This window comes from Podarcis pityusensis (genome assembly GCF_964106645.2).
Source record: "Podarcis pityusensis genome assembly, chromosome: 2".
Classification (NCBI taxonomy): domain Eukaryota; kingdom Metazoa; phylum Chordata; class Lepidosauria; order Squamata; family Lacertidae; genus Podarcis; species Podarcis pityusensis.
Genome location: NC_138029.1, coordinates 109547812 through 109607640, shown reverse-complemented (window position 1 = coordinate 109607640; position 59829 = coordinate 109547812). Strand labels below are relative to the sequence as shown.

Genomic DNA, 59829 nt, shown 5'->3' with positions numbered 1-59829 from the left:
GCCCCTTGGTTGATCTAACCCCCCCCCCCCCGCCATCAGTTCCTAACAATAAAGTCTCCCAGGACCCAGCTGAGAAGTCCAGCTCGTAGCAGATATATAATATAGAATATATATCCTAAAGGAGTGTCTTTCTCCATAACCAGTTCATTCCAAAATCAGGTCTTTTCTTGGCCCAACATTCAGAGGATGGGGTTTGAGCAAATGCTTAAAAGAGTCTAGTCTTTTAGGGAAGAGGCCATTTCCTCTCTCCCACCTTGTATATTCTCCCACCTTGGGCACTTCATTATATCCTAGCTAATCACAGGATTGCCCCCGACCTGCAAAAGGCTGGCCAGCTCCTGTGCCTTTAATAACAGCCTGAGAGGAAGGAATTAGCAGGTGTTGCAAATTTTCACAGCGTGGCCATAAACACCAGACATTGGTCTGCTGCTTAAAGGGGCAGCTATAGAGCTTGTTTGGAAAGATGGGACTCCCCTATGGGGTAAGAGACAGGCCTGAAATATGTGATTGTGATAAAGGCAGGCCCTGACTATGTGCAAAAAGCTAGGACTTTTTAATAGAGCTAAATAGAAAAGGTAAAGGACCCCTGAAGGGTTGAGTCCAGTGAAAGGCAACTATGGGATTGAGGTGCTCATCTCGCTTTCAGGCCCAGGGAGCCGGCATTTGTCCGCAGACGGCTTTCCGGGCCATGTGGCCAGCAGGACTAAACCACCTCTGGCGCAACGGGACACCATGACAGAAGCCAGAGTGCATGGAAATGTCATTTACCTTCCCGCCGCAGCGGTACCTATTTATCTACTTGCACTCGTGTGCTCTCGAATTCTAGGTTGGCAGGAGCTGGGACCGAGCAACGGAAGCTCACCCTGTAACGGGGATTCGAACTGCTGATAGCTAAATAAAGAGATGCTCAGAGCCATGAATTGGATTGCAATTGCATTGCAAGGAGTTGGGTTACATGATCCTCAGGGCGCCTTCCAACTCTACAATTCTATGATTTTCAACCAGAGGCCATCGGGATGGGGAATGGCAGCTGTAGAGGACTTAAGCACCATAGGCACACACCTGAATATGTCGTTTCAAACACATAACCATGAGCACTAGAATCTCTTTGAAAGTAAATAACCCAGGACCCAAGAGGTTTGGGCTTAAATCTCAGCTTCGTTACAGACTCACTGGATAGCCTTGGGCCAGTTACAATCTTTTAGACTCAGTTCCCCATCTGTAAAATGGAAATCAGGGCGACTTACCTCACAGAGTTAAGAAGAAGAAGAAATTTCCTGGGCAGGACTATCCTCCCTGCCTTTCATCCACTTCTTCCAGTTTTCCCCCTTCTGTCCAATTTAGGAAATGATGCTGAAGCAATCAGGGGGAGACTCTAAACCTGCTGCTAAGACCTACTATGCCTCAATAATGTCAGCAAAGAAATCTTATGGCAATGGTGGTTGTTTTTTGGGTTGGTGGAAGGGGTAATGAAACCCCCAACATTCAGACCAGATCTTTTGCTTTCTCAGTTGTGCTTCCTTTGCTCTGTACCACCCTTACTTCTTCTTATTTTCTATTTTTAAATTATTGTGGGGAAATCTCAATGTAACAGTTGTCTGAAATGAACTCGCTTTATTTGGAATTCAGCACTACAGAAGTTTTTTTAAAATCACTATTACAATTATACTATATGCTATTATTATTATTATTATAATTATTATTATTCTATTATGATATATAGGTGAACCTCAATAAAGGAAGAAAACATCCTTGAAACTGTGAAAACCCTCCTGCTTTTGTTTGGTTTTGCTTGGCCAGGCTTTTAACAGCTTGGTAACAGGTGGAAATAAGGAAGAAGGAAGGTTTCTCTGCCACTGCTTCCCCATACCAGGGGAAACTTCCCCTGTTGAACTTCTGTTGGTTAACTCTTAAAGGCACAAAGACCTCCCAGATGGCAAAATAGCCTGGTTTTCCTTTGTGAGGGGAGGAGTGCCTATAGTTGGGGGCGCGAGAGATCTAGAAAGGAAAACATTGTGAAAGGGAGTTCCCCCGCCCAGTGGTCCTGATCCACCCCTGCCACTGCTTTTAAAATAAATTAACAGGGCCACCCCACTATGCATGTGCAATCTTATCTCTCAGGTGAGAGAATCTGAGGTGGCTCAATGGAAGAGGGACATGAGACCGTTAGTTCTTCAGGTATTAAGACTGTATCTTATTGCTTTAAGCTTGGCAGTGACCCTGTGTACTTGGGTTGTAATATTGCAGAGTGTGAGTGGTTTATGTACGAGTAGCTGGCAGATAAAATGCTTGAGGCAGTGGGTGCTTCTAGTGGTTGTGTGAAACAGATGACAAAATTGCATGTACGCTGTGTTGATTGAAATTTTGAATTCGACCACCTAGTAGTCGTGCTCTCTGAATTTATTTTATGTTATGGCTATGGGTGTGGAGTTTCCTCCTCCCCCCCCCCCCAATGTATTTTGTAACTAGAGTCATTTGATACGGGTTTATTGTACTTAGTGTGGCGCAGTGATTAGAGTGCTGGAATAGGTTCCTGAAGAGTAGAGTTCAAATCCCCACTTGGCCATGAACCTCACTTGGTGACCTTGAGCCAGTCACTCTACTCTCAGCCTAGCCCTACCTCACAGGGTGGTTGTGAGCATAAAACGTTGCTGGGGGTGATGTCCCATAGGGCCACACCCTGAGTTCCCTGGAGGGAAAACGGGATATAAAATGTAAGAGAGAGAGAGAGAGAGAGCATATAAATTGCTTTGAGAACTTTTGAGTAGTAAAACGGTCGACAAAATGGAAATAAGAAACAAGTAAGAAAGCCTAAATGCCCGGGGGCGGGGTCATTTCCTACAGATAACTTGGCCTGTGTAAATAGGATAGAGAAATTATCTACGACAGCGGTTCTCAAAGGGTGTGGCAGAAAGATTCAAGGACAAAGAGACATTTAAACATTTTAGTGTTGCGTGGTATCAGAATAATTTATTTGCAGAATATGAATAGATACCCTTTTCAAAACGACAGCCATAGCATCAAGCGATAATCTTACAAATCACAAGCGATGTTTCTCTCTCTCCCCCCCCCCATGAATTTCTATCAATAATAATAAATAAATAAAAATCGGCGCGGCGCAGAGGAAAAAAAGTTTGAGAACCACTCTGCTCTAAAAAGCACAATAGCAGCGGCGGCAGCAAATAAAGGATAGCTGAAGAGCCCGACTGAAAACGAGGAAGAAAGCGTTCAGACGAAGAACAGGATGAAAAGAGAGCAAAAGCGGACGCCGCCCACGCCATTTTCCTGCTTTGATTTCCCCCCCCCCCCCCCGGCAATCGAACGAAGCCGGAGGAAAGAATGCGGGAGCCTGATTGGCCTCGGCTCGAGGCGGACCTGAAGGGAAACCGCAGGGGGTAGCCGGGAAGCGGCGCTCGGCGTCCGGCGTCCGGCTGCAACTCTGCACCTATATAATCATTGGGGGGGGGGCGGTCAGTTGGGGCGTGAAGCGAGGTTGCCGGCATGGCAGGGCGAGTGGGGAGGCTGGAGGAGATGGGGGCGAGGATCTTGGCCCTGGTGGAGAGCGCCGTCGCCCTGAAAGAAGACTTGAAAGCCGAACTGGGTGAGCAGCAGCGCCTGATTTTCCAGGGCTCAGTTACTGGGAAGAACTTTTTAATCCTTTTCCACAGCGGCATTGCTCCAGTGAGGGGGTTTCAGGATCGACTTCTTATTTTTAATTTTTTTTTTTTTAAGGAGGTGGATTGCTTCACCTTCCTCTATCGGAGTTAGGAGATCCGTTTTCTCTTCAGTTGACTGTGCCTCAATCACAGATATGTAAAGGCGTAGTTGGCTAGTGAGGCAAATGCACTCTGCACATGGGCAGATGAGCTGTTGGACATTATGATTAAATGAAAACGGGGTTGGGGCTGAGCCCCTTTTTGGCAATGTACCTACATTTTTACTGTTGCAGTTGTCATTAAAAACTATTTAAAATGCAACGCTAAACACTTACCATTCCCAAAAAAACCTCGGGTGCGAAAGGCCAGGGTAGGAGGGGGCATGTCTTGGCTATGGTTCCTGCCGCTAAAGTGATGGGATCTTTTAAAGATTATGAGTTAAATATTAGAGTTTGGTGCATGGGTGTGTTGTTTTGTTAGTCTGTTTGGTTCTGAACATTTGTTCTCGGGCTCTGAAATCCTCCTTTTAAATCTCGCCACCAAAAAGAGAGAAAGCCAGCAGAGTAGCTGTCTCCAACTTTTCATTGGGGTGTGTCCAGTCTGCTAAGGACTTGGAGCTCACCTTGATGGATGCTCTTCCTAGCCCAGGAGGATAGGCCCAGTGGAAGCCCCAGTTCTTCAAACTCACTCCGGAAAGGCCAGTTGCCTTAGTTTCCTATTCTGTGACTTACCCATCAGGATTTCCAGTTAAGGGAGGAAGTGGAGAAAGGCCCATTTAATAAAAAAAGAAAGCTTGCTAAGAGGAGACTGTTACCTCGAGTAGACCAATGCCTTTAAGGTCAGCAAAGCAGGAACTGGGACAGGTGTGAGCCATTGAGCTGAAATCCACTAGGACAGAGGTTTTTAACCTTGAGCCCATGGCTCTCTTGACCAACTACATTCTTTCTGTGGCACCCCTGTGGGGCTCTGAAGTCCAGTTATGTCACCCCTTTCCTGTAGAGCTGGCAGCCTCTCACCATTTTTCAGACACCCTCCTTTGTGGAGGGTTCCCTCAGCCTCCTCTCCCCTCTCCTTGGTAGTCTTCTGGGCTGCCACCCCTGGTCTCTGAGCTGCCCCCGTGCCCCAAACAGAGGTGCCGCCTCACACTGCCCCAGAGGGGCCTGAGAAGCACCAGGGGCACCATTCACCTGGGTAACTTGTAGCCAGGGCTACTGCAACAAACAGCTGTGCAAGCTTTTAGGAGGCAGGGACGCAAGAAGGCATGGGGGGAGGGAGGGAAGGAAAGAGGGACAGAGGCCAGTGTTGCCTGTGGCATCCCTATCAGTCATGGCACTCCAGGGTGCCACGTTGAAAACCATGGCACTAGGATGTTCTCCTCCACAAGCTCCTTTGTCATGAATAGGAAGTGGTCAAAAGTACTGCTGTTTACACAGTTGGATTTTGGTAGGCCTTGAGCAGGAGAACTTAATTGTGGTGAATTGTTATATGCTGATATGTGGGATGGAGTCACTCTTGTACTCCGAACTTTGAGGAGCAAAATCTCACAGGAGGAACCCTTCAAATCAGTGATTTGACTGAGTCCTAACAACAAATAATCTGGGACGGAAAATATGGAAAGGCAGGGATTTAGAGGAGAACATCATGTGGACAAGAGAGAATTAACAGTGGTTTGTAAAGCTTACTCTCCACATTAAACGACAGTAGGGATAAGCACCGAATCAAATGTGTAGTAGCCATGGTCAGCCCTACTATTAGGCAAAGGGGGGCAGTAACCACAGAGGGGGTGCTGGTAATGGTAATCTCTCCAGCTGTTGCTCCTGAGCTCCCCCAGTCATTCTCATCTGCCAGGAGGACAAAAGGTGTGTATTAATATGCCCCAAGGCCAGCCTGAAAGGTGCTGTCCAAACACTAATGTTGAAATGAGAATCATCTGTAGGGGACGCATAAAGTATTGGGCTGGGCCCACGCATGCCATGACTGCTTTCTCTCTCTCCCCAAAATAGGGCATGTGTTTGCGTACCAAGAACATCAAGACAGCTCTCAAGAAGTCCCTGATGAAGGAGTACAGCAAAGTCAGCTACAACCGGTGCTGTCACCACTGTCACCGTCAATTTCACCACTGCCACCGCCGCTGTCACCGCTGTCACCACAGCAGCCACTGCAGGCAGCTTCTCCTTCAAAGGCAGCCTCTGGGATGCATCTGGGCAGCGGCAGGGAGCTCGGTAAGAATTCTCTGCTGGCAAATGTGGATTTGGCTGACCTAGAAGCCAAATAGCTTGACGGGTTCTGTGCTTTTCTCCACTGGTAGCCAAGGGTGCAGACACGCTACAGATCTAAAGCACATCCTGCCCACCAGCCCAAGAATCCTGGGAACTGTAGTTTACCCCTCACAGGGCAACAGTTCCCAGCACTCTTAACAAATGACAGCTCCCAGTAGCCTTAGGTAAAGGTAAAGGGACCCCTGACCATTAGGTCCAGTCATGACCGACTCTGGGGTTGCCACGCTCATCTCGCTTTACTGGCCGAGGGAGCCGGCATACAGCTTCCAGGTCATGTAGCCAGCATGACTAAGCCGCTTCTGGCAAACCAGAGCAGCGCACGGAAACGCCGTTTACCTTCCCGCTGGAGTGGTACCTATTTATCTACTTGCACTTTGACATGCTTTCGAATTGCTAGGTTGGCAGGAGCAGGGACCGAGCAACGGGAGTTCACCCCGTCGCGGGGATTCGAACCGCCGACCTTCTGATCGGCAAGTCCTAGGCTCTGTGGTTTAACCCACAGCACCACCCGTGTCCCATTCAACCTAATAGGGTAGGATAAAATGGGGTTGGGTGGAGAATCATGCCAGTGCTCAAGGCAGCTTTGGAGGAATAGTGGCATATAAATGAGTTGTTTCTTTTGCACAGATGCCATCCTGAAGAACCAAGAAGCTCTCTGCAAGGTCTTGATGAACCAGGATGCACTGAGAAATCTTATGGACAGGCTCCAGAAGACCTTGTCCACCGTAGAAGAGAGGCTCCAAGCCATTGAGCAAGAGATGAGCATCATTTCTCAGTTCACCCAAGAACTCAACCAAGTGGGGAATGAAGCTAACTGGACCTGAACGGTCTCATCCATGTAGCCCAATGACTAACCTGGTTGCCATCCAAAGCACCTGACTTGCACCTAACTCTCCTATTTTGAAGTTTCAGCTCTACCACAATTCTTCCAGCACATACAGAGAGAATTTGTTGTACGATACAAAAGCAAAAGATTCTCAGTACTCAGGATCTGATCTTTACAGACAAAAAAACAACCACACTGCTGCAGTTAGAAATGATTTCAATCTTGCTTGTGTGTATCTCTCTTCCCTAGGATGAAGATGTGATTTATCTTAAAACATGATCTGCCTCGTTCTAGCCTTATTAAAAACCCCAGCTTGATCAAAGAGCCTCATGGTTCTCTGAAGAAGCCTCTTGATGCCGCGTCATCAAGCCTGGAATGTGCCCAACGGATAAAACTCAAGCCTTCCACCAGAAATAGAAATGTAAACAGCTTCCTTTTCTCGAGGTGCCTGCTTCTCTGCTTTTGCCCATCTTCATCCTAAATGCCACATGGAAAACCTCTTGGTGAGGGTGTGCTCGCCTTCAAAGCTCAAGGGCCAAGTAAGAAATGTGAGCCAAATGTGAGATTTGTAGCTATTAGATATAAGCAAGGAAGCCAATGTTTTTGGACATGTTTTTGAGCATTGCAGCACATTGAACTCTTGTGTGCATCAAATCCCACTAGGGGGTTTTAATGTCATAATAATCTGAGTGGGTTTTTAATTCACAATACTCCCGATGGTTAGCTCACAGATTTTGGGGTAGCACTGTTGCACTTTCCGTAAGCTTACAGTATGAGATAGCAAATGTGCTCTCATGCAAGGGGCGATTCCCCCCCCCCCCCATTTTACTAAAACTATTGTTCGAGTGCTTTGGAATAATCAATGCAATACAGAGACCTATCACTGTGTCCGATGCCAGCCTGCTGATAATAGTGGCCATATCCCCGGTCATTTACACTGCAAGTGCCGATTGGACAAACCCTTGTTTAGAAAGCTTCATGTTGAGTATGGTTCTTTGAGTGGCCTAAATAGTGCTGTTAAGCTGGGCCACAAATCAGAAAAGTAAATTTGGCTTGCAAGAAAGAGGGGGTGCTCCTCCCCAGGTCTTTCCTGCCTGTCCCCTCCTGGAATGAATGGGAGGCTGATTACAGATCCCTCCTTGCACTAATCAAATTAGCTTCAGTTGATCTTGCAGAGGAACTATTTGTTGTCATTGTTCCTAGGGGTTTATTAAGCATAGTTAAACTTCATAGTGTGTGATTGGTACTATAGCCAAGCCCTCCCTCTCCTATGCCAGCCTGAATATTTTTGGAGCACCCACCTGTGTGGAAAAGGATCAACAGATTTGTCTATACTGATCTTGAATGTATTCATTTGCTCTCAAGCCCCCTCCAGCTCTTCTTCATCTTCTGTGGTGATGGTTTGTACTTGTATACCTTTGTGCAATACTTGGCGAAATATGTCAAACAAATAAAACTTTCTTGCATACAAAATGTCTGCTTTGGTCTTCGTAGGGCATGCGGCGATGAGTGAGACCTACAACAAAATGTTGCAGTGTGGGGTGCTCCCGCCCAAGGTCCCAGCCCCATGCCCTTTCCCAGTAGTCTGCATTCCACTCGCCAGCAGCAGCTTTAGTCCATGCAAAATTGCAGTCAAACATAGCTATGCATAAGTGCTCGTTAGTGCATGAAGGGGTTAAGACCACCGAGTTCTGTTCCTAGACTTAGCTAGGTCAACCCCACCTCTCGTTTAGGAGGAGGTGAGTTGTTTCTCTTCTTCCATCTCTTTCAGCCATGTAACAGACCAGGATGGACATGTCTGCCCTTGATCCAAGTTCAGACTGCATGTTCGAAACTGCATTGTATATTTTGCACCCAAGAGCAATCTACCTGCGTTCTCTTTGCTGTTGCATGGAACAATGCATGAACCAGACCTTTGGATGCAATAAGTAAAACTTTAAAAGTAGCCTGCTAGCATGTGAGGCTAAGCTGCAATGTGCCTGCCAATTCCTATGACACCTTCCCCTACCACAGACTATATCTCTGCTTTCTTCTGTGTGGGTGGAAGAAGTAGACTAGAAACTTTGGCAGAGCTCTGTCCCTGGGCCAGGGCGGCTGGAACTCCCAAAGTAGTATCCTGATATCTGCATGAGAGAATGTGCATAAATGCAGCCCTCACGCCAAGAGAGATTCGTAACCCCTACCTGTAGACCACGTGTCCGAAATAGTACAGGAGAGCAATCCAGAAGCCATTTTGACTCTCCTAAATTGACCTCAAATATTTCTCTGCAAGGAGGAAGGAAATGGAAAAGCCTCCCCATTGTCTTTTGCTTACAGATCCTGTCTTAAGGGCATATTTGTGTATGAATAGGGTGAGCCTGTGACCTGGATTCAGGAACTGAAGTATTAACCATCACCAAAGAATGGCTGGACTGCCCAGGTAATGCAATCAGTGACCATTATCAGGTATCCTGGCAGACAGGATTTCTGCTGTAGATGGCCGCCTCCTGTGATATATGTATGATGTTTCAGGGGGTGGTGGTCTTGGGTTACAGGGTGGGCAATTTCAAGAGTCTATATAAGGGCTTGAGCACCATCATTCAGGGTTCTCTCCTCCTGCCTGTGGGGAGTAAGGACCCTGTTGCAACAGTTTAATAAAGATCAGGCTTACTAGCTGCTTTGCTTCTGTTAACGGAAAAATCCGAGGGCTCCCTTGGACAAAAACAAAGACACCAACCAGGATAAGTTGGAGCAAAACAGCAGCCTGTAGCCTTGGCCTTTATTGATCTGTTGCAACAGGGTGCTCCCCTCACCCGCAGGAGAGAGGAGGGACCCAGAAAAATGGCATGCAAGGCCTTATAAAGACTTTTGAAATTCCCATCCTGTAGATCAAGACCACCCCCAGAAACGTCATACATACATCACAGAAGGGGTGTAACCTAAGACCACCCCTCAGATACATCACACCTACATAAACAGAAATTTGAATATTGTTTTTCTCCTGTTGTTGTTTATCTCCTGTCTGGCAGGTTACTTGATTGGATTGCCTGGGGAGCCTGGCCAGTCTTTTGTAGTGATAAATACTTAGTTCCTGAGCCGTGTCACAGGCTCACACCCTATTCATATCTTAAATTCCTCACAGGATTTGTGAGGAAAGAGACAATGGGGAGGTTTCCCACTTTGACCTTGCAGAGAAAACATTTGGTCAGTTTAGGAATCAAAATGGTTCCAGGTTGGTCTTCCTGTGCTGATCTATGTACGTGTGGTTATGAACATTACCATATATCTAAGACCTCAAAATTCCTATCACACTTCTCAATATACCATACTCTGGTTGGCCTCTGTTGCTACGGATAGGGAACCCACTTAAGGACTCTTTACCGACTCTTGGATACCCCATATGGAAAAAGGAAAAGTTTTTCTTATAACATACCCCTGCTTTAAACCAACCACCTCCAATCCAGTGTCCTCCAGAAATTTTGGACCTCAGATTCCATGAGCCCATGTGGCCAATGTTGAGGAATGATGGGAGCTGTGGTTCTGCATTGTCTGGAGGGCTGCAGGTTAACCTCCCACAGCCTGTGGGGCACCTGGGCAACTTTGCTCTCTTCCACAAGAAAGGTAATGGTAAAGGGGCCCCTGACCATTAGGTCCAGTCGTGACCGACTCTGGGATTGCGGTGCTCATCTCGCTTTACTGGCCAAGGGAGCCGGCGTACAGCTTCCGGGTCATGTGGCCAGCATGACTAAGCCGCTTCTGGCGAACCAGAGCAGCGCACGGAAATGCCGTTTACCTTCCTGCTGGAGCGGTATCTATTTATCTACTTGCACTTTGACGTGCTTTCAAACTGCTAGGTTGGCAGGAGCAGGGACCGAGCAACGGGAGCTCACCCTGTCGCAGGGATTCAAACCGCCGACCTTCTGATCCGCAAGTCTTAGGCTCTGTGGTTTAACCCACAGCGCCACCCGCGTCCCTTGTGGGGCACCTGTGCACCTGTGGGGCACCTGGGCAACTTTGCTCTCTTCCACAAGCCAAGATACAGGCAAATGGGAGTGAGTTGAGTGGCTGAGAATATGCCTAAATAAGGATGGTCCTTTCCAACTGTAGGATTCTACGAGCGCGCTCGGCACAGCAACCTTTTGCTACGGGTCCTGCCTCGTAAGACTGATTTCCCCCATCAGAGACTTTAAATGCCTACGCTCGACACGGTTAGCGAGCGAGTTTAGATCCCGGACCACGTGGACCCGCCCCTGACGTCCCCGCCCCCACCCCCGTGCGCGCTGAACTTCTTTCCTCCACCCTTGCGCATGCACACGAAAGCGCATACTAATAACAAACTTAGTTGGTCTCTAAGGTGCTACCGGATGGAATTTTTAAATTTTGTTTTCCTTTAAGACCGGATTAACGATGCAATTCTGGGACCGCCTCCCATTGGCTGGAGCGAGCGAGGAGTGATCGCCTGCGGCTGTAAAGCGGATGGATCAGCTGGGCGGATCGAGAATTGGACGGTGAAGGGCACTGCGAGAGAACAAGGGGTTTACGCAGCTCAGCCGACTCCCGTAGTGGTGGTGCAGAGGTAAATAGCATATTTCTGGGGTGCGTGTCTTTTGCGTGTTTAGGGTGCAGTCCTGCGCGTCTCCTGTTTTTTTTTCTCCTCCCCCTCCAACTGCGCTGCTTTTCTGATGATAACAATTGCGTTCTAGATCTCAGTTCCACGACACTTTCCCCATCTTCCCTCCTTTGCAGCCCCGGTATTTGGGATCTGCGCGCGCCCTTCGGTTGCTTTTTGCGCGCAACGCAGGCGGCTGTGGAGCAGTTGCTGCAAATGGTTTCAGCAGGTCGGAAAGGGGGCGGGGTGGGTTGGATCCCGACTGGAGCCGCTCTGATTCCAGTCTGCAAATATCTTGGAAGCGGAGCTTGCCGTTTGGGGTGGGTGGGGCTGATAGTAAGAGCAATTTCCAGGGCGGAAATCCTGTTGAAGTTATAATGCTTCTAATTTGCAAGAAAGAGTTTCTCCCAGGGCTCCTTCAGGCAACCTGCGCGTTAAATAGCCATCCTGATTGGATGGCTAGACAACGCCTGCTCATATTACTGAGCATTGATGTTGATTTACCGGTACAGAGGCGATGCTGTATCCGCTCTTTATTAAGCGCTAATTCCATGTTGTATTATCCTGCACTTTAGTGCATTTCCCTGTTACTTTGCCGACCCCAGAAAGTCTGTTTTGAAAAACAGCAACAACACGGATTGTTGCACAAGAGCACTTCGTTCTGCTTTAATGATTGCACAAACCTGATTTTCCAGTATGCGATTGAATCCCTCCTGCAAAATACAGAGTCTGCAGTTGACCCTTGTGAAAAGGGAGAGGGATAATCCTGCAAACCTAGATAATCTTGCAAATAGCCTAGATCCAGTGTCAGCAGGGTTGCCACCTTGCTTCAGGCAGGGCTTTACCTACAGTTGCTTAAAGGTAAAGTCCCCTGACCATTAGGTCCAGTCGTGACTGACTCTGGGGTTGCGGCCCTCCTCTCGCTTTACTGGCCGAGGGAGCCGGCGTACAGCTTCCGGGTCATGTGGCCAGCATGACTAAGCCGCTTCTGACGAACCAGAGCAGCGCACGGAAACGCCATTTACCTTCCCGCCCAAGCGGTACCTATTCATCTACTTGCACTTTGACGTGCTTTTGAACTGCTAGGTTGGCAGGATCAGGGACCAAGCGACGGGAGCTCACCCTGTCGTGGGGATTTGAACCGCCAACCTTCTGATCACGAAGTCCTAGGCTCTGTGGCTTAACCCACACACAGTTGCTTAGCAGGTAGAAAATAAAGTTTTCCTCTTGCAATGTATTAGTATGCTCCAGTTGATCCTGCCCCCTATCAGGGACAGCCCCCTATTTTCACATCCCTGCCCTTTGTGAATCACTATTGCCCTATTTTTTTGCCTTTCTGTGGATGCCTTGTTAAAAATATATATTTTAGTGCCAGTGGTTATGGTAGCTATTCTCTGGTGTTCAACCTCTAGTCTCCCCATCTCCTAGTTAATCCAGTCTAGGAGTGGGGTGCATTTGTGTGTGTTTATGGGTGAACAATAGGGTACCACGCAGTGTCCAGATTGGTAAATTCACACACTGATTGCTTGGCTTAGTAAATTTATTTCCATGCTGCCTTTCCACAATGCAGATTGTAGTTGCCATCCAAGGAGCATCAGTTCCTTGACTTAGATGCAGTTCAGAGAGGGAGAGGTCTTCTCCTGAGGCTAATGATTTACACCTTATCTCCTTTATAGCTACCGTAATTGTTTAAACTGTTGATAACAGTAGCACAATGGATGGGGGGAGCTCTAGCTTGCCTTTTAGCCTTTTTCTCAATTTTTATCCCTGTAGCCCATGGGTAGGCAAACTAAGGCCTGGGGGCCGGATCCGGCCAAATTGCCTTCTCAATCTGGCCCACGGACGGTCCGGGAATCAGTGTGTTTTTACATGAGTAGAATGTGTGCTTTTATTTAAAATGCATCTCTGGGTCATTTGTGGGGCATAGGAATTTGTTCATAATTTCCCCCCCCCCTTCAAAATACAGTCTGGCCCCCCACAAGGTCTGAGGGACAGTGGACTGGCCCCCTGCTGAAAAAGTTTGCTGACCACAATATCCTGGTGCAGATGGGGCTCATCAACCTGGGAAGGCAGCCCATCTAAGAGAGGGGAAACTCTGACCCTAAACCTCCGCTGCCTTGCGGGATATATTTGGGAGAAGACTCAGGAGTAAACCCTACACACAAATCAAGAGAGTAGTCACTAAGGCAAGGCCTTGTATGCCTCCTTTCGGCAACTCCTGCAGCCAAGCTGGTGCTAAATGTATTGCTCTGCTTTCCTTTGGACCACATCAGCAGGGCTGAGGGGGTGGGTGGTCTTGTCATCTGGGCAGGCCAGGACCTCCATACACACCACCCAGGCTTGCACCCCAGGGAGGTCACCCAAGGAAGTAGACTTTTTCAGTTAAGGGAGGCTGCCCCACTGAAGCCAACTAGACTGGCATGTGAAACTGACTTCAACACTTAGGATAGGGTGGTGAGGGAAGAAGGTTAGCTTAGGGGGTGCAGTGCAGGCTGCTTGCTCTACCCCGCCAAGCACATCCTGGGCCTACTGCTGACTCGAGGCCCTCAGCCCTGGATGGGAGGTTTACAACACCCTCCTCTTCCTGTTGCTGCTGCCAGACACTCCCAGACTTGAGAGCAAGCTCAGCTTCCTTTGTCCAGCCTTTCATGCCTTCTAGATCAGGGGTCAGCAAACTTTTTCAGCAGGGGGCCGGTCCACTGTCCCTCAGACCTTGTGTGGGGCTGGACTGTGTTTTTTTTTTGGGGGGGGAGAACAAATTCCTATGCCCCACAAATAACCCAGAGATGCATTTTAAATAAAAGGACACATTCTACTAATGTAAAAACACGCAGATTCCCAGACTGTCTGTAGGCCGGATTTAGAAGGTGATTGGGCCGGATCCGGCCCCCAGGCCTTAGTTTGCCTACCCATGTTCTAGAAGGACCAGCAGGAAGTCCTCCAGGTGTTGTACATCAGGGAGATGTGTTTCCATCACCGTGGCAACAGCACCATGCCAGCCCTCCATTTTCCTTTGCTTCCTAGCTAGTCCCAACCCTTCGTTGCCCCAGCAACAGCTGATGCTGCTCTGGTTGTGAGCTGTATCCCTTTCATTTCCACTGTGCACCCCATCTATGTGGCTTGAGTCCCTGCTTCTGGTCGTGTCTTCCGTTCCTCTACTGTCGCCGGTAAGGAGAACAACAGAAAATCCAGAAAACAGTCACATCCATACATTTAAAACAAGTCTTACTACGCCACTCCCCCTTTCACAAAGAATCCTGGGAAATGTAGTTTGTTAAGGGTCTCCTCACAACTCGGCACGCCTAAAAACTACAGTTCCCAAGATTTGTTGAGAGAAGCTGTGTGTTTTAAGGTGACGTAATGAAGTTTTAAATGTACGGTGTGGATGTGACCGATAGCCCCAAACAACAGTATCCTCAGAACCCAAACCCACATGTAAGACATAATAGAAAATGAACCTAAACCACCCTCTGTCCACGCTAAAAATTTCCAGCGTTAGGTCCAGGCAGGTCTCCCAAGGAGGGCCTTCCGTAGGATTGGCCCCACAACAGAAAAGACCCTGCTGTTTCACTTTGTAATTTTGCTGGAAGCTGCCCAGAGTAGCTGGGGCAACCCAATCAGGTGGGTGGGGTATAATAAATAAATTGTTATTATTAGAGATACACAGTGGTACCTTGGGATGCGAATAGGATCCGTTCTGGAGCCCCGTTCGCATCCTGAATAGAACGTAAGACGCGTCTGCGCGGGCCGCGTTTTGCCGCTTCCGCGCATGCACGTGATGTCATTTTGAGCGTCTGCGCATGCGTGAGCGTCAAAACCCAGAAGTAACGCGCTCCGTTACTTCCGGGTTGCCGCAGAGCGTAACTTGAAAACGCTCAACCTGAAGCACATTCAACCCGAGGTATGACTGTACTCACCACCCTTCAGCTGGTGAAGGAATCCGAAGCAGAGCCCTGATGTGGATTGAAACAGTTGAGAAGGCACAGGCAGAGGAACACTGTCCTTCAGATAACCAGATGGTTTTGGACCTTAAAGGCACGAATTCACAACTTAAATCGGGCCTGGGAACAGACAGATAACTTGTGCAGTTCAGATGGCAGGAGTGGGGTATGTCCAAGCCACGACATCCCATAGGATGTACCAATAATCAATGAAGCCAAAGGGAGGTTAAAACATAGATTTTTTCCCTCATACCGTTTTTATTATTGATGTATAAAATTTGTGTTCTGCTTTTTACCTTCAAGGACCCAGTGTAGTGTAGTGGTTAGAGTGTCAGACTAGGACCTGGGAGACCATGAAGCCCATTGGGTGACCTTGGGGCTGGTCACATGACTCCCTGCCTAATCTGCCTCATTGGGGTTGTTGTGACAATGAAGACAGAGGAGAGAACCCAAGTATGGAGGAAAGAGTGGGGTAGAAACGAAAACTATAAATTTATTATAATAATTGATTATTGGCTAATAAATCCGTTAGCCGTTCTGTGCAAAATATAAAGGCCTCAGGGTAGAATACTGCTGACAAACCTGAACATTTAAAACCAGAAACCGTTGTTCAATTGCATGCTGCTTGGAGAACTGCTAACATGAGCAGAAGGGTTGCGTTCAGGTGTACATGCCCAGAAGTCACTCATTTTTAAGCTGTTTTTCATTGCCAGATTTCGCCAGCATGAGGGATGACAGCAACCTGTTTGAGCCGCTTCTGGACGATGGGGACGACAGCAAGCTCATACCTGTGCAGAGATTCTCGTACAGAGAGAAACTCTGGGGAATCCTGCCCCGAAGCTCTGCGCCATCGTGGCTCTACGGCATAGAATGTGGCGTGCCCAGTTTCTCTGACAAGTCCACTATGACTCAGACGACCAGGCCTCTGGGCAAACGAAAAACCTGGACTTTTATTCTGGTTCTCCTTGCCCTTCTCACCCTCCTCGCCCTGGCTTTTATCGGGGCTCTGTTCTGGGCCCCGTGGAGACAGCAGTCTCCCGTTGAAGCCAACAAGGCAAAAGCTGGGGAGAACGCAACAGCGGCCATCTTGGTTGGGCAGAAAAACCTCAGTCTTGCGGCTCTACTGGAAGCCGAGATGCAGGAGCCGCAAGAGGGAGCCATGCGTAAGTGCTTGGAGGAAGCTGTTCACAAGTTTTCTGAGGAACCAGCCATGGTGCGGAAGAACTCCAGGATGATCCTTCAGTGTAACGGAACAAAGCAGGAGTTCGTTTCCGGAAAAGGGGAAATCCACATCGAAGTGGTCTGGATCAACGGCACGGCGTCATACATCCTCGATGAGTCCAGCCCAGAAGTCCATGTGGCAAGGCTTGGGCGCCACCCGATGCCACTCAGTCTTGCCAGAATCAGTGGTGTCCTCCAAGACCTGCCATCCAACATCTCCGAGACTCAGGGAGATTTGAAGGAGCTGTATAGCTGCCTCGACAAGGCCTTGCAAGAATTTCCACGGGAACCAGTGGTGCTGCAGGACGATGCCAAACTGATGGTGACATGTGGAGGAGTAAATCTGACCTTCATCTCCGGTGAGGGGCAGAGCGATATCAACGTGTACAGAGAAGACGGGGAAGTTCAGTATCAGGTGAAGCCTACCTGGTCGGCTTGGTGGGCCAGGCTTTTCAAAGGAAGGCTCGGTTGAGTGACAGGTTGGAGGAGCCAGCGCAGGAGGTACCTTTGTGGCGCTGCTGGGGAGTCAAAAGGACTGACTATAAGGCATCTCGCTGCTGCGGTTTCAAATATGCACCACCCTCAAGATCCCATTATTCCAATGTTCTCTGCAGTTCCTGTCAATCGCATATCTGGCAATGAATGATTATTCACTAGTGATGTATAAAACAATCAAAATCTTTGGTCCAGGATATGATTTCAGGGCGGGCAGGGCATTTCTTTTTTTCCTAGGTCAACAACTATGCCTTAATCACAGATTTAAAATTTTATGCATGCATCCGTCCTACTGCCAAGTTTGTAAAGGTTTTTAATGATTAGGATCATGTGTGACAATCTTTTCCCCCAACCCAGAAAGTTCAAGGGCTGCGCCTTATGCGTCTTGTTCTTCTGTGTTCTGTTTACTGATTTATGAAATAAATTTTTTGTTCTTTTTGTTTTGTGTGGGGGGCAAATTTGGTCCAGCAAATCTTTTTGCTGGGGGAAAAAGTTCCTCTGATTTTGTCTCCTTTCTGCAACAATTCATCTGGGGTTTTCCTTCTGCTGTAGAAATGTGCCCTGCCCCTTCCGCTTGGGTCTTGGTGAGTAGGACTGTGGAGGACACCTTTGTCCTTCTGGATGCCCAACACTGTCCCCAATCATGTGGGTTGGATGATGGGAAATGGGAGTCAACAGTGGTTAGCGTGGCACAAATGGCGCCACCCCCAGCCCTGGTGCCGTAGTGCAGGGCCCTGTGACACTGCGTGTTTATTATGAACACTGGTAGGTAGGAGGCAAGTTCTGGTTAGGAACAGCTAGGGCCATGCCCAGCATTAGTAGAGCATGGACATTAAAGGACACAGCAGACTTGGGGACAACTACTCCCGTTGTCTTGGCCTTGCAGACCTTTTCATGAAAGACGTCCTGGAGGAAAGCAGATTGCCCAGGAATTGTTGCTGCAGAAAATGTGGTTAGCTGTGAGAAGATGGGGCAAGGATGGGGATGGGGGACATAAACAGGCAGCCATCCAACCTCTGCTTATAAACCTCCAAGGAAAGGAGAGTCTATATCGCTTTCCAAGGGAGTCCATCTAACAGCTCTCGCTGTTAGAAAGCTCTTCCTGGTGTTTAGTTTGGAATCTTCCTTATTGTAACTTGGATCCATTGATTCAAGTCCTGGCCTCCAGAGCAGAAGCCCTTTAGTCCTGAATGTGTATAATAATAATAATAATAATAATAATAATAATTAATAATTTATTTATTTATACCCCGCCCTCCCCGGCCAGAGCCGGGCACAGGGCAGCTAACACCAATAAAATTACAATAAAACATAATGGGGGGGGGAGACAAACAAACAAAACCAGTTTATTAAAATATGGGTTAAAATACAATTTGAAACGCAGTCTCATTTTAATAGTAGTCCATAAATCAAAACCATAAGGGGAGGGAAACATAAGGGTCAGACTGAGTCCAAACCAAAGGCCAGGCGGAACAGCTCTGTCTTGCAGGCCCTGCAGAAAGATGTCAAGTCCCGCAGGGCCCTAGTCTCTTGTGACAGAGCGTTCCACCAAGTCGGGGCCAGTACGGAAAAGGCCCTGGCCCTAGCTGAGACCAATCTAATCACCTTGTGGCTTGGGACCTCCAAAGTGTTGTATTTGTGGACCTTGCGGGTCAGAAACTTCTCCCGCCCTTCCCCTGCTGAGCAGGGAGAGGAGTTCAAGAATTGCTGTCTTGTGAATTAGCGAAGAATTACAGCTATGGGCACAATCCTGCCGGCTGCAGGATTTGGTGGAAGCCCTGCTATGCTGGCCGGACCCCCTTTCCCCCCTCCCTCTCTGTACAGGGATGTGTACCTCAATTCATACGCTTTTGCCATATTATCGAATGCCAAGGTTTGCATAGCTGAAAAGGCGCATGATAGCAAAAGATTTCATCACACTAGAACCCAACTAATGACTCAGCAAAAATGAGCTGTCATAGACACAGGCTCTTTTCGGAGATGGAGCTTCCAGTTAATGTTGGGTCACGGTCATCATCGGGCAAACATTTCAGATAATCACGAATAGCGCGCACACCTTGGCAATCTTTGCAGCAACCCTTTGCAGCCAATCATAAGTAGGAGGGCGGTTGGGGTGGTGTTGGCTAGGCAAATCCTTCCACCAGGTGCTCTTTCAGGGAAAATGCATGGTAAATTGGTGCACGCAGTCAGCCATGTGGCCCCATCATTGAAAGAGTTTGGAGGTTGCAATATAGAGTGGAGAAGCACTCTCTGGTCTCTGTTAGGGGACCTGAGGGCCACTGGGGAAGATGTGCTTCCTGCCTCCCAGGCAGTGCTTCATTTATGTACAGTGGTACCTCGGGTTACATACGCTTCAGGTTACACACTCCGCTAACCCAAAATAGTGCTTCAGGTTAAGAACTTTGCTTCAGGATAAGAACAGAAATCGGGCTCTGGTGGCGCGGCAGCAGCAGGAGGCCCCATTAGCTAAAGTGGTGCTTCAGGTTAAGAACAGTTTCAGGTTAAGAACGGACCTCCGGAACAAATTAAGTACTTAACCTGAGGTACCACACTATAAGCTAAACAAGCTATAGGTTAGGGCCCACTCTCTTGGGGACCCCCAAAAAATTTAAAGGGGGAAAAAATTATGTACATTTCCAAAATACAGTCGGGTTGAAGGTGCTTCAGGTTGAGCGCTTTCGGGTTGCACTCTGTGGCAACCCGGAAGTAACGGAGCGCGTTACTTCTGGGTTTTGCCACTCGTGCATGTGCAGATGCTCAAAATGATGTCATGTGCATGCGCGGAAGCGGCAAAACGTGACCCGCGCAGACGCACCGTCGTGGGTTACGTTCCATTCAGGATGCAAACGGGGCTCCGGAACGGATCCCATTCGCACCCTGAGGTACCACTGTATAAGATAAAAAACAAATAAAGCCTACATACAGCAACAGTGTTTTGTGTTGTGTAGGTTCCTATGATGTAAGCTAGCCTGCTCCCTAAAATATCACTTGTTTGCTCATTTCTAGATATAGGGTGCCTACATTCTGCATGGACTGGTTGCATGGCAACATGGGCAAATGGCTTTAGAAAAAAACAGCGACAAATTGTTGTTGACAGGACAGCTGGACACAGAAAGGGCCCCATTACCTTCAGTAGTTTAGGGCCTCATCAAACCTAAATCCAGCCCTGTTCCCAGGAAGAACAACCTGGCAAGTGTAGGGGGGGAGACCAACCCAGCCCCATCCCTAAGCCCCAAAAGAAGTTACTGTAAAAACTTGCTTCCTGCCTACCGTCAGAAAGCAAAAAAAAGGAAGCTGATCAGGCTTCCTTGCAGCTGCTATTTGATTAATAATAAAATAATTATAAATTTTCTATACGGCTCTACATCTGAAAATCACAGGGCAGTTTAAAGTATAAAACACAAAATGCATAACAAAGCAAAGCCACTACACACGTGCGCGCGGGTACACACACACACTATTCACATGCTACAACCTCTGCCTCCCAAAAGTTTATTACGGCAAAGGGAAAACTAGCCTGGCCTCATCTGTCGGCCTCAAAAGGAGCAGCGTCCGCAGAGAGTTTGATTTGACAGAATCAAGAACACACCATGTACTTGAAGCAATATTGTACTACCTTAAAAACTTCCCTGGCTTTTCCTAAAGAATTATGGGAGCTGTGGTTCATCAAGGATGCTGAGAGCTGTTAGGAAGCCCATACAGAACTACAGTTCCCAGAGTTCCCTGTGAAGAGGGAGTTGTATGTTAAACCACTCTGGGAAACTAGCTGGGGGGAGGGCAGGAAAAAGGAGTTTCCTAACAACTGTCTGCAGAATACCAAACAGCATCTTGTGTCAGGCTTGTTAACAGATTAACCCTACCTACATGTTGGTTGCAACTGTATGGAATTATTATTATTTATTGTGTTGTGAATTTGCTTGGAGATGCTTCACAAGAATTGATTCATGCGTGAAATAATAACCACAACGTCCTCTAATTTCTCAAAATTGCTATCACTAGATTTAGCGATGACCATTAACTTGGCTGGCAGATAATATTATTTTGAACCATACACTAACAATATGAGGTTTGACAGCAGGTCAACATAGATGGGCTCTTCGTGCCCTAACTTCTGCCGAAAGACTGCTACTGATTCATTGGAGAGATAATACTATGACCCCCCCCCCCTTTAAGTAGGACAACTCTTGCAACATATGAATGGATTGCTTTTAGACACAGATTGTAAATACAATGATATTTGGAACTCATTGGAACTTGCTAATATTTCTTTATTTGTTAGAATAATTATATTACATACCCATATTTCGCATTGCATCACATTTTCAAATATCTTTGGTCTCTTTTCTTTCACTTTTCTTTCCTCACTGAGCCATTTCAGTGAAATATCATTTGAAAAATCACACAATTAAATCACATAATTTTTCAACCACATGCATTTGAAATTATGCAAGGGGTGTGTGTGTGTGTGGAAGCTCCAACTCTTGCTGTTTGCAGGCTTCCATCGTTTATTTCTGTCATTTACGTTTCCTCAATATAATCTGTTGCTCAACCCCACAAATATTCTGGAAGACAAGAGGGGTGAGGAACGCCCCCCCCCCCGGAGAGGGAAGGGGGGAAGCCAAGCAAACGTGGGTTGTGGGTGGAGATGAGGAAGAGAAGCCATTCTTCTTCCGGAATATGAAGGAATTCTCAGAGAAGCCAGGGGAGTTTTGCAAAGATCTGTAAGTTTCCATTCCCCGCTTTCTTCTCACGTCTTGGCTTGGCTCCCGAGGAGGGGAGACAAAACGGAGAGCAGATGCGGGAAGAGAAGGGAGAATTATGGAGACGGGGGTGGATTCCCAGCTCCTTGCTAGACGTTGCAGTAGTCCGAAGAGCAGCATCGGATCCTGACCTGGTGGCCGTGCGACTCCTTGTTTACCCCGCAGCCTTTTTTCTTCTGTCTGCTGCAGCCCAGGATCCTGAATTTCTCCTTTCCGTCTGTGGGGGGGGGGGGGGCGGGAGAAGAAGGGAAAGTAGGGAAAGTTTGGCATCCGCGGCCCCTCCAGCCTCTCACTGCAGCAGCCAGAACCAGGTCTGGGCTTGTAAACTTCCTCCTGACTCACCCCAGCCTCTTACGGTGCTCCCACCCCTCTGCTATCCCATGCCTGCATTCATTCGTTTAATTTCTCCTCACTTTTCTGTCCCAGCTTTCCTGCAGGGAGCTCAAGGCTGCGCACATGGTTCTTCCTCTCCTCCTCCTTTGATCCCTACAACAACCCTGTGGGGTAGGAATATTTAAAATAAAAATACAAAATGTCCAGTAGCACCTTAGAGACCAACTAAGTTTATTCTTGGTATAAGCTTTCATGCGCATGCACACTTTGCGCACTTCTTCAGATGATAACAACAACAATTTATTATTTATACCCCGCCCCTCTGCCTGAATTTCCCTAGCCTCTCTGGGCGGCTTCCAATCAAGTGTTAAAAACAATACAGCGTTAAATATTAAAAACTTCCCTAAACATAGATACCTATGCACACGAAAGCTTATACCAAGAACAAACTTAGTTGGTCTCTTAAGGTGCTACTGGACATTTTTTTAATTTTATTTTTATACTTCGACTGCGTCAGACCAGCATGGCTACCTACCTGAATCTAGAACCTGTGAGGTAGGCTAGGCTAAGAAGCAGTGGCAGTAATGCCAACTCAAATAAAATATTTGGGGGGGAGGCCGGATTTAGGTATGATGAGGCCACCCTAAGCTACTGAAGGTAATGGGGCCCTTTATATGTCCAGCTGTCCTTTGTCAACAACAAATTGTCGCTGTTTTTTGCGTTGAATAATAGGTATCTAAAGCCATTTGCCACTGTTGCTGTATGTAAGGTTTTATTTTATTTGTTTTTTATCTTATATTTTGGAAATGTACATCCAGGTTTTTTTTCCCTTTAATTTTTTTGGAGGCCCCCAAGAGAGTGGGGCCCCTAAGCTATAGGTTGTTTGGCTTATACATAAACCTGGCATGGGCGGGGCAGGTAAGCTCTGCCCTGCATAATCGATCGCATGACACGCTGCATGTACACGATTTGAATTGCAATGTCCATCAACTCTGGGGGCCCCAGCCCCCCCAAAAAAATATTTTTTGGGGGAAGGGACCTTGGCTCCTAGGAGTTGGCTCCTATGCTCTGTGGGGATAGTCCGATGGCCTAGTCCGATGCTCTAACCACTGTGCTATGCTGTGTATACATTGCAGGCTTAAAATGCAGCTAGGGTGTACTTTTTATGCTCCTTCGTTGTCTTGATTCAGATCGAAACTGGGGTTTTTTGGGGGGGGGCGCACATCAAAATGTTTCCCAAGAAACAGCAGGATAGATAAAAGAAATGTGGTTTGTGGCTTTGTGTTCATCACTTTCTAAGCCAGCAGCAGTGGGACGCTGGATGAAGAGCAGACCACATTGGGCTAACTTAATGGAAAATTCTTCTGATTTCTATGTACCAGGGGGTGTTGACAGGCAGGGATGCCTTTACCCTATGCAAAAGGTGTTTGCACTGGGTCTGGAGAGGAATTAGGAGCGCCGTAAGAATTCCAATCAGTTTGAAGCTGGTTTAAGAAACAGCGTGGTAGACAGCAGTATCTTTTACAGCAAAGCACAGGATACCTATGCATATTGGATTGTGACATGTGAACACATTTAAAAAGACAACTGCTTTGGAACGGCAGTAGATGGGAGTGTGGACACAGCCTCTGTCTCTTTTTGTGTGCGTGGGCGATTTAAGAAACTACACACACACACACACACACACACACACACACACACACACACAGCAACAGCATCACTGCTAAAACCAGTTCCATATTATGAAAATCAAGTGCCCTGGGCCAGGGTGCTGAGGAGGACTAGAAAAGGTCTTAGGGGAAATTGGTAGATTGCACCAGTGACGTACAGAAAACACAGGCTTCAGACCCGTGTTAGTTAACCTGCTCAATAAGTGCTGCCCTGGTTCACATGGCCACAATTTCCATCGTCTGGCAGCAGAGATCTTCCTGACTGTTCCACAAGTCAAAGGTCTCCCTAAAAAGAGCTTGTAAGCCCTGAGTGGGCCATACAGTTTGAGAGACTCCAGACCCGGAGCAGGGAATCTGTGGCCTTCCTGATGTCGTTGGACTCCAACTCCCATCAGCCCCAGCCAATGGTCATGGATGGTGGGAGTTGTAGTCTAGCAGCACCTGGAGGGCTGAAGGTTCTCCCTGCTCAATTCAACCGGTTCTGAATGATGCGGCAACCAGACCAGGGTCCCTTACCTTGGCTGATGCGGATGGTCATGCATTTTTCTCCCTGAGACATGCAACCTTCGACCCCAGTCATGCACTCGGCATCGGGACTCTTCATGAGACAAGTGTTGCATTTGATACTCTCTGGGAAAGAAAGCAGAGTGAGTCCTCCTTGCTTTTGCTGTAAGGTCTGCTGCCTTGTGTAACACCCAGTTGGACTACTGCAATGCGCTCTACGTGGGGCTACCTTTGAAGGTGACCCGGAAACTACAACTAATCCAGAATGCGACAGCCAGACTGGTGACTGGGAGCGGCCGCCGAGGCCATGTAACACCAGTTTTGAAAGACCTACATTGGCTCCCAGTACGTTTCCGAGCACAATTCAAAGTGTTGGTTCTGACCTTTAAAGCCCTAAATGGCCTCGGTCCAGTATATATGAGGGAGCGTCTCCACCCCCATCATTCTACCCGGACACTGAGGTCCAGCACTGAGGGCCTTCTGGCGGTTCCCTCACTGCGAGAAGCCAGGTTACAGGGAACCAGGCAGAGGGCCTTCTCAGTAGTGGCGCCCTCCCTGTGGAACGCCCTCCCACCAGATGTCAAAGAGAACAACTACCAGACTTTTAGAAGACATCTGAAGGCAGCCCTGTTTAGGGAAGCTTTTAATGTTTGATGTATTACAGTATTTTAATATTTTTTGGAAGCTGCCCAGAGTGGCTGGGGAGGCCCAGCCAGATGGGCGGGGTATAAATAATAAATTATTATTATTATTATTATTATTGTTATTATTAGGACTTACCCCCGGATTCAAGCAGAGCAAGGGAACAAACGGCAAAGAGCAGAGCCCCAACCATCTTGGAATCGATTGCTTCTCTCTCAGTCGAGATCTCCCGTCGAGGGGTAAAATAACCATCCTACGCTGACAGGGGACAGACCTTTGCAAAAGCACAATCTGTAGGCGGTGGGTGCAGTGGCTGGCTAATCATTCCCAAGACTGGGGGTGGTACTCAAGAGCAGACCCATTGAAATTAATGAACAGGACTAAGTTAGGTCCATTGATTTCAATAGATTTGTGCAGCATAATGCTTAGTTGAGTACCGCCCTCGGAAACGAGATGTACAAGATTCTTTGTGTGTTCCCGTACCATATTTTCGGTACTCTTTAACCTTACAGTTGAATATTTGTGAGTCAACGCCAGAGGCCAAGGCGAAGCATAGCTGGGCAGTAAAACGTGGGTTTGCACCCCTTTGGCTCCAAGATCAAACACATGCATCTAGGGAGAGGGCAGGTTTCTATGTATGATTAACAGACCAGTAGTGTTCAGGACTGGGGGTCAAGACCCTGAGGGGACTCAGCTTCTTTTCAGCTATGTCCAAAGTTCATTTAGGGGGCCTAATCCGGCTCTCTGGCTGATTTAATCCGGCCCCCGTGGCAGTATATGTCCTGAGGTAAAATCCTTTAAAAAGCTCAACAACTTTGGTCGGCCCTCACACATGTTTACTTCATCAAATCTGGCCCTCTTTGATAAAATTTTGGGCACCCCTGTTTTAAGAGTTTGATAGGAGAGAGTAGGGGTCAAGAGAAAGGAGAGATTCACCAGCAACGACCACCTTTTTCTCTCTTCGCAGGAATACAGACAAGTTTAGGTAGTTTAGGAGTTTGCTCTTGATCAGTTTCAAGAGACGTAGGCTCTTTAAAAACCATTTCTCCTTGCCAGTCTATTACTGACAGCAAACTGTCTTCTGACTACCCACTCCACAAAAAATGATGATCCTGACCACAAGGAGACCACCATTGTATCACTTTGGCATTGAACAGGTAGGCAGCCTGTGGGTCGCACCAGACACAGAATCATAGAGTTGGAAAAGACCCCAGTGCCATGGGGTGATGTCCAGCGCTGAGGGCCTTCTGGTGGTTCCCTCACTGAGAGAAGCGAAGTTACAGGGAACCAGGCAGTGGGCCTTCTTGGTAGTGACGCCCGCCCTGTGGAATGCCCTCCCCTCAGATGTCAAGGAAATAAACAACTATCTGACTTTTAGAAGACATCTGGAGGCAGCCCTGTTTAGGGAAGCTTTTAATATTTGATGAATTATTGTATTTTAATACTTTGCGGGAAGCCGCCCAGATTGGCTGGGGAAGCCCAGCCAGATGGGCGGGGTATAAATAAATAATAATAATAATAATAATAATAATAATAATAATTACTACTACTACTATCATCATCATCCAGCCCCTCAATGCAGGAATCTTGACTAACGTGGAGCTCAAACCCACAACCCTGAGATGAAGAGGCTGATGCTCTACCAACAGGCTTTTTCCCCTGTGCAGTGGAGTCTGTGTGCAAGAGAGGCTGGCTGATATAAGGACCCATCTGGAACTCAATTCCCAAAACAGTAAGGAGTCGTATATGACTTAATTTAAGATCCATTGATACGCCTGATACCAAAACATTTTCCTAGGTAGCAGTGAACATTCCCGTTATTTATCCCAATTGTTTTTTAAACTCTGCACATCAAACTTATTTGTTGATAATAAATATCTATAAAAAGCCATCACTGGCTTTTCAGTGTCCAACGAATTATCCAATTGCTCCCTAATTCCAGGTATCTCAAAGGCTGTGAAGGCCGCCGAACCAAACCAAGTTGCTTAAAAGATGTTGTTGCTTCAAGTATTGCCATTGTGCCACCTCTGACAGATGGTGTTTTTCTCTTAGAGCATCATACGTATAAAATTAGTCGTCCTCATCTACACCTTTTATCATCCAGCTTCTTTCCATATTGCCATATTTCCCCCAATTCTACTTTAATAGAACAGGGATAGGCAAACTCAGGCCTCCAAATGTTTTGGGACTACAACTCCCATCATCCCTAGCTAACAGGATGGTCAGGGATGATGGGAGTTGTATTCCCAAAGCATATGGAGGGCCGAGTTTGCCTATGCCTGCCATAGAGCATTTTAAAAATAAATAAATATTTTTTTCAGTTTTATACATTTCACTAATTTTACAATCATTTTAACATTTCAAAACTTGACATCTTTTCCCCCCTTTCTGCGGTTCCTTAAATTTATCTTTAATATCTTCTGAATATCCAAATTAACTTAATTTTATTCATTTATTCATCTCCTTTAAATATATACTCATAAAACTGCAGGCTATCACAAGAATCCTGTCAATGTTCTTATCTGTTTACAATTTATCTGTAAATATTCAATAAAGCATTTCTTTAATAAAAAGTTTGTTATCTTGATTTCGTATTCTTCCAGTAAGTTTAACCATTTCTGCATATTCCATAAGCTTTTATATCCATTCTTCCATTGCTAGGACTTCTGCTTCTTTCTATTTTGGGGCGAGTAACATTCTTGCCACTGTAGTAGCATACATGAATAATTTTCTATACAGTTTAGGTAGTTCTGTCCCTATAATTCCCAAAAGAAAAGCTTCTGTGGTTTTTGTGTGTGTGTTTTTATAAGCATTATTTTAAACATCCTTTTCAATTCATTATATATCATTTCCCCATAGAAGAAGTGTAAGGAGTAAGGATAGACAGCATCTTAAAAAGCAGAGACATCACCTTGCCGTCAAAGGTCTGTATAGTTCAAGCTATGGTTTTCCCAGTAGTGATGTATGGAAGTGAGAGCTGGACCATAAAGAAGGCTGATCACCGAAGAATTGATGCTTTTGAATTATGGTGCTGGAGGAGACTCTTGAGAGTCCTGTGGACTGCAAGAAGATCAAACCTCTCCATTCTTAAGGAAATCAGCCCTGAGTGCTCACTGGAAGGACAGATCCTGAAGCTGAGGCTCCAATACTTTGGCCACCTCATGAGAAGAGAAGACTCCCTGGAAAAGACCCTGATGTTGGGAAAGATGGAGGGCACAAGGAGAAGGGGACGACAGAGGACAAAATGGTTGGACAGTGTTCTCAAAGCTACCAGCATGAGTTTGACCAAACTGCGGGAGGCAGTGGAAGACAGAAGTGCCTGGCGTGCTCTGGTCCATGGGGTCACGAAGAGTCAGACACGACTAAACGACTAAACAACAACAAAGGAGTAAAGAGTCGATGATCCTCTGTGGCCAAAGACAACCATGCTCCTGCTGCTAGACCAAATGACCAGCATGCTATTTCTTCCTCCTGGAAGTCCACAACCATGGTCTTGCATGGCAGCTGCTTTCCCCTCCAGTGTGGGAAGGAAGGGGTTAATCCACAGTAGCCACTCTGACCTCTACTGAAGCTCTATGTCACCTTTGCTCTGCCCAGTGCTGTGTTGATCTTCTGCTGCATCCCTACCTGCCCCCTTGCTGATCTTGGGGTTTTTGTTTGTCTCCCAGAGTCCAGATGCTCAAGGCCTCATGGTGCTTTGCTGTGGTTGAAAGGCAGCAGCAGGCAAGGCTAAAGAGAACCTGTCAGCATCCGTGAATGAAAGGGAGACAGCCCTGGTTCTTCTCCGCACCAGCCATAGCTTTTGGGGATCCAGCCCAAGGACCATGGGCAGGTTGGGTAAGCATGTCAGGTGACTAAGGTGATACGTGGGCAAACCCTTTCTCCTCTCGTTGCTGAGCCAAAAGGGAAGGGAAGGAAAACAGAAAGTACTGAAACCTCTAGTTGTGGAACTGGGCAATAGAAGGAATGGAAGTTCTGTATGCACCATGCCCTTAAAGATTGTCCCCCCCCTACCGAAAAACTGTAGTTTATTACTATTACTATTACTATTTATTTCATTTCAATACTGCTTTATATTTTTAAGAAAAATCTCAAAGCGGTTTACAGAATATTAAAACATCAATAAAACAATCTGAAGAAAGTCAAATACAGTGGTACCTCAGGTTACATACGCTTCAGGTTACAGACTCCGCTAACCCAGAAATAGTACCTCAGGTTAAGAACTTTGCTTCAGGATGAGAACAGAATTCACGCAGCAGCGACGTGGTGGCAGCAGGAGGCCCCATTTGCCTCCAGCTATTAATTAATAACCCAAGATCACAGCATCTTTCCAATAGTTTCTGGACTTTCATGCAGGGTCAAGATCTCCCTCACCTGGCTAGTGCTCACTCTCTGAGGACATCTGTCTCCAATAACGCATATACAGTGGTACCTTGGGTTGCAGACGCTTCAGGTTACAGACTCCGCTAACCCAGAAATAATACCTCGGGTTAAGAACTTTGCTTCAGGATGAGAACAGAAATTGTGCTCTGGCGGCGCGGCGGCAGCAGGAGGCCCCATTAGCTAATGTGGTGCTTCAGGTTAAGAACAGTTTCAGGTTAAGAACGGACCTCTGGAACGAATTAAGTACTTAACCCGAGGTACCACTGTACACACAAAAATTGACTGGCAGGCGAAGATGATAGAATATTTAGAACTTGCGAAAATGACTGGGAGATTAAGAGGAAACTCAAACCAGAAAGTGAGGAAAGGTTGGACAATGTTTAAAGAATATCTTAAAAAGTACGTAATGTGATAATGCAAATCTCCTGACACGTCTAGATTGAATCTTGAATAATAACGAAATTATAGAAGCAAAAATCACCTTTGATATTTAACAGTTAAAAAATAAGGAAGTGCGTATCGACCCATCATGTGTAAAAAGTACAATGAGGTGAATCGGAAGTCAAAAGTGTGCGTGATCTCAAATGATATGTTGTTAGTGTTTAGTTGTTATGACGGTATGGTATTGGTCTGTTTGTGTTGTTTTTTATGTAGTATGTAAATTGTTTTGCAATAAAGCTTTAATAAATTAAAACAAAAACAAATATAGAGTATACAGTCAAAGCAACATAATTAACAGAAAACTAAAATATTATCTTAAAGATTTCAAAATACAGTGGTACCTTGGGTTACATACGCTTCAGGTTACATACGCTCCGCTAACCCAGAAATAGTACCTCAGGTTAAGAACTTTGCTTCAGGATGAGAACAGAAACTGTGCTCCGGCAGCGCGGCAGCAGGAGGAGGCCCCATTAGCTAAAGTGGTGCTTCAGGTTAAGAACAGTTTCAAGTTAAGAACGGACCTCCGGAACGAATTAAGTACTTAACCCGAGGTACCACTGTATTACAAAGGAGGTCAACTGCGGAATACATATTTAACACAACGTTAACAAACAAACAAAAAGCCTTAAACATTTCCCCCCAAAATTGCTAAGTGAAGTCAAATATAAAATGCACATTTAAAACAGCATAATTAACAAGAGAATAAAAGATTATCATAAGCATAACACGGCTGTTTGGCAGGCACAAAAAGATGGGGCAAAAGTTAGGGGTTTGTTGTCAGGCATAGCAATGTCCCTCTGGTCTCACAAGGAGCCTCTTTATTACAGGTGTTGGGAGTTGTAGTTCTGTGAGTGGTGAACTACAGTTCCCAGGATTTTTCCAGGAGATGTGCACTTTAATGTCTGGTGTGTACTCAGCCAGAGATGCAAAATAGCCCTGAAAATTTCAGATGGCATATGAAAAAATACGAACTCAATTCATTTTAAGGAATCTCTATATAGATTTGCATGCTTATTTACAGTAAGACCAGGGTTCTCTACAAAGAAGCCTAATTTTTTAATATAGGTCTTAGGGCACCACATCAATAATAATAGTTTTTAAATATCTATATCTTTTTTCCTCCTGGCAGGTTTTGGAAGGGAATATTGGGGTCCATTGTGGAATGTATTTTCTGATTTCGGTGTATGGGACATGAAGAGATTATAGGCACATGTAAGCAAGATTTGTGCAAGCTCTTCTAGCTGACTTTTAAGTATTTTTGCTGCAGCATATCCTGTTGCCAAAGAGGCAAGCCACTTTTTGGTTTAAAAAGCGGCTTGTCTCTTTGGCTATTGCTGTGGCAACAAAATGTAGGGGAGGGGGAAGGGAAATAGTTGTTTTCAGTCAAGTCACCACTACTGAGCATACATTTGTTTAATGACAAATTCAGGCGTGATTGTCATGGAATTGTAGAGTTGGAAAGAACCCTGAGAATCATTTAGCCCAATCCCCGGCAATGCAAGAATTTTTTTGCGCAACGTGGGGCTTGAACCTACCAACCTAAGTTTAAGAGTCCAATGCTCTACCAATTGAGCTATCCCTCTGTGTGTATGTGTGTGGTGTTTTAAATGGCCCGCAAAAAAGCTTTCACTCCAGTGTTGATACGACTGCCAAAAGATGAAACAGGCTTCGATGCATTAACCTTAAGTAACAAGAAGTTGGCATATGTCCAATATATTTTTCACACATGAGATGGCACCGTTTCTGAATGCTGTTCTTTGGGGGCATAACGCTGAAAGCAGAGATGCTAGCCAATACAGGCTCAAATTTTCGCATTACAGACCAATATAAAGCGCAAACGACTAATTTCATCGCTGCATGCAAATACTGTTACTTCGTGATTTGCTGATGCACCTGGCAAGAACAAGGAAAAAAAATCTGTCCTTCGAGCCGGAGTCGAACCAGCGACCTAAGGATGACTTTGGCAGCAGTCTACAGTCCTCCGCTCTACCAGCTGAGCTATCGAAGGGACAAGCCTAGGGTGCTGTGCCTTACCTTTTAACTGTGGGTGTGGCACCTGCTGGGCGTGGAACTGGAATTTCAATGGGAGGTACTCCCTTTGAATGCCTTCCCCAGGATTCCTGCCTCTCTGCCAGCAAGCCTAAGATCTAAAGCATGGGTAGGCAAACTAAGGCCGGGGGCCGGATCCGCAGATGGTCCAGGAATCAGCGTGCTTTTACGTAAGTAAAATGTGTCCTTTTATTTATAATGCATCTCTGGGTTATTTGTGGGGCCTGCCTGGTGTTTTTACATGAGTAGAATGTGTGCTTTTATTTAAAATGCATCTCTGGGTTATTTGTGGGACATAGGAATTTGTTCACCCCGATAGATAGATAGATAGATAGATAGATAGATAGATAGATAGTAAGAAAACCCACAAGCATAGCCTTTAAAAATCCTGGGCTGGATTTCAACTAAGTGGCTGCATTGGCAGAAGCCAGCACAATGGTTAGCAGGCTGTTGTGCTGAAACGTGAAAAGCTTTTGAAATAAAAGACCAAGGTAACTCTCCATCCCTTCCTTTTGGGCCTGAGAAGGCCACTTCTCTCCTTTAGATCAGGTATGGGAGAATTGTTTTTGTAGTGTTTGTTTGAAATATATCCTTTGCTGTAATGCGTCCCTTGTTGTAAGCTGCTTTGAGCATGGTGTGTGCGTGTGTGTGTGTAAAAAAGTGGCATACAAATAAAATGAACGAATAAGTGAGTGAATGAATGAATGAATGAATGAATGAACGAACCTTTGGCCCTCCTGATGCAGCTGAACTACAACTCCCATCAGTGTAAGCAAGCATGGCCAATGGCCAAGGATGATGGGAGTTGTAGTTCAGAAGATGTAGAATGTACATAGATGTAGATGTACATAGAAGATTCCACCTAAACATTAGGAAGAACTTCCTGACAGTAAGAGCTGTTCGACAGTGGAATTTGCTGCCAAGGAGTGTGGTGGAGTCTCCTTCTTTGGAGGTCTTTAAGCAGAGGCTTGACAACCATATGTCAGGAGTGCTCTGATGGTGTTTCCTGCTTGGCAGGGGGTTGGACTCGATGGCCCTTGTGGTTTCTTCCAACTCTATGATTCTATGATTTGGAGGACCAAAGGTTCATCACACCTCTTCTAGATGTTTCTGGACCGTACATCATCCCTGCCCATTGAGGCTTTTAGGTGCTGGATAGGCATACAGGTTCCCCATCTCTGTTAGAAGGGGTCCCCCTCATCTCAGTTTATTGACTTAACTTGCATTCAGTGTGCATCTTATGATGATGTTGTCATCCATCATCAACAGCTGCCGCCCTTGCCTCTGCAGTGTCATGACTTTGTGCCAAGATTTCTCAAGGAATGTATGGAAGCTTTCATTGAAATTCCAGTTCCATGCCCTGTAGGCCAATCGCTGCCTTTTTTTTTTTTTTTAAGGAAGCCGCATCCCAAGTTGAAAAGAACAAGGCAAAGCTTTGGGCTTGTTCCTTCGATAGCTCAGCTGGTAGAGCGGAGGACTGTAGATTGTCGTCCAAGCCATCCTTAGGTCGCTGGTTCGATTCCGGCTCGAAGGACAAAGTGTTTTTGCTTGCCAGAAGTAGCTCCTGATCTCCTAACCAATCATACACTGTGGCTTCCCTCATCATGACTACAAACAGTCTGGAGAAACCCTCTGAGTCATACCGAAGCCTCTAAGCCAAAATAAGATCTCGTAGTTTGAAAATACCAGAATATAGTTTTCTGCACCTGGCCTTGAGACAAGTGAGTTTCATCTCCTGTTTCAGTTGCCGGTTTGTGGACCAGCTACTGAGCCGTGCAGCACGAAATGAAAGGAGTGCTGTGTTCATTGGCAAAGGGGTAGACATTGTTCAATAAAACACTTGTCCAACTGCATCCCAGATCAAACCTGCAAGTGCTACGGCCCTTGAGAAGTGCTGCTGCTGGTGGTTGTTGTAGTGAGGAACCCCATTCCCTCAGCAGCAAGATATTGCCACTGCAGTGCATTGCCAAAGCAAATCCTCAAAGCAGAGAAGCTTCTTGGAGGGGAGAAACCAAGACCCCACAGAACAAACAAGCAGCAGCTACACATGTATTGCACAACTGGTGCCTGGGAAAACCAGGACTGGAGTCTGACTCAGGAGAGGGGAGCATGGATTTGTGGGGACCTGTACCAGCCAGGAGACGAGACTCAGAGGCAGGGGAAGCTTCAGAGCTGGAGAAAGAAGAGGAAGAAGCAGGTCAGGCAAGTGAAGGACCGGATGCTTCCTGACCCACTCCTGCACCACTGTCTCCCAGAACCAGGAGCGAACAGAAGTGGGAAGAGCAGAGGCAGCTTCCACAAAGGCGTAGTCTCTGGCTGCATGTGTGCAGCCTGTCGTGGGGAGGTGCATAAGCTGGTGAAGGGGGCATGGCCCCCTGTTGCTGAAATTCCTTCGTAGAGCGTAGAATAGCTGCCTAGATACAAGGCTGGTCTGTGCAGGTATTCGGAGCCGAGGAAACTACTGTAAGTGTCAGCTTTGACAATGAAGAGCTAACTATCTTCCGTGGGCATTCATGTGATTGACAAGATATCAGAAGAGAGAGGAAAGTGCCCTCACATCTTTGCTTGTATGTTTCCCATGGGCACCTCGTTGGCCACTGTTAGAACAAGCCACTCTTCTTCCTCCTCCTCCTCCTCCTCTTCTTCTTCTTCTTCTTCTTCTTCTTCTACTACTACTACTACTTTGGCGATCACTTGTAGCCAAGTAAGTTTGTCTTCCATGAACACAGTTTTAGCAGTAAGTCTGTAAGTGACTGTGGAGGCCAATTCTGGATCCACACATCCTTCCACAGTGGGGACATTGGTTTCCGGGCGGGAGATGATCACGGTGAGGGTTTTCCAAACATGCCTTCCTCTTAGCATGTTTCTCCCTTTTGTCCTGAGTTCGAGCATCTTCAAAGCCCATGACACCTTTGGTAAAGGCTGTTCTCCAACTGGAGCACTCTCAGGCCAGTGTTTCCCAGTTGTTGGTATTTATACTACATTTCTTTAGATTTGCCTTTGAGAGAGTCTTTAAACCTTGTTAACCACCAGCATTGCACTTTCCATTTTTAAGTTCAGAATACAGTGGTACCTCGGGTTAAGTACTTAATTTGTTCTGGAGGGTCCATTCTTAACCTGAAAATATACTTAACCTGAAGCACCACTTTAGCTAATGGGGCCGCCTCCTGCTGCTGCTGTGCCGCCAGAGCGCAATTTCTGTTCTCATCCTGAAGCAAAGTTCTTAACCTGAAGCACTATTTCTGGGTTAGCGGAGTCTGTAACCTGAAGCGTATGTAACCTGAAGCGTATGTAACCCGAGGTACCACTGTAGAGTACAGTGGTACCTCGGGTTAAGAACTTAATTCGTTCTGGAGGTCCGTTCTTAACCTGAAACTGTTCTTAACCTGAGGTAACACTTTAGCTAATGGGGCCTCCCGCTGCCACCGCCTTGCTGCCGCCACACAATTTCTGTCCTCATCCTGAAGCAAAGTTCTTAACCCAAGGTACTATTTCTGGGTTAGCGGAGTCTGTAAGCTGAAGCGTCTGTAACCTGAAGCATCTGTAACCCGAGGTACCATTGTAGTTCCTTTGGAAGACGATAATCAGGCATCCGCACAACATGACCGGTTCAACGAAGTTGATGTTGAAGAATCAAGCCATTAAAATCGATCCAGCAAGACTCTTCTTATGTTCTTAGGCTGTTGATGTTTGTGTGTCTTCTTAGTGCTTCTGGGCCTTGTCACTCTGCTCCTGATGCAGAAGAGCACATTCAGCCCCTTGGAGAGATGTTTTGAGGATCCAGAATATGAGGAGCTGCTGGATATCGCTAAGGATGGGCTGGGCAAAACTGAAGAACCGAGACGGATTGCGATTGTGGGAGCCGGGGTTGCTGGACTTACAGCTGGGAAAGTGCTGCTGGATGCTGGACACAAGGTGATGGGGCCAGGGAGAAGGGGAGGCATTGGCAGGGTGAGAAGCAAGGGAGGTGAGGCAGGGGTTGCATAATAACAGAAATTTTTTATTTGTACTCTGCCCGTTTGACTGGGTTGCCCCAGCCACTCTGGGCGCCTTGCAACATACAGCATATAAAAACATAATGAAGCATTACACATTACAAAGCTTATCTGATGGGAGGGTGTTCCACAGGATGGGTGCCACTACCGAGAAGGCCCTCTCCCTGGTTGCCCACTTTCCTGTAAGTCAAGCCCACATCCTGCCCCCTTGATTCACAATCTTCAGCCAACCTTGCCCAAACTCTTATCTCGCTCAGGATGTTTGGATTTAAAGACACAAGGCAGTGTTTCAAGCTGATCCAGTCTCTGAAGCAACACCAGAGTGGCCCTACTAAATTATTTAAAAATTTCGACAATGGTTTCTGCACACGGGCATGTGTATGAAATATAGATTGTTGTTTAGCCATCCCGTGCATATTCCGGGGAAACCAAGGGGTTGATTCCAGTGTGACCTGGTGCAGATGTAATCCTGATTTCTTGCAAACGACAGTTAAAGCTAGCACTGGGAAAGCACATAAATAGGAACCATAGCTAACCTCGGCTTATATGTAATGCTAAACCATGGTTAAAGGCAGTGCTTTTTTCTGGGGGGGTACGCAGGAGTACGCATGCCCCTAAACATTTTGTGAATCTAAGTTTGGCCTCATTGAAGGGCAGTATTTCAATATGAGTATGAAAATGAGAGTACCCCTGAACATTTTTTTAAAGAAAAAAGCACTGGTTAAAGCCAACAAGGGAGAATTTGTCCTCAAAAGGGATTGAGGGAATAGGAGGAGGATGGTATGTGCGTTCCTGAGACTGTCTTCCAGTTTTCAAGCCCTGGTCCTTAAAGAGCCAGGTTTACATTTCAAAGTACCAAGCCTGACATTGACACATGGCATCTTCAGGCAGATGCTGGGGACACAGCACTCTGGAAGGGACTATAATTGACACTTGCCCTGGGCTCCCATTTAGACAAACATTTGCTCCAGGCGACTGGGCTTGCGAGCTGCTGTTTTAATTTTCCGCAGTGCTCCTGACACAGCATCCCTCCACTGTATTGTGGGAAATTAAAAAGGTGTCCCCCTTTCTGGTGCCTGAGAATACAGAGGATAGCCTATATTAATAATAATAATAATAATAATAATAATAATAATAATAATAATAAATTTTATTTATACCCTGCCCTCCCCAGCCAAGGCCAGGGGAGGCTCAGGACGACTAACAACCAATAATAAAAACGAGTTGAATGAATACAACTTAAAAACAACATTAAAATACAACATTAAAACATTAAAATGCAGCCTCATCACAGGAGGAGAAAGGAAAAAAGAAAGAGGGGGAGGGAATCAAATTGACTCCAAGCCAAAGGCCAGGTGGAACAACTCTGTCTTACAGGCCCTGCGGAAAGAAATCAGATCCTGCAGGGCCCTGGTCTCATGAGACAGAGCGTTCCACCAGGCCGGAGCCAGTGTTGAGAAGGCCCTGGCTCTGGTTGAGGCTAATTTAACTTCCTTAGGGCCCGGGACCTCTAGGGTGTTGCTATTTATGGACCTTAAGATCCTCCGTGAGGCATACCGGGAGAGGCGGTCCCATAGGTCTGAGGGTCCTAGGCATAATGATATGGTCTCTACGGCATATACAGCTTTCATCATGGCGGCACCTGTCAACGTTGTACTCTTGAGATGTTCTGGACTACAGCTCCTATCATCCCACTCTGGCTGGGAGCTGATGGGAGTTGTATTCCCAAAAATCTGGAGGATGCCACGTCGGCGACATTTGTCTTACACCGTCGCTTTCTTCAGCATAGTTTGGCAGGTTCAGGGGCTGAGTGGCTCCAATAGCAGCCTTTCCCCTCTAGGGGATGCTGGCTCCACTTGAGACCCAGGTGCGAGTAGAAAAACAAGAGCTTCACTTAGCCTAGATTCCCCGTCTGCCTGCCCCCCCCCTTCTGCTTCTGCAGAGCAGGCTCATTCCAGTCCAATAACCCGGATCAGCACGTTTGCTATATACTTTCCCCCCATCAACAGGGCCAACTGGCAGGACTTAATTACTATTTTCTGCTGCAGGGCAAGCTTATGAAAAACAAATGAAAAAACTGGGTGGGCCATGGAGTGTGCAGTTGCACAAACCGCCAGGCAATTAAATATGTAGATGGCAGGCATGATCACTTCTTTTGTTGTTTTTGCAAATCTTGCAAGCCTCTCTTTTATTGGTGACCTGCCGTGCCACAATGTGCAAGACATATTCAAGAGAATGGGGAAGGTAGATAGCCAGGGTATGGAATGTGGCCCTCTGAGCTTCTACATCTGGCCCTCAAAATTCTCCCCGGCTACATCCCTGCATTAGGGACGCGGGTAGCGCTGTGGGTTAAACCACAGAGCCTAGGACTTGCTGATCAGAAGGTCAGTGGTTCAAATCCCTGCGACGGGGTGAGCTCCCGTTGCTCGGTCCCTGCTCCTGCCAACCTAGCAGTTCGAAAGCACATCAAAGTGCAAGTAGATAAATAGGTACCGCTCCGGCGGGAAGGTAAACGGCGTTTCCATGCGCTGCTCTGCTTTGCCAGAAGCAGCTTAGTCATGCTGGCCACATGACCCGGAAGCTGTATGCCGGCTCCCTCCGCCAGTAAAGCGAGATAAGCACTGCAACCCCAGAGTCGGCCATGACTGGACCTAATGGTCAGGGGTCCCTTTACCTTTACATCCCTGCATTGCACAAGTGGTTTTGCTTGGCTTGATTGCATCTGGTTCAGTATAAAGGCAGCTTCCTATGCCATGCATGGGAATGGAGATCCAGAATATGTCAGGATCACCCATGTATTTTTGACCCCAAATCGGTTGACACTTTGCCAAGGAGCTAACCAAGGCACAGCAGTCTGGTTTCCCAACAGAGCAGTTGCCAATGAGTCAGATCTTGTGGCTTTATTTATACAGGTGCATCTGTTCTGAAGCAGAGCTGTAATCATAACCAGAAAAACAGACCTTTCCCTCAGGGACCTTGGGTAATCTCTGACAAACAGTTCCTCCAGAATGTGACGTTTTCAAGATGTTAGCTGATTGAAAGCACCAGGCTGCGGAACAGAATTCACCTACCTGTCTCCTGACCTGTTTTTCTCAATTTTGTTTTGGAGCTAGCTCCGAACCACTGCCAAAATTTATTCTGCTGTCTGCCCTCCTAACCCAGGACCAGACACCTGTAACACAGCAGAGCATGCAAAGATCCTTGCGTACTGGTGTCTGTGTGCATCCTGGTGTGTGCAAAAGATCTGTTGATCAGGGCACTAATCCAGCACTGACCTTAGAAAGGAGAGCGAAGGAAGAGGCATCTCTGAAGTTGCAGACATAGGAGCGTAGGAAGCTCTCCTTTGCTGAACCAGACTGAAATATACTTGGAGTCGAGAGTGGATTTCAGGCTCTTTATTCAGCTCATAGTGGTGAGGAGGAATGAAAGTTTCCCCAAAATATCTGCTTTATATACATTATTTACACAATGGGCTGCACGTGATTGTCTAATTCCGGAATTCTCCTGTAGGCCAATCAGGTTGTGGATTCACTTCTATCTGGAGCTGGATTGGGTGGCTCCTGCAGACCAATCATACTGCTGCATTGTTCTAGGACCAATCAGGCTGCTGCATTCTGAATCCTATTGTTCTAGGACCAATCAGACTGCTGCATTCTGAATCCTATTGTTCTAGGACCAATCAGACTGCTGCATTTTGGATCCTATTGTTCTAGGACCAATCAGACTGCTGCATTTTGGATCCTATTTAACTCAGTACATAACACAGACCCATGGTCCTCCTAGCTAAGGACTGTTTACTGAGCAGCTTTCCAATATTTCAGACAGAGGGACTTTCCCAACCGTACCCAGAGATGGTGGGGATTGAACCTGAGATCTTCTGCATGCAAGGGAGACGCACTGCTGCTGAGCCTTGCCCGTCCCCAGATAAAGAGAAGAAGCTTGATCTTGCTCTTGTACAGGGAAACCCCACTGAAACAAAGCAGCAATTGCAGGCGGCTCCCCACTCAACTTGCACACAGCTGCATATAGGCACCCACCTTAGGGGAAAGTGGTGGCAGGGAGGCAGAGAAGCAGTTGCCACTGCCAGCTGATTGGCTCTCTCCCTGGCAAGCAAGCCAATGGCAGCAGTGGTGATGAGGACAATCAGCTGGCTGTGAAAGTCATGAGGAGCTAGACTCTTGGAGGGAAAGGAGTCTTTCCCACAAGCCCTCCAAAATCCAGAGCCAACACTGCTGGCATCTGCACCTTTCCAGCTGTTCTGTGCCTCCCAAGGGGAGTCTGCCCCAACCACCGAAGAAGAGCCTACACCATGGGTAGGCAAACTAAGGCCCGGGGGCTGGATCCGGCCCAATTGCCTTCTAAATCTGGCCTGCGGATGGTCCAGGAATCAGCATGTTTTTACATGAGTAGAATGTCTCCTTTTATTTAAAATGCATCTCTGGGTTATTTGTGGGGCCTGCCTGGTGTTTTTACATGAGTAGAATGTGTGCTTTTATTTAAAATGCATCTCTGGGTTATTTGTGGGGCATAGGAATTCATTCATATTTTTTTTCTGGCCCCTCACAAGGTCTGAGGCTCAGTGGCCTGGCCCCCTGCTGAAAAAGTTTGCTGACCCCTGGCCTACACAATACAACCCAGACTTCAGCAGCAGCTGAATGCAAGTCAGCGCTTGCATGCCAGAAAAACGCTGCCCAGTCCTTCCGACTCAATGAACTCAAAGCTGATGTTCCTGCAAACTTGGCCATTTTGAATCTGCACAGTCCCCACTCTCTAGTAGCATCTTCTACAGAAAGATGCTTCTTGCAGTTTGTGTTTCAATAAGATATCAGCAGGGTCCATTTCTTCTGCCCTCAGTGCCACCAGCCTAAGTCCATTCTGAGAGCAGATTTTACCCCTGAGCTTGTCCATTTTGCCAGTCCCCAGTATGGGCATCAAGCATTCCTCAACAGTGTAACTTCCAGGCAAACTTAGCAGGTAGAACACTCAGGCTAAGTAATCTGACAGCAAGTTGATAATTGCCCTTGAATAACACCAGCAGATCCAACGTGGCAGCAACTTCTGAAAGGTAACAGCCAATATCCAAGGCTTGTAAGTCTTAATTACAAACTCACCGGAGATGAATGAATGAAATCAGCATGAGTCACCAGACATCTCTTGACACCTGAATCTGCTGGTATGATATAATTTGCTTAACCTGCCTAGAATAAGGTGCCAGTGACAGATCATCCAGGGACTACAGCTCCCATCATCCCTGACCATTTGCCATGCTGGCAGGGGCTGATGGGAGTTGCAGTCCAACATCTGGAGGCTGAGGAAAGCTGCTATAATCAGGACTATAAATATTGGACTGGGTATTCTCATAAAACAAACACTTTGGCCCTTTCCCATGGGGACATTCTTCAACATTGTTCAGTGGAGGCCATTTTGCAACCACTGCAATTATAGTTCTTCTTTTGCCCACCCCCCCAGGTGACAATTCTAGAAGCCAGCAGCTGTGTGGGAGGCAGGATGGAGACTTACCGTGATCCCGAGGGGGGCTGGTATGTGGATTTGGGCCCGAGGCGCCTGCCTTTCAGCCACAGGTAAGAAGGGGCAGTGATATTCCCATGGTGGTGTGTGGCTGATAACATTTGATGGAGGGAAAGAGAGTTGGTATGACAGCCACCTTCAAATGAGAGCCAGTGTGGTGTAGTGGTTAAGAGCGGTAGTCTCGTAATCTGGGGAACCGGGTTTGAGTCTCCGCTCCTCCACATGCAGCTGCTGGGTGACCTTGGGCTAGTCACACTTCTCTGAAGTCTCTCAGCCCCACTCACCTCACAGAGTGTTTGTTGTGGGGGAGGAAGGGAAAGGAGAATGTTAGCCGCTTTGAGACTCTTTCGGGTAGTGATAAAGTGGGATATCAAATCCAAACTCTTCTTCTCTTCTTCAAATAGAGGGAGGGCTGTCACAAAGGAGGTGAAAGGAGCTTGTTTCCTGCTGCTCCCAAGGGTAGGGCCTGAACCAATGGATTCAAAATGGCAAGAAAGGACATTCCGACTAAATATTAGGAAGAGCTTTCTGATAGTAAGAGCTGTTTGACAGTAAAACAGACTTATCTCAGAAGGCGGTGGACTCTCATTCATTGCAGGTTTTTAAGCAGAGGTTCGGTGGCCATCTGTCAGGGATTCTTTAGCAGCGATTGCTACGTTGCAGAGGGTTGGTCTAGATGACCTTTGGGGTGTCCCTTCCAACTCTGCAATTCTGTGACTCAATGAGAACAAAATCAAGAGCAAAACTGAAATGAATCTGATGGTAAGATGCCCGTCATCATGTCATGCAGCATGTGCAGAGATGGGAGGCATTGCAATTTTAGGGGACCCTGTGGTGTGCAGTGGATGCCTGCGGTCACTAAATCTTAGAGTTGGAAAGGATCCCAAGGGTCATCTAGTCCAACCCCCTGCAATGCAGGAATCTCAGCTAAAGCATCCATGACAGATGGCCATCCAACCTCTGCTTAAAAACCTACAAGGAAGGAGAGTCCATCACCTGTCGTGGGAGCCTGTTCCACTGCCAAACAGCTCTTATTGTCAGAAAGTTTTTTTGAATGTTTGGTCATTGCATACTCCATTCATTCATTTATTTGCATTTGTATTGTCTCCATCTTTTTCTCCAAGGAGCTCAAAGGGGCCTCCATGGCTCTCCCCTTCCCCATTTAATCCCCACAACAACATTGTGAGGTAGGTTAGGCTGAGAGGCCCAGTGAACTTTGTGGCGGAGTGGGGATTTGAACCCTGGTCTCCCAGGTCCCAGTCTGACACTCTAACCATTACACCACGCTGGCTCTTCCGCACTACAGCTTCCCCTGCACGATCAAAGTCAGTAGAAGTGGAGTGTCCAGTTTCAGAGGGAGAGGGCATGTGCTGCCCTCAGTCCCCAAATGTAGCACCTTACCTTTCCCCCATAGAAATGGATGACAGCCATTCCCCCATATGTCAGGATGCAAAGGTACACTGACACGACTGGGTAAGAGTTGAACCTGTTCCTTATCTCTTGCTGATCCCGGCCATTATGAATTCAGCCTTCCTGTTTCTGGGGCTGTGCTTCTTGGTCATGCTAGAGTGTGACAGAATATTTGGAACCAGCTTTTGGGGGGAAAAGAGACAGACAGACAGACAGACAGACAGACAGAAAGAAAGAAAGAAAGAAAGAGGTTGTTCCAGCAACAGGCCATATGATTGCCAAGTTGCAAGCTAGAGATATTCCCCTTTTAACTTTGTTTCCGCTCTTGAATCAGGAGAAGAGACAGTTGGGGCTTCCCCCTGTTTTGTTTTCCTCTAGTCCACACCCTTTCCCACCTGGGATCCAGCTTGTTACAGCAGGTGTGGGATGAGTGGGTGGGAGGATACTGGGGGGGAGAAGCCACATCCATTACATCTCCTATTCCAGCAGCAGAATTTAAAGGCAACTCTCCAGGTTGCAACCTAGCCAGCGACTGTCCAGTTCTGTGGGAGTGGGAAGCTCCCAGAGGAAGTGAGAAACTTTCAGCACCTTGGACGGCTCCAAGGAGTCCTGCTAAGGCAAGCTGCCAGCTATCTGGAATGTTGTCTGTGCAGAGAGCTAGTACCAAGGGAAGCCTTGTGTAGGCTGATCAAACCTAGTAGGCTCTGTCAGCCTAGAGGCGCTGGCCGGGTAGTTAAAGGGCCCTCAGCTTATTTTAAAGTCTTTGGCTTCTGTGAGGTTGGGACAACAGAAGTATTGCAGGGAACCCTGCTTCTGGGAGGTTGGAAAGACAGAGATACTGCAGGGAATGGTGGCAGGCCTGTGTTTCCAGAAGGCCTCTGGTGTGTTTGGGTTTGTTTGTTTTTTGCTTGTTTATTTATCTAATTTATACCCTGCCCTTCTTCTAAGGAGTCCAGGGTGGCAAACACGTATACAATTTAAAAACAGGAACAAAGAGAAATGTTATAAAACAGATCAAAACATTCTAAAAAATAATTAAAAACATCTAAAAGGTGTTACAATTTTAAACGTTCTAAAAGCAACTGCAGTGAAAAACACACATCCATCTCGAGTTTGCCAGGAACAGTATTCTTCAGACACCAAATTCCTGTGTAAGCAGGAACCTTTTCAAATCCCTCCTTGATGGAGACAGGAACACCTCACTGTGTGGCACATTCCACAACCTGGGGACCACCACTGAAAAGGCCCTGTCATGGATGAGGACCAACCTGTGAATGAGATGCTGGTGGTTCTTTGAGGAGGTTTCCTGAACCCTTTCCTCGTCAAAGTTCTCCACCCTATACAGTAAAGTCTCTGTTGGGACATGACATGCCGTGGTAGACCATGGCAACGGAACAGGAGGCACAATAAGGGAACAAACTATGCAGAAAAACTAAACGCGGGAAATCAAAGACTAATGGCATAATAAACACACCCCTTTATGTTTATTTTTTTTTAAATAATTTTTATTAAGGTTTCAGTAAAAAGTTAAACAAAAAAACATAAAAAAGAAATACACAAATACAAATACACAGTACATAATCCAAAAAAAGAAGAAAAACACAGAGAGCAGAAAACAAAAAAAAGGAACAGAACAATTAAAAACAATATCACCTTTTCATTTCCGTTTTTAAATTTACTTATTTTCTGGACTTCCTCATACCTCCCTCTTTTGTATTCCAGTCCAAATTGTTTGTCCAGCAATTTCTTTTCCACTTTTTTAATCCCAATCTTTAATCTCAATATAATATAGCATTAAAATTTTACCTCTTAAGTACCAAATTTCCATTTCGTTAAATTTCTTTAATCCTAATCTTTAATCTTAGTCTAACTATAACTTTATCCTGTACAGCTGGAAACCACTTATTTTCAATCCAACATCACTCTAACATTCTTTAATTTTGCAGTGTTTCTGTAGGTAGTCTTTGAATTTCTTCCAATCTTCCTCCACCGACTCTTCTCCCTGGTCATGGATTCTCCCTTTATGTTTAATACCTATTCTTCCCCTCTGTTACCATCTTTTCTCCTACTCTTCCCCTCTGATCCGCCCATTGGCTCTCTCTACCTCCATGCAGAATTGTCCGGGAATATGTTGCAAAATATGGCCTGAAATTAAACCATTATCCAGATGGCAATGGCAACGCCTGGTACCTGGTGAACAATATCCGAGCCAGAGTTAAAGAGGTGGAGAAGAATCCAGACATTCTGGGATACCCTGTAGATCCCTCCGAACGTGGGAAGTCTGCTGTGGAGCTGTATTATGAAGCATTGAAACCAGTGAGTTTCTTTTCGTAAACCACTTTGAGGTGTGTGTGTTTTTTAAAAAAACCATCAAGTAGTGTATACATTTTATGAAATAAATGAGAGAGTGTGTGTGCATGTGTGTGTTTGTGAACACAGTTGCCAACAGGTTAGCAGGGAGCAATACCAGCCTGCCAGAGGGGTATCTGTGCTACTCTGCCACGGCAAAAACTGCCAAGAGACCTGTGGTATCTTAAAGACTAACACTTTTTAGTGTGGCGTTCACACACACACACACACACACACACACACACTCTATATATCTTCTTCTTCTTCTTCTTCTTTGGCATTCACTCGTAGCCGAGTAAGATTGTCTTCCATAAACACATTTTAAACAATGAGTCCATGACTGTGGAGGCCAATTCTGGATCCACACGTCCTTCCACAGTGGGGACATTGGTTTCCAGGCAGGAGTTGATCACGGTGTGGGTTTGCCAAACGTGCCTTCCTCTTAGCACGTTTCTCCCTTGTGTCCTGAGTTCGAGTGTCTTCAAAGCCCACAACACCTTTGGTAAAGGCTGTTCTTCAATTGGAGTGCTCGCAGGCCAGTGTTTCCCAGTTGTCAGTGTTTATACTACATTTTTTAAGATTTGCCTTGAGACAGTATTTAAACCTCTTTTGTTGACCACCAGCATTATGCTTTCCATTTTTAAGTTCAGAATAGAGTAGTTGCTTTGGAAGATCACACGCACTATGCAAAGGGGCATAGTTGTACACAGTGGTGCCAAAGGGAAGTGAAATGTAAGAAGTCTCGACAGTGATAATTCAGTTAGACCTAGAACATATGGGTAGCTCCCAACAAAAAAAATAGCAAAAACACAATACAACATCAAACACTAAAAACTTCTCTAAACAGGGCTGTCTTCAGATGTCTTTTAAAATCACATAGCTGTTTATCTGCTTGACATTTGATGAGAGGGCATTCCACAAGGCGGGTGCCACTACCAAGAAGGCCCTCTGCCTGGTTCCCTGTAGCCTCACCTCTTGCAATGAGGAACCACCAGAAGGCCCTGGGAGCTGGATCTCAGCGTGAGTGGAGATGCTCCTCCAGGTATACAAGGCTGAAGCAGTTTTTTATTTATTTTTGTTTTTATTTTATGTTGTAAACTATGTGATATTTGGCTGAAGGGTGGTATATAAGTCTAGCATTATTATTATTATTATTATTATTATTATTATTATTATTTAACCTTCTGTTCCTCAAAACCTGAGGTTGATGGGGAGAAAAGGAGGACACACTTTGCCATTCAAGGACAGTCCTATAATAACCCGTCTTCGTTTGTGCCCTTCAGATAGAAGAGGACTTGGCGAGATCAAACTGCAGCCATGTGCTTGAAAAATACGATGCCTATTCTCTCAAGGTGCTGTTTTATTGATATACGTGGGTGATATTTGCTGTTTGTGGCACGGATCTGATTCTCCCTCTTTTTATATATATTACATTACTTTGCGGAATTGAGAGCCCCATTTGATGATACACAAGACGTGGAAATGCTCTTGCTTGTGCAATGCTGTGATTTGCATCTCTCCAGCCCCATCCCACTTTACTGGCTGTTGGAAATAGCAAAGGGACACAGAGCAGTGACAGTTCCATGTCTGGTTTGGCACTGTTAAGTGCAGACCTCTCCATCCATTCATAATTCATATGAGTCTGTTCTGGCCAAACTAAACTACAAGCCAACATTGGCCCAAGTTCATGTAGGTTTGCAAAACCTTGCATTTCTGCCACCAGGGGGCAGCAGAGTGCTACCACGTGTATAATGACTGCAATAAAAAAAATTGTCCGTTTGTTTAATTGAATTTGATTATTTTGAAACATTCAGTTTCAAAGTCTAGAGTACAATTTTTTTAAAGTCAACACCTGAAATTTGGATTTTGGAATACAACTCATGCTTTGAGAAGCGGGACGGAAAATTGTTAAGCTTTCACAAGGAAAACTCATCCTTTGAGTTTTGACATTGAAACGTGTATGTTGAAATTTGGAAGACGGTTTTCAAAAGTTGTTAGTTTAGTTGTTTTTAATTTAGGGTATACGGCAGCCTTTGAATTTTAGGTAAAGATGTGTTTAAGCTCTATCAATATTTCCACTTGAGTGCAGCCATATTATTCCTCATACACTCTTCCACCTTCACAGGCATATCTGATCGAAAAGGGAAATCTAAGCCACGCAGCCGTCCGAATGATTGGAGACCTGATTAACCTGAGTGCAGAGTTTTCCTGCAGTTTCACTGAATTCCTCCGAGAAGTTTTCCTGTTTACCCGTGAAAAGAGGTAATAAAAGCGGGTTGCATAGGTGCTGGCTCCCTGAGAGAAATTCCCCATGAAGGGGAATTTACTTTTCAGTATTCTGCTAAACATTGGGACGCGGGTGGCGCTGTGGGTTAAACCACAGAGCCTAGGACTTGCTGATCAGAAGGTCGGCGGTTCGAATCCCCGCAACGGGGTGAGCTCCCATTGCTCGGTCCCTGCTCCTGCCAACCTAGCAGTTCAAAAGCACGTCAAAGTGCAAGTAGATAAATAGGTACTGCTCCGGCGGGAAGGTAAACGGTGTTTCCATGCGCTGCTCTGGTTCACCAGAAGCGGCTTAGTCATGCTGGCCACATGACCCGGAACCTGTACACCGGCTCCCTTGGCCTATAGAGCGAGATGAGCGCCGCAACCCCAGAGTCGGCCACGACTGGACCTAATGGTCAGGGGTCCCTTTACCTTTTTATTCTGCTAAACACGTGGAAACGGGTGGAGGTATCAGGAGGTGTGGAGGGCCTGTGTGAGGAATCGCACTCCCCTACCCACATGTCTGGGACATTTCGAGAGTCGGACGGACTTCCAGAACGAATTAAGTTTGAGAACCAAGATTCCACTGTACAGTGGTACCTCGGGTTACATACGCTTCAGGTTACAGACACTTCAGGTTACAGACTCCACCAACCCAGAAATAGTACCCCGGGTTAAGAACTTTGCTTCAGGATGAGAACAGAAATCGTGCTCTGGCGGTGTGGCAGCAGCAGGAGGCCCCATTAGCTAAAGTGGTGCTTCAGGTTAAGAACAGTTTCAGGTTAAGAACGGACCTCCGGAACGAACTAAGTACTTAACCCAAGGTACCACTGTATATAAATTCAATAAATAAATAAATACACACCTGGTAGTTGAATGAGCATGTCTAGCAGAAACGACTTCTCAAGCCTTTTCTTGACCTCCAGGTACGATGAGATCGCTGGCGGGTTCGATATGCTGCCCAGGGCTATTCACCAGTCACTACCAGCTGGCACCGTGATGCTCAACAGCACCGTGACAGAGATCCTCAGAGAAGAGGACATGGTTTCGGTGCTCTACCATCCTTCCAGCTCCCTGGCCTCGTCGGGCACCATCCTGGCTGACTACGTCATCGTCACGTCCACGGCAGAGGCCACACGCCTCATCCGCTTCCACCCTCCCCTCTCGCCTGCCAAGACCCAGGCGCTCCGTTCTCTACGCTCCACAGGAGGCACCAAAGTGGCCTTGGCCTGTTCTAAGAAGTTCTGGGAGGAAGAAGGAGAAGAGATCTACGGTGGAACCTCCATCAGTGACCTGCCCTCCAGGATCACCACTTACCCCAACCACAACTTCTCCAGCGGCCTGGGGGTCATCCTGGGCTCCCAGACTTACGGGGACGACTCGGAGTTTTTTGCCCCCCTCAGCCCCCAACAGGCTGTCGACGTGGTTCTGAGGGACTTGTCCACTATCCACCAGCGCCCCCTGGAAGAGCTGAGGCGTCTTTGCAGCCGGTGGGTGGTCAAAAAATGGAACCTGGACCCCCACGCCATGGGGGCCTTCACCCTCTTCAGGCCTTACCAGCTGAGCGAACACGCGGAGGCCCTCGCCCGCAAGGAGGGGAGGGTCTATTTTGCCGGAGAGCACACGGCTTTGCCACATGGTTGGATTGACACTGCGATGAAATCAGCCCTGAGGGCAGCCAGGGATGTCCACTGGCATGCAGGGGCATGTGGTCACCAGACAGGCATTTTTGGTGATCAAGGGGGTGGCTCGGAAGTTTGTAAACCTCCTTGATCCGTTGTAAGGCTATGCCGCCTTTAAAAATTTAGAAGCAGTGAGTAAATAAAGATGACTCATCTGAATCGTTTTCGTCAGTGTTTGAAAACACATGGAATATTATTCTGTAAGCCTGCTCTTTTAAGTTGCCCCCACTCGGGTCTTTTGAATATGCCTCTACCTCTGAGTCCACATCTTCAGTTGTTGTCAGTCAGGTGGGTATCTTCCAGATGTGGCTTTGCAACGCTTCAAATTGACCTCCGTCGCCCTTAGTAATGTTATCACGTATCACATAATCAGATGTGTTTGGCTACGTAACACAATAGAAGGGTCATGCTCACCAGTTGGTTGGGATCATCCATGTGACTCATCTAGGAAGCGTCACCCTCGTTCTTGCTTGCCTCACTTGATCGCAGCAATGTCATCAGATACCTAATTTGTACCTGCTAAGTGATGACATCCTGTTTTTGCTTTGACCATGATTGGCTACTCTATAGACCCATGTGGCCAATCCAGGGTGGAGAAAGCATAAGAAAACTCTCTCTGAGAGATTATCAAGCCACTACTGTGGCTGTAGAGGCTGATACGGGAGAGACATGTTTGGTTGTTGTTTTTTTTAATATTTTTTATTAGTTTTAGCTTACAAAATTTTAAAGACATACCACACAAATTATTACACACATATTCTTACTTGGACTCCCTTCAGCTCCTCTGATAATCCTCCGTCGTGTTCACATCTCTTGCAATTCTTGACTTAATATTGCCTTTACATTTCTTAACAGATCATCTCTCCCTTTCCATTTTTACAATATTTCTTAAATTACTCCTCACAGAACTTCTTGTAAACCTACAAACATAGTTTGATCATCACAAATACTTTTCAGATATTCTGTAAATTTAGTCCAGTCTTCGGTGAATCTCTGGTCCCGCTGGTTTCGGATCATTCCTGTTAGCTTATCCAATTCTGTGTAGTCCATTAGTTTCATCCTCCATTCTTCCAACGTTGGTAATTCTTCTTGCTTCCATTTTTGGGCCAGTAATATTCTTGCTGCAGTTACCGCATATAAGAAAATTTTACAATCTTTTCTATTTGGGAGAGACATGTTTTGTTGCAGCTAGGGCAGATGAAGGTGTCCGGTTGTGCTGCAGCAGGTGCTCCATGGCACATTTTCTTTCTGCAGTCCTTCCTCCTCTGGTCACTGCTGTTATGCATCAGATCACATGAAAACAAGCACTTTTGGGCTTGCATATTTCTCTGCTGCTGACTTCCTACCTTCAATTTCTGCCAGCCTTGCCAGAGATAATTCAGATGTGGCTGTTGCAACATGAGGGCACTGGGGCCATGCCTAAGGAAAGCAGGCGATATCGCTCCCATTTATTGATAACCAGTCGTGAAACCTGCAACACCAGATCCTATAAAACAGCCCTCCCCAGCCCCAGCAAGCAACCAGAGCAGGAAGAGCAGGACTCCTGTACCTTTAATAGTTGCACTAATTTATGGTAGGTGTAGCTTTAAACTCTCGTCCATGTAAGCTGTCAAAAATTAGCCATCTAAATGCCTAAACAACACCCTTGGGTCCTGTGCATGTGTTTGCTCTACAAATGGCATTGGCACACCACAACATTTATTGCACCATGGGGTGTGTTTCGCCATGCCCATTTACTGGGTGACATTGTCCAGCTCAGCATCGACAGAAAGGTTGCTGGCTATGGTGGAAGCCAGGTAGACAGAACCAGCTACCACTTCAGATGTCCCAGGATGTTGTTGGTCTTCGTTAGGCTGATGGTGAGGCCAAACGCCCTGCAGGCTCGGGCGAAACGGTCCATTAGTCTTGGCAGAGCTTCCTCAGAGTGTGCTGTCATCTGCAAACAACACCTCTCAGATAAGGACCCGCCGTACTGTCAAAGTCACATTTTACAGATAAAACGAAGAACTCTGGAGTACCGACACATTCTCTTATTGTGCATGATGCTGAGGCTATCTTAAGATTCACTTTAAAGCTGAAATGAAAAATGTAGAGAGAGAAAGAAAGAAAAATTAAATTCACAAAGCTTTTTTTTTTTTTTAAAGGAACCTGCAGGCACCTCCTCTTGTGGCATGTTTAAAAAGTTAACCTATTAAAAGAAAACAGTCAACTTCTTGTGAAGGTTTTGAAGAAATGTGGATCAGTTTGTTTTATTTGGGAACCTGTTATGTACTGAATTGAATAGGATCCAAATTGCAGCAGTCTGATTGGTCCTAGAACAATAGAATCCAGAATGCAGCAGTCTGATTGGTCCGCTGGAGCCACCCAATCCAACTCCAGGTGGAAGTGAATCCGCAGCCTGATTGGCCTACAGGAGAATCCCGGAACTGACCAATCACGTGGGGCCCATTGTGTAAATAATGTATATAAAGCAGACATTTCGGGGGAATTTCGATTCCTCACTACTATGAGCTGAATAAAGAGCTTGAAATCCACACTCGACTCTGAGTATACTTCAGAATCCCTGTGTGCTCTTTTAATTATTTTAAGTTTACAAAACTCAAGAGCATGCTCAGAGTCTCTCAGCAGTTAAGGCTTAACTGATCTGGAACAAGTTGATCCTGTGTATGCACTCTGCCATAATTACATGTCTCGGACCAAGCTCTATATAAGCCAACTTTTGCAAAAATAATAATAATAATCCCCACAACAGCAAGCTGGGAATGGACTTCAACTCAGTGGATATGCATGCAGATGGTACTAGGTACAATTGCCACTGGCATGTCCAGCTTGAGCTGGGAATGCCCACCCCCCGCCCGAAATCTTGGTGAGCCCTGCCAGTCAGTGTAGACAATATTGATTTAAATGGACCCAAAGTCAAACAGCTTCCTATGCTCCACAAGGTGGTCCACTGGAAATCAGAGCATGGTTTATTGGTGGGCTGCCTTCTGCTCACTGCTGTGTTATGCTCAGTGCATTATTTGCCCAAGTTTTCCTTGGGAAACACAAAAGGAGATTCCCTAGATTACTCAATAACCTGTGATTGCCTTATCACCTTCCGTCTGAGGTGGTGAGAAAAGGCCATGATCCATGGTGCTGTGTCACATGATAAACTGCATAGTTTCGTTCCATTTGTGGTTTCCCAGTATGCAAGTATGTTGTCTGGCATCTTGACAATCTTCTTTCATCATTTAGATTTCTTTAAAAATAACAAACAGTTGTCAGGGAAGGCTTGAAAATGTTTGGGTTGCATCTTGGCAGAGGAAGCTCAGGAAACAAGTGCAAAAGGGGTTGTGCAACGTTCACTGTTTTGGGCAGTGGGAAGGGGGGAACTCCAAGGATTTGTGCCGCTCTATGCTGCTGTTCTTAAAAAGCAGAGACATCACCTTTCCAACAAAGGTCCGTATAGTCAAAGCTATGGTTTTCCCAGTAGTGATGTATAGAAGTGAGAGCTGGACCATAAAGAAGGCTGATCACCGATGAATTGATGCTTTTGAATTATGGTGCTGGAGACGACTCTTGAGAGTCCCATGGACTGCAAGAAGATCAAACCCCATGGACCAGACTCTTCGTGACCCCATGGACCAGAGCACGCCAGGCACTCCTGTCTTCCACTGCCTCCCGTAGTTTGGTCAGACTCATGCTGGTAGCTTCGAGAACACTGTCCAACCATCTCGTCCTCTGTCGCCCCCTTCTCCTTGTGCCCTCCATCTTTCCCAACATCAGGGTCTTTTCCAGGGAGTCTTCTCTTCTCATGAGGTGGCCAAAGTATTGGAGCCTCAGCTTCACAATCTGTCCTTCCAGTGAGCACTCAGGGCTGATTTCCTTAAGAATGGATACGTTTGATCTTCTTGCAGTTCATCGGACTCTCAAGAGTCTCCTCCAGCATCATAAGTTGCCCCTATTCCAAACTTGGTTCAGAGGCTCCTACTGCCAGCTGAGAGAGCTGGTGAGCATGGACCAAGCTGGGCCCTAGGCCACATGTCTCAGTCTCTCCTTGTCCCATCCCACTCCCAAAATGCTTCTTTTGGGGGGGATTTATGCTGGTGTAAATCATGCTGACGTAAGATTTTCTGGCAAAATGCTGAGCTGGGGTGATGGACTTACACCAGCATAGCAGACCTTTCAAGTGTCCTTATTTCCCAGGGACAGTCCTGAATTTACAGAAGCTGTCCCAGTTTCTGATTTGATCCCAGAATGTCCTGCTTTTCCTTAATGGTAAAGGTAAAGGGACCTCTGACCATTGGGTCCAGTCGTGGCCGACTCTGGGGTTGCGTCGCTCATCTCGCTTTACTGGCTGAGGGAGCCGGCGTACAGCTTCCGGGTCATGTGGCCAGCATGACTAAGCCGCTTCTGGGGAACCAGAGCAGCGCACGGAAATGCTGTTTACCTTCCTGCCGGAGCGGTACCTATTTATCTACTTGCACTTTGACGTGCTTTCAAACTGCTAGGTTGGCAGGAGCAGGGACCGAGCAATGGGAGCTCACCCCGACCTTCTGATCGGCAAGTCCTAGGCTCTGTGGTTTAACCCACAGCCCCACCCGCTTTTCCTTAGGACATCCCTATTTTCATCGGAGAAATGTTGAAGGGTTTTATGTACTGAGCTAGGATCCTAGAACAATAGGCAGGTAGAATCCTAGAATGCAGCAACCAGATTGGCCTGCAGGAGCAGCCCAATCAGGCCCCAGGAGGAAGTTAATCAGCCTATTGGGTCAGGAGGATCCTAGAATGCAACAACAGTCCAATCAGGCTCCAGGAGGGAAGTAGAGTCAGCCAATCAAACGGGACCCATTGTGTAAATAATGTATATAGAGCCTGAGGTTTGGGGGGGGGGGGTGGCGGCGAAGGGATTCAGTTTGCTCAGCACATAACAAAGGGTATGGCATAGGTCCTGCAGTTAGGATTGCTCTGTTATAATATCTGAATGGTTATGGGTTATTCCCCCATCCCTGATTTACATGGATTGCAGAGCAATTGTACATGTGAAAACCAGCTCCTGGAAGGGCTTCTCTGAAAGACGAACATCTCCTTGCATGGAGATGCAGCGATAGGGAAAAGATGTCAGATGGCTATTGGTGTCACACCAGCAACTAAGAACCCAGGAATCCTGCTGGATATTCAAAAACACCTGAGGCAAGCCACACAACCTCAGAGGACTCATTTGATAGGAAGATTTTTATAAAATGAGCCACCATCTAACTGATTGCACCTCTCACAAGGCTCTGAGTCGCAAACCTCAACTGACTTTTAACAAGCTCTAGCAAACCTCTGGGAGATCAGGAGGCACCGTTGCCAGTCGCTGGGGGGAATTAACATCATCAATTATCTTGCTAATTGCTCCCCCACAATGCAGGTGCCCTTTTTCCCAAGGCACTGGCCCTCTTACCTCATCTTATCAGAAATCAAAGAGGCACAGGTAAGCCGTGATCATGGGAGGGAGAATTCTTGCATCTCTGGTTGTGTTGTGATTATGCAACGGGGACGTCCCAGAAAGCCTGACATTTCTGGTCTTACCGGAATGTCGCAGCTGAAACACCAGGCCTTACATAAGGGCCTGTGAGAGTGCGTCACCTGTTCCACAAAAGACCAATGTTGAGAGGAAAGTGAGTCAGGGCAGCTGACAGAAAGGGGAGCCAGGAACCAAGGGGACAGAGCACTCGGGGTGGCAGAGCTAAATAATAAAAACGAAACATGCGCCATTGTTCATAAAGCTCTTCCTGTCTGGGTGTCCGCCACCTGCCCAGATTTTAACTTGTCTGAATTAATTTTAAGATGTTTTTTAATTAATTGATGTCTGTTTTTATGCATATTGTGTTGCTTTTATGATGTTAGCCGCTCTGAGCCCGGCCTCAGCTGGGGAGGGCGGGCTACAAATAAAATTTTATTAGTAGTAGTAGTAGTAATAGTATAATAAATTTTATTTATACACCGCCCTCCCCAGCCAAGACCGGGCTCAGGGCGGCTAACAACCAATAATAAAACAAGTTGATTGAAATACAACTTAAAAACAAGATTAAAATACAACATTAAAACATTAAAATGCAGCCTCATCACAGGAGGAGAAAGGAAAAAGAAAAAAAGAGGGGGAGGGAGTCAAATTGACTCCAAGCCAAAGGCCAGGCGGAACAACTCTGTGTTACAGACCCTGCGGAAAGAAATCAGATCCCGCAGGGCCCTGGTCTCATGAGACAGAGCCAGTGTTGAAAAGGCCCTGGCTCTGGTTGAGGCTAATTTAACTTCCTTAGGGCTTGGGACCTCTTGGGTGTTGCTATTTATGGACCTTAAGGTCCTCCGTGGGGCATACCGGGAGAGGCGGTCCTGTAGGTATGAGGGTCCTATTGTTGTTGTTGTTGTTGTTTCCTGTTGTTGTTGTTGTTGTTGTTGTTGTTGTTGTTTATTGGTGGACCCAGTGGGCAGCCAGAACTGCCCAGGAAGAGGCTGCAAGCTGCAGTCAACATCCTCAGTTATTTGTATGTTGCCTTTCCACTGGAAACCAATCTCAAGGCGGCTCCCAGCACTACAAACTCTACCTAATTCACCAGCCCCTCTTTACTCTGACACTTGAGATGTACATCTTTTAGGAGCCACCCTATACTTGTGGCTGCAATTTGTTGAAGCTGATTTACATGTTGTCTTCTAAATTGTCGCCGCATGCCCTGGGACCTTAGGGCAAAGGGCGTGTAGGAAATTAATCACAACAACAACAGTGACAAGACAAGTCGAAAAGGGAAAAAGCCGTAAAAAACAGGCTAGTGGAAACTTCTCGTATTAATAAATATGCAGTAAAATCGGGCAGTCCACCGATCATCCTCTGGAAAGCCTAATGATAAAAATACATAATTCAGAGAGCAGCAAAAAAATAAATACAGTAAAGTAAAAATGCGTCCCTAAAACTTAATATTGACCCCAGGAAAAAGCCCCTAAAGTACATAACCCCATGATGGTACCCTGAATGGTAGCAATATTTGTTGGTGGAGTCAGTCGAGGCCACACCCTCCCAGTCCCAGGCCACAAAAGCAGGGAGCAGGTCACAGCAAAAAAAGGTGTCTGGCACCTTTGTCAGGATCTGAGCACAAAAGCATTTTCCCCTCCTGTGGTTTCCAGCAATTGGAATCGGAAACATTACATTTAGGGATGTATTTTTATGTTTGATCTTTTATTGTGTTTTTAATATCCTGTTGGAAGCTGCCCAGAGTGGCTGGAGAGGCCCGGCCAGATGGGTGGGGTATAAGTAATAAATTATTATTATTATTATTATTATTATTATTATTATTATTATTATTATTTTACCGTCTTTAGCTTTGGAGGCAGAGCATAGCCATAATGACCAGTAGCCATTCATAGCTCCCTCATCCATGAATTTGCCTTAGTTTTTAGAAAGCCATCTCGGTTGGTGACCATTGCTGCGTCCTGTGGAAGTGAGTTCCATAGTTTAACTGTGCGACAAAGTACTTCCTTTTCTTTCTACAGAAGCTTCTAACATTCAGCTTCATGGGATGTGCGAGAGTTCAAGCGTTAGGAGAGAGGGAGAAGAAATTTTCTCTCACCTCTTTTTCTATGCCTGCATACTTTTATGAACGTCCATCTTGTGTCACCTTTTACTCACCGCTTTTCTCCACACTAAAAAGCCCAAAACATTGGCCTTGCCATTGCCACTCTCATCACGGTTGCTACCATTTAAAGAAGTGCATAGGAACATAGGAACCTGCCTATACAGTGGTACCTCGGGTTACAGACGCTTCAGGTTACAGATGCTTCAGGTTACAGACTCTGCTAACCCAGAAATAGTACCTCAGGTTAAGAACTTTACCTCAGGATGAGAACAGAAATCGTGTGGCGGCAGCAGGAGGAACCATTAGCTAAAGTGGTACCTCAGGTTAAGAACAGTTTCAGGTTAAGAATGGACCTCCAGAACTAATTAAGTACTTAACCCGAGGTACCACTGTACTGAGTCAGGTCATTGGTCCATCTAGCTCAGTACAGTGGTGCCTCGCAAGACGAAATTAATCCGTTCCGCGAGTCTCTTCGTCTTGCAGTTTTTTCGTCTTGCGAAGCACGGCTATTAGCGGCTTAGCGGCTATTAGCGGCTTAGCAGCTATTAAGGGCTTAGCGGTTTAGCGGCTTAGCGGCTATTAACGGCTTAGCGGCTTTAAGAAAAAGGGAACAAACTCGCAAGAACTCGCAAGACGTTTCATCTTGCGAAGCAAGCCCATAGGGAAATTCGTCTTGCGGAACGACTCAAAAAACGGCATTCGTCTTGCGGGGCACCACTGTATTGTCTACACTGATTGGCAGCAGCTCTCCAGGATTATCAGACAGGGAGCCTCTCCCAAGCCTACCTGGAGATGCTGGGTATTGAACCTGGGGCCTTCGGCTTGCAAGGCAGACGCTCTACCACTGAGCTAACCCCAACCGTTTCCTGTTCTGTAGGATGCAGTGGGATTTACTTCTGAGGAAAGCATGCCTTGATAGAATTGGGTAGCTGCATATAGCAGCAGCAACATTTTCCACTCCTGCCCTCTTAGTCCTTACCCCATCCAATTTACAGTGGTACCTCGGGTTAAGAACTTAATTCATTCTGAAGGTCTGTTCTTAACCTGAAACTGTTCTTAACCTGAGGTACCACTTTAGCTAATGGGGCCTCCCGCTGCCGCTGCACTGCCGCCGTGCGATTTCTGTTCTCATCCTGAAGCAAAGTTCTTAACCCGAGTTACTATTTCTGGGTTGGCGGAGTCTGTAACCTGAAGCGTCTGTAACCCAAGGTACCACTGTATTTTGCATTGCTATTTTAAAGATACTGCAGTATTGCGCTGTCTCCTCCAGAATCTCCAGTGCTCCAGGGCAGTGCAGTCTTCCTAGCACTATTTGAGCTACAATACATCCTCTTCTGTAAATTGGCATTTCCATTTCCTCCCCCCACCCCAATCTTTCAATAAAGTTGTCAACAATTAAAATTCTGGGCTGGTCATTTCAGAGCCTCAGTGTCTCCGCCTATAAAATGGGCAATAAAACTATCGCCCGAGCATGCCAGGAAAGTTAATTAGCTGATGTGCAGACGGACGGAGACAGAAATAGCTGTGAGTTATTATTATGGTTGCTGCCTCTGAAGTGAGCTCAAGGGATAGCAAGGGTACTGATCCCTTTCGTGGCATTCCACAGACGTGATACACGAGGGAAGCATTTCCGTCCTGGAAGGAACTAAACAACTTAAGAGGAAGTTCGAAAGCTGCAAATCGGGTTCCTTTGAAAACAATGATCCATGCAAGGTGCATCATCAGAGACATAGAAATGACAACATTCTTATGCTTATTATTGATGGTTGTGAAGCTTAGTGAAAGCCAGGGCATTCCAAAGATCTGCACTCAGACAAACGCAACCCCTTTCCGTATTGCACATCAGAAGAGCCCTGCTGGGAACCTGAGGGTCATCTAGTCCAACCCCCTGCAATGCAGGGATCTTTTGCTCAATGTGGCTCTACCGAGATGGAGCATGTGAATCCCAAACTGCAGTCTGCAGAACTCAAAGAGCGATATTAAGACTCAAGTAATTATAATAAGTGGTAGTAGTCATGTAACTGAATTGCAGATGGGGAAATGCAGGTCTCTGTCCCAAGGACAATACAATTTATATATCACCAATAAGGTGGGATGGTGGGGTGGGTGATGACTAGCTGATGACTTAATGCACAAATTTGAGGTGGGATATAATACTTGTATTATCATTTATTCTTCCCTTCCCTTTCATAGAAATACAGTGGTACCTCGGGTTAAGTACTTAATTCGTTCCGGAGATCCATACCTAACCTGAAACTGTTCTTAACCTGAAGCACCACTTTAGCTAATGGGGCCTCCTGCTGCTGCCGCGCCGCCGGAGCACGATTTCTGTTCTCATCCTGAAGCAAAGTTCTTAACCTGAAGCACTATTTCTGGGTTAGCAGAGGCTGTAACCTGAAGCGTATGTAACCTGAAGTGTATGTAACCTGAGGTACCACTGTAGCTTCAATTGCTAAATCTTGTCACTTTCACTGTGTATTGTCTGTACTGGGTTTGAAACTGTTCTGACATGTGACATTGTTTTTAATGATTTGCACAGATGGAGTGGTTTTTACTTGTTTATACTGCATATATGGAATGGTTTAAATCATTTACACACATTGAATTTTTTTTTATATGGGATTGCTTTAAAAGGTGGAATTGTTTGTGCATTTATGGGATTGTTTTCATTTTCTTTATTGTTGGTGTTTCTGCGGGGAAATCGCTTTGAGATATTTTATGGGAAGTGAAATCAAATAAGTTTGTTTTTTTTATTATAAAAAATCATCCTTCTCTCTCTTATGAAGAAGAGAGAATTTGCCATCTCCTTTCATTATATTTCAAATATCTTAGGTTCCACCTTGTTTTTGTAATGTTAAGTTGTTTTAAACAGTGTTTTTAATATTGTGTATTATTGTGTTTTAATGTTCATGTTGTGTTATAACCCACCCTGAGACCTAGGGCAGGGTAATAACTTGTAATAACAATAAATATAATAATAGCCTCTGACATTGCAGCACTCCTTTCTCTGCACTTCCTGTTTCTTCTCTCCAAACTCTCTTTTCTGCTTTGAATTCTTTCTTTCCCTGTGTTTATATACCACCATTTAACAGCATCAGCAGCTATTGATGCTATTTTAAAATGGAACATTCTCTTCATGCATCTCGTGTGGCACACCTGGTTTAGCCCATGAGCTATTTTTGTTTGATGAAATGCACCTCGCCTTTGTGAGTGAGAGCT

The 59829-nt window shown here is 46.3% G+C and overlaps 4 protein-coding genes and 1 long non-coding RNA gene across 9 annotated transcripts; 3 read left to right on the top strand and 2 right to left on the bottom strand.

Moving 5' to 3' along the window:
- The first annotated feature begins 3492 nt into the window (after positions 1–3492).
- LOC308470110 (uncharacterized protein) lies at positions 3493–7334 on the top strand. Its single transcript, XM_080993394.1, has 3 exons — positions 3493–3601; positions 5660–5878; positions 6563–7334. The coding sequence occupies exons 1-3, from the start codon at positions 3502–3504 to the stop codon at positions 6757–6759; spliced, it is 516 nt and encodes a 171-aa protein (XP_080849520.1). The 5' UTR covers positions 3493–3501; the 3' UTR covers positions 6760–7334.
- Positions 7335–11059: 3725 nt separating this feature from the next.
- LOC308471478 (uncharacterized protein) lies at positions 11060–17444 on the top strand. 3 transcript variants are annotated; one of them, XM_080995478.1, is made up of 2 exons: positions 11060–11336; positions 16004–17444. In XM_080995478.1, the coding sequence occupies exon 2, from the start codon at positions 16015–16017 to the stop codon at positions 16981–16983; it is 969 nt and encodes a 322-aa protein (XP_080851604.1). In that variant the 5' UTR covers positions 11060–11336; positions 16004–16014; the 3' UTR covers positions 16984–17444. The 3 variants fall into 3 exon arrangements, with proteins under 3 accessions (XP_080851604.1, XP_080851602.1, XP_080851603.1); XM_080995476.1 differs by having other exon boundaries at positions 11061–11316; XM_080995477.1 differs by lacking the exon at positions 11060–11336 and adding an exon at positions 14354–14516.
- Positions 17445–21246: 3802 nt separating this feature from the next.
- On the top strand, positions 21247–49177 carry LOC308469696 (L-amino-acid oxidase-like). 3 transcript variants are annotated; one of them, XM_080992534.1, is made up of 9 exons: positions 21247–21727; positions 26498–26647; positions 28584–28752; positions 35495–35703; positions 41253–41365; positions 44837–45038; positions 46355–46423; positions 47197–47333; positions 48245–49177. In XM_080992534.1, exons 3-9 carry the CDS (start codon positions 28740–28742, stop codon positions 49107–49109), a joined length of 1608 nt encoding a protein of 535 aa, XP_080848660.1. In that variant the 5' UTR covers positions 21247–21727; positions 26498–26647; positions 28584–28739; the 3' UTR covers positions 49110–49177. The 3 variants fall into 3 exon arrangements, with proteins under 3 accessions (XP_080848660.1, XP_080848659.1, XP_080848661.1); XM_080992533.1 differs by lacking the exon at positions 26498–26647; XM_080992535.1 differs by lacking the exon at positions 26498–26647 and having other exon boundaries at positions 21250–21727; positions 48263–49177.
- On the bottom strand, positions 21254–25190 carry LOC308470138 (lymphocyte antigen 6 complex locus protein G5b-like). The gene is made up of 3 exons (XM_080993429.1): positions 25054–25190; positions 24286–24399; positions 21254–21983 (listed from the first exon to the last, which is right to left on the bottom strand). The coding sequence occupies exons 1-3, from the start codon at positions 25106–25108 to the stop codon at positions 21856–21858; spliced, it is 297 nt and encodes a 98-aa protein (XP_080849555.1). The 5' UTR covers positions 25109–25190; the 3' UTR covers positions 21254–21855.
- A 1374-nt stretch (positions 49178–50551) lies between the features above and the next one.
- LOC308470270 lies at positions 50552–54866 on the bottom strand. The gene is made up of 2 exons (XR_013982323.1): positions 54444–54866; positions 50552–51092 (listed from the first exon to the last, which is right to left on the bottom strand). It is a non-coding gene; the product is annotated as an uncharacterized lncRNA (long non-coding RNA).
- Between the last annotated feature and the right edge of the window lie 4963 nt (positions 54867–59829).

What these genes read in the sequence shown, in the direction of transcription:
- LOC308469696 (XM_080992533.1), top strand. An exon ending in ATTATGAAGCATTGAAACCA is followed by an intron (nt 45,039 to 46,354) that starts GTGAGTTTCTTT and finishes TGTGCCCTTCAG; the next exon opens with ATAGAAGAGGACTTGGCGAG. An exon ending in ACGATGCCTATTCTCTCAAG is followed by an intron (nt 46,424 to 47,196) that starts GTGCTGTTTTAT and finishes CCACCTTCACAG; the next exon opens with GCATATCTGATCGAAAAGGG.
- LOC308470110 (XM_080993394.1), top strand. Translation starts at nt 3,502, where the DNA reads ATGGCAGGGCGAGTGGGGAGGCTGGAGGAGATGGGGGCGAGGATCTTG. An exon ending in AGACTTGAAAGCCGAACTGG is followed by an intron (nt 3,602 to 5,659) that starts GTGAGCAGCAGC and finishes TCCCCAAAATAG; the next exon opens with GGCATGTGTTTGCGTACCAA. An exon ending in GGGCAGCGGCAGGGAGCTCG is followed by an intron (nt 5,879 to 6,562) that starts GTAAGAATTCTC and finishes TCTTTTGCACAG; the next exon opens with ATGCCATCCTGAAGAACCAA.
- LOC308471478 (XM_080995478.1), top strand. Translation starts at nt 16,015, where the DNA reads ATGAGGGATGACAGCAACCTGTTTGAGCCGCTTCTGGACGATGGGGAC.
- LOC308470138 (XM_080993429.1), bottom strand. Translation starts at nt 25,108, where the DNA reads ATGGTTGGGGCTCTGCTCTTTGCCGTTTGTTCCCTTGCTCTGCTTGAA. An exon ending in TGCTCTGCTTGAATCCGGGG is followed by an intron (nt 24,400 to 25,053) that starts GTAAGTCCTAAT and finishes TTTCTTTCCCAG; the next exon opens with AGAGTATCAAATGCAACACT. An exon ending in GACCATCCGCATCAGCCAAG is followed by an intron (nt 21,984 to 24,285) that starts GTAAGGGACCCT and finishes CCCCCCCCACAG; the next exon opens with ACGGAAAGGAGAAATTCAGG.